Consider the following 72,089-nt stretch of genomic DNA (forward strand, 5'->3'; position numbering starts at 1 on the left):
AAGTAGAACTTGATGAGGTAACAGTACCTGCTCCCTTACTGGAAAGTAGTTCATCACAGAAACCGGTTCCTGTGACGTCTATACCAATTAGTGAGGAAGTTAATGATGGTGATCATGAAACTTCAGATCAAGTTGTTACTGAACCTCGTAGGTCAACCATAGTAAGATCCGCACCAGAGTGGTACGGTAATCATGTTCTGGAGGTTATGTTACTAGACCATGACGAACCTACGAACTATGAAGAAGCGATGGTGAGCCCAGATTCCGTAAAATGGCTTGAGGCCATGAAATCTGAGATGGGATCCATGTATGAGAACAAAGTATGGACTTTGGTTGACTTGCCTGCTGATTGGCAAGCCATTGAGAATAAATGGATCTTCAAGAAGAAGACTGACGCTGACGGTAATGTTACTGTCCATAAAGCTCGACTTGTTGCAAAAGGTTTTCGACAAGTTCAAGGGATTGACTACGATGAGACATGCTCACCCGTAGCGATGCTTAAGTCTATCCGAATCATGTTAGCAATTGCCGCATTTTATGATTATGAAATTTGGCAAATGAATGTAAAAACTGCATTCCTGAATGGATTTCTGGAAGAAGAGTTGTATATGATGCAACCAGAAGGTTTTGTCGATCCAAAGGGAGCTAACAAAGTGTGCAAGCTCCAGCGATCCATTTATGGACTGGTGCAAGCCTCTCGGAGTTGGAATAAACGCTTTGATAGTGTGATCAAAGCATTTGGTTTTATACAGACTTTTGGAGAAGCCTGTATTTACAAGAAAGTGAGTGGGAGCTCTGTAGCATTTCTGATATTATATGTGGATGACATATTGTTGATTGGAAATGATATAGAATTTCTGGATAGCATAAAGGGATACTTGAATAAGAGTTTTTCAATGAAAGACCTCGGTGAAGCTGCTTATATATTGGGCATTAAGATCTATAGAGATAGATCAAGACGCTTAATTGGACTTTCACAAAGCACATACCTTGACAAAGTTTTGAAGAAGTTCAAAATGGATCAAGCAAAGAAAGGGTTCTTGTCTGTGTTACAAGGTGTGAAGTTGAGTAAGACTCAATGCCCGACCACTGCAGAAGATAGAGAGAAGATGAAAGATGTTCCCTATGCTTCAGCCATAGGCTCTATCATGTATGCAATGCTGTGTACCAGACCTGATGTGTGCCTTGCTATAAGTTTGGCAGGGAGGTACCAAAGTAATCCAGGAGTGGATCACTGGACAGCGGCCAAGAACATCCTGAAATACCTGAAAAGGACTAAGGATATGTTTCTCGTTTATGGAGGTGACAAAGAGCTCATCGTAAATGGTTACGTTGATGCAAGCTTTGACACTGATCCGGACGATTCTAAATCGCAAACCGGATACGTATTTACATTGAACGGTGGAGCTGTCAGTTGGTGCAGTTCTAAGCAAAGTGTCGTGGCGGGATCTACATGTGAAGCGGAGTACATAGCTGCTTCGGAAGCAGCAAATGAAGGAGTTTGGATGAACGAGTTCATATCCGATCTAGGTGTCATACCTAGTGCATCGGGTCCAATGAAAATCTTTTGTGACAATACTGGTGCAATTTCCTTGGCGAAGGAATCCAGATTTCACAAGAGAACCAAGCACATCAAGAGACGCTTCAATTCCATTCGGGATCTAGTCCAGGTGGGAGACATAGAAATTTGCAAGATACATACGGATCTGAAAGTTGCAGACCCGCTGACTAAGCCTCTTCCACGGGCAAAACATGATCAGCACCAAGACTCCATGGGTGTTAGAATCATTACTGTGTAATCTGGATTATTGACTCTAGTGCAAGTGGGAGACTGAAGGAAATATGCCCTTGAGGCAATAATAAAGTTATTATTTATTTCCTTATATCATGATAAATGTTTATTATTCATGCTAGAATTGTATTAACCGGAAACATAATACTTGTGTGAATACATAGACAAACAGAGTGTCACTAGTATGCATCTACTTGACTAGCTCTTTGATCAAAGATGGTTATGTTTCCTAGCCATTGACATGAGTTGTCATTTGATTAACGGGATCACATCATTAGGAGAATGATGTGATTGACTTGACCCATTCCGTTAGCTTAGCACTCGATCGTTTAGTATGTTGCTATTGCTTTCTTCATGACTTATACATATTCCTATGACTATGAGATTATGCAACTCCCGTTTACCGGAGGAACACTTTGTGTGCTAACAAACGTCACAACGTAACTGGGTGATTATAAAGGTGCTCTACGGGTGTCTCCGAAGGTACTTGTTGGGTTGGCGTATTTCGAGATTAGGATTGGTCACTCCGATTGTCGGAGAGGTATCTCTGGGCCCACTCGATAATGCACATCACTTAAGCCTTGCAAGCATTGCAACTAATGAGTTAGTTGCGGGATGATGTATTACGGAACGAGTAAAGAGACTTGCCGGTAATGAGATTGAACTAGGTATTGAGATACCGACGATCGAATCTTGGGCAAGTAACATGCTGATGACAAAGGGAACAACGTATGTTGTTATGCGGTTTGACCGATAAAGATCTTCGTAGAATATGTGGGAGCCAATATGAGCATCCAGGTTCCGCTATTGGTTATTGACCGGAGACGTGTCTCGGTCATGTCTACATAGTTCTCGAACCCGTAGGGTCCGCATGCTTAAAGTTTCAATGACGGTTATATTATGAGTTTATGAGTTTTGATGTACCGAAGTTTGTTCGGAATCCCAGATGTGATCACAGACAAGACGAGGAGTCTCGAAATGGTCGAGACATGAAGATTGATATATTGGAAGCCTATATTTGGATATCGAAAGTGTTCCTGGTGAAATCGGGATTTTACCGGAGTACCGGAGGGGTTACCGGAACCCCCCGGGGGTTTAATGGGCCATAGTGAGCCTTAGTGGAGAAGAGGAGGGGCGGCCTGCGCAGGCCATGCGCCCCCTCCCCCTCTTGTCCGAATTGGACAAGGAGGGGGGCGGCGCCCCCCTTTCCTTCTTCTCCTCTTCCTTCTTCCCCCCTTCTCCTAATCCAACAAGGAAGGGAGGGAGTCCTACTCCCGGTGGGAGTAGGACTCCTCCTGGCGCGCCTCCTCCTGGCCGGCCGCACCTCCCCCCTTGCTCCTTTATATATGAGGGCAGGGGGGCACCCTAGAGACACAACAATTGATCTATTGATCTTTTAGCCGTGTGCGGTGCCCCCCTCCACCATAGTCCACCTCGATAATACTGTAGCGGTGCTTAGGCGAAGCCCTGCGTCGGTAGAACATCATCATCGTCACCACGCCGTCGTGCTGACGAAACTCTCCCTCAACACTCGGCTGGATCGGAGTTCGAGGGACGTCATCGGGCTGAACGTGTGCTGAACTCGGAGGTGCCGTGCGTTCGGTACTTGATCGGTCGGATCGTGAAGACGTATGACTACATCAACCGCGTTGTGCTAACGCTTCCGCTTTCGGTCTACGAGGGTACGTGGACAACACTCTCCCCTCTCGTTGCTATGCATCACCATGATCTTGCGTGTGCGTAGGAATTTTTTTGAAATTACTACGTTCCCCAACATCTTCGCCCTCCAAAGGCATGAACAAATTGAGTCCGCCGAGGTCTCTCAGTCGAACCTCAAGCTCGTCGAATGGTTGGAAATCTCGCCAACAGGAAGCAGTCAGTCATCCTCTCCTGCGAGACCTCGACTAACTCGGGGGCTACTGTTGGGGTTATAAATACGGGGTAGGCCCAAGTATACGGATGGTCCATGACCCATCTAGGATACGGTCCAGAAGACCGTGGGCCACGGAGCATCATCATCAGCCCAACAAGAATAAGGAGGGTGGCTCATGGCTAGGCTAAGTCCCTACAGTCGGATCCTCGGCCGCCTAACGGCAAGACCCAACAGTCGGTATGGGAGATGACGCGAGCAGTTGGCTAGGCCAGCAGTCGCTAGCTAACTAGGATACCTCTCGCCCACGACGCCTTGAAGGCGGTAGTTACCCAACGGTGGTATAATCTAGTTAAATACGACAATTACCAGTAGTAAATGCCAGGGAGCGTTCAGCCACACCTAAGGCCATAAACATCATTAATACCAGCCCATTATATACCCCCTCCTAACACACTATATATAAGCCGGGATGGGAGCACCCGTCGAAGCGTTAAACATTCACGCCGTGTACCTTACACCAAGAGCTAAGAGCATCACAGGAGTAGGGTACTACCTCTACTGAAGAGGGACCGAACATGTATAATTCCTCGCGCGTACTCCCACTTTTACTGCTCGGTAGATACGATTGCCTCCACATTTCTACGCTCGTACTATTGTCAGGATTATATCCACGACAAATCATGTTTGCTGTACAGTTTCTTTTTCCTTGTTTTTCGGAAAAAAATTAATTTATTGTTGGTTTTCCTTTTTTTTCCTTATGCTTTTAAAAAATTCCAACATTTTTATAATCCACGACAATTTTCTGGATTAAAAAACATTGTTTCTAAATTTCACAACCATTAAATCCATAACCATTCATAAATTCATCAGGATTTTTTTAAAAAATTCAACACTCATCATGATTTATTATAACTAGTGAATTTTTATCAAGCATTTTATGGTTTTCTTTACTTATTTTTCTATCAAATAATAGTAATATTATCTAAACAGGGTCATTCAAAAAAACCTTTTTTTTAGTTTTTGGAACATTTGTAAAATGAGCAAAGCATTAAAGTTTATGACCTTATTATGTAATAATTATTATTATTATAGACATTACGAAATATTTTTATTCTTGAATATTTTTATTTTTTGAATATTTCCCAAGTTTGTAAGAATGTTTTAAAATTTTAATAAAATATCATAAAAGAGCGCACATTTTCTAACTAAAAATAATTCAGTATTGTATACATTTATAATTACATGAATACTATTTTAATTTTAGAAAGATTTTAAAATGGTCTGAAACGGAAAATACCAATAAAAGAACAGGACTTGAATTGATCAGAGAGATTTTTTGAGAATATTTGAACAGGACTTGAATCGATTGGTTGAGGATACATGGGCAACCTACGTGATCGAGACTTTGCAATACACCAACAATCTGATGCAATAAGAGTTCGATGTTGAGTTTTTTTGGGGGGGAGCTCTTATCGCCAGGGTTATATGTCGCCCGTACCGATAACTAATAGGAATAGCCTATGAGCGACGTTTGGGCCGAGTAGCAAGGTTCCTTCGCTAGGCGCTGTAGGTTTCTGTAGGTACGTTTTTCCTTTTTTTTTATTTCTCTTTGGTTTATATTTGTTTTTTCCACCATTTTTTGGGTTTTCCTTTTTTCTTCACCTTGCTCTGTTTTTTTTTGTTTTCTCTTTGCTTTAGGCGCTGTAGGTCTGCATTTCCATGGTTTTCTTTTGTTTTTTCTTTGGTTTGATTTATTTTTTCAAAACTTTTCTTTGGTTTTCCTTTCTGTTGTTATTTTACTTTTGTTTTCTCATTGGTTATTTTGGTTTCTCTGTCCTTATTATACTTGGCTTTTTCTTGTTTCTTTCTTGTTTTTCTTCCTTTTCTTTGGTCTCTTTTATTTTTTGTTTCTTTGTTGTTTTTAATTGTTTTCTCACGCATGTCTTTTTCAGTACCTAATATACATTTTTAGAGCACACATGAAACATTTTTATGATACGCTTTGGATATTTTTCAAATGCTTGATGTACTATTTTTAAAATGCATGTTTAAAACACTTTCTTGAATATGTGATAACATTTTTCAAATACAAGTTGTAAATTTTTTAATTGAAATAAAAAGTAACCTACGTGAACATTTTGTTTACACTGTATATACATTTTTTTAAAGTCACGAATATTTGTTTAAAGCACTGGATTTTTTCTTTAATATGTCATGTACGTTTTTTAGTCGTACAGAACAATTTGTATATTGTGCGAACATATTTTTGCGTTGTGTACGTTTTTAATAATATTTCAGATAAACATTTTGGAAACTAATGAAATATTTTTTAAATGGCATGTATATTTGTTTTGATTGTATGAAAAAAAATTATATATCGTATGCACATTTTTAAATGTCACAAACAGTGTTTAAAACATGTGACATTTTTTAATATAACAAACGTTTCTCGTGCACATGATTAGCATTTTTCCTTACGAGTTTAGTATTTTTAATGCATGATTAACGTTTTCTATAAATCTGTATAAAGTGCTCTTTGTGTGGTATATATTTAAATATAACGAAATATAAACAAAATTAAAGAATTTAAATAGAAAATTAATATCATTTTTTAAAACATGCATAATGTCAATATGACGTCTGCACAGCACGGCAGCTGGATACTGGGCCGGCCCGGTTTCAGCTCCTGCAGCGAGCCGTTCGTAGGCGCCACAGCGGGCGGCACATAGCCTCACCCAGCTCATATTCTTTCCATCAGAGCTCCGGAAAGTATCTCTGTGAAAAAATGGACCATTTTCTGGCTTATGATGGTTGGAGCCCACAAGGCCACAATCATTGAACCCTCCCCACGTACACACCTTTGCTAACCTGATCGCCACATCGGCAGCATATAGCCCTGCACGCAATATGCTGCAGGGCCAACTAGTGGCCAACACCTAGAGTCCCTCTCGCTAGGGTTCCTGTTTCCTCTCGTCCGCCACCGGCGACGTTGAGATCTACTGTCCCTCCCCTCCACGACCCCGTCTACCTCTGCCCGGCCAACCCTAGGGCCCGGGTAGATCGCCAGCGTCAAGGTGGGGTTAGGGTTTTTCTCGTATCTTCGGTTTTCCTGGAGGGGAGACCGATCCAATCTCTGAGACAAGGTCATGGCGAGCCGTAAGGACGCTTCTGGATCAGGAGCTAAGGGGAAGGGGAAGCTGGAGGATATCATGCAAGAGCTGGCTCTGAAGGAAGAAGATCTTGACGACGTGATCTTTGAGGACGACGACGCCCCTGCGGAGGAAGAACTCAGATGGATGGTATTGGCGCGTGTGCACATGGACAAGGGCTTCAGTACCTACTGGTTTTTCAGAAACATGCGATCTGCTTGGGATCTAGCAAGACCGGTGAAGATCAAAACCCTAGAAGATAACCTATTCCAGATGCAGTTCAACTGCTTAGGGGACTGGGAGAGAGTCACCCAGGGGGGACCGTGGCACTTCAGGGGTAACCCTGTGATCATTGTTCCCTATGATGGTTATTTGAAGCTCACATCCATCGAACTATTCAAGTTTGAAATCTGGGTGAGGATCATTGATCTGCCCATAGCATATCATGGCAAGGTGAAGGCGCTAGCAGCAATGTTGGGCGAGTTTGTGGACTCGGAACCCTCATCTTTTGATTTTGAGGGCAATTTTTACCGGGTGAGGATTAGGTTAGATGTGCGCAACCCACTGAAGAAAGCAACGTCTCTGATCCGTGGTGGAGAGCGGCAGATATTTGCAGTAAAATACGAGCGTCTTCCCGACTGGTGCCAAGTTTGTGGCATGATGGGCCACGAGTTTAAGGAACACGGTGATGGAGTTCACCCTCCTTCGGCGCTGATCTTCAAGAATTTGCGTGCTCCAGCTACTACTGCATGGGGGACGAAACGCCGTAACAGCAACCAGAGGGGCAGAAGGCAAGAAGCAGGTCAGGGCAGCAACGGGCAGGAGAAAAGCGTAGGAGCTGAGGAGCCATCGGATGTTGATATGGAGTTGAATGATGAAAACCGTAAACGCAACTCCGATGAGGTGTTGCAGAGTCAGAACCCGATGGCCAGTACGGGTCTGGAGATAGTGCCAGCGACAAAAGGTGGAGATACGCCTCTTAGCCCGCCTCCAAAACAGGACCCCAAGAGGTCTAAACCAACCCTGCAAAATGAGAAGAACCCTGCTGGATTGCTCAAGAAGACCCTCCCTCAGGGCAAAAACTATGATGCTAGATCGGCGGCCTCCCTGGCGGAGGACCGCCGGGCGCAATGAGTTTGTTAAGTTGGAACTGCCGGGGTATTGGCAACGCCCCGACAGTTCAAGAGCTCCGCGAGTTAGCGGTAAAGTTTGCCCCTAAAGTGCTCTGTATAATTGAAACTCAGATAGGGAGGGATAGAGCAGAAAGTCTAGCAAGCACTTTAGGTTTTGATTCATCTTTTGCTGTTGACTCCGCTGGTAGAAGCGGGGGCCTTGTTCTTTTTCGGAATAATGAAATAAAGGTGGAAATTTTGGGCTACTCGAGGTTCCATATTGACGCAAAAATCTGTGACCTTGGTTTGCAACCATGGCGTTTGACATGCTTCTATGGAGAGGCACAAACACATCTTCGCCAAATGTCATGAGACACCCTGAAGGGGCTGGCTGCTCATAGCCCCCTCCCATGGGTCTGTGTTGGTGATTTTAACGAAGTGCTAAGACAGGAAGAACATGTTGGCATAGGCCAAAGATGCCAAGCTCAGATGCAAGGCTTCCGGGATGCCGTAGATGTTTTCGGTTTGAATGACTTGGGTTTCCAAGGAAGGATGTGGACCTTCGAGAAGAAAGTGACGGGCGGCACTTACACCAGGGTGAGGCTGGATAGAGCCCTAGCTACGGCAGACTGGAACTCTCTGTTCCAGGGAGCAGCGGTGGAACACCTTACGGCGGCGACCTCTGATCACGCTCCAATTCTCTTGAAGTTGGAGTCCACGGCGGTGCAACAAGTGAGAGAAAAGCTCTTTAGATACGAAGTTATGTGGGACTCTCATGCAGAGTTGAAGCAAACAGTGAGATCGGCTTGGGATCCTAATTGCCAAAACCCATCTGCGAGTGCTGTACGAGCAAAGCTAGCATCACTGGCTAGCAATCTGGGAGAGTGGAGCAAACACACTTTTGGTAGTGTGCGAGGAGAGATCAGAAGCTTGAAAAAAGAGTTAGACAGGCTAAGAAACATAGATGGCAGGACCGGCCCGAGTGCCGCTGAAGCGAAGATAAACGATCGCCTGATCGAGCTGTACCTCCGAGAGGAGTTGATGTGGCGCCAGAGGTCGAGAGTAGATTGGTTATCGGCGGGTGACAAGAATACACACTTTTTCCATCTCAGGGCATCGATGAGACGCAGAAAAAACTTGATCAAGTCTCTACAGAGACAGGACGGACAGCTCACGGATGACCCAACCGAGATGCAACAAATGGCATGGCAGTTTTATCAGCACCTATATACCTCGGAGGGGGTTCAGGGGATGGAAGAGGTGTTGCAACACGTACCAGCAAAGGTGACAGATGAAATGAATGACAGTCTCATGGCTCCATATAAGGAAGAGGAAGTGAAAACGACACTCTTCCAAATGTTTCCCACAAAGGCTCCCGGGCCGGATGGGTACCCAGCCCACTTCTTTCAGAGACACTGGGACATATGCGGGGTCTCGGTCACCAATGCAGTTCTTGGTATACTAAGGGGAGAAGAAAGTCCAGCATGCATAAATGATACTTTGCTGGTTTTAATACCAAAGGTAGCAAATCCAACACTTTTGACTCAGTTCCGACCCATCAGCCTCTGTAATGTATTTTACAAAATAGCTTCAAAGGTACTTGCAAACCGCCTCAAAGAGATCTTACCTGATATCATATCAGAGGAGCAATCGGCCTTTGTCCCGGGGAGGCTCATCACAGATAACATAATCTCAGCCTATGAGTGTCTACATTTTATGAAGAGAAACCGTTCGAAGAATAACAGTTTTTGTGCTTTGAAGCTAGATATGATGAAGGCTTATGACAGAGTTGAGTGGAGTTACCTCAAAGCCATTATGGAGAAACTTGGATTTGCAGCACCATGGGTCTCCATCATTATGAACATGGTACCTTCAGTCTCTTTCTCAATTTTATTTAATGGCTTGAAACTGGAGGAGTTCAAACCGTCCAGAGGTATTCGGCAGGGAGATCCTATTTCTCCATACATGTTCTTGTTGGCAGCAGAGGGCCCTTCGTGCCTTTTGAAATCACAAAATCAGTCATCCCAGCTCGGCGGAATTAAGGTGGCACCGACGGCACCGTCAGTAAACCACCTATTATTCGCGGATGACAGCCTGCTGTTTTTCAGGGCCAGTGTTGATGGAGCGGAAGAGGTATCAAATCTACTGGAGACATACTGTGCGGCATCGGGACAGAGAATAAATAGAGAGAAATCCTCTATATTTTTCAGCAAGGGGTGTCCTGAAATTGTAAGATCGGCAGTGAAAGGCCATCTTCATGTTCCCAATGAATTGTTGAGTGACAAATATTTGGGGCTGCCTACGGATGTAGGACACTCCAAAAAGGGGACGTTCAAATATTTAAGTGATAGAATTTGGGAGAAGGTAAAAGGATGGATGGGCAAACTACTGTCAGCAGGAGGGAAGGATGTGCTAATTAAGTCCGTCGCCCAGGCTATACCTGTTTTTTCAATGTCATGTTTCAAACTCCCCAGGGGGCTATGTGAGAACATAAATGCCATTATTCGAAAAATTTGGTGGGGTTGCAAACAGGGCAAACGAAAGCCGGCATGGGTTTCTTGGGAGGTGATGACAAGACCTAAGTATCTGGGAGGTTTGGGCTTGAGAGATCTTGAGCTGTTTAACTTGGCTTTATTGGCGCGACAGGCGTGGAGACTTCTTCAGGAGCCAACCTCCCTGAGTGCTAGGATTTTGAAGGCCTCTTATTATCCAAATGGAACCATCCTCACGGCAGAATTGGGTTCTAGGCCATCACAATCTGGAGAGCAATATTGGAAGGTAGGGACATTATGAAGCAAGGGATCATCAGCAGAATTGGCAATGGCCAGAGTACAGGTATATGGGCAGACAATTGGATACCTAAGAAGGCATCACGTAGACCGATCTTATCGCTGGTTGCCAACCCACCACGCATGGTGCATGAGCTACTCCTTCCAGCGGTGGCGTCCTGGAATGAAGATCTAGTGAGGAGCATATTCTTGCCAGTGGATGCGGATGAAATCCTAAAAATACCTGTATGCATGCGAGATGTTCCTGACTCATGGGCTTGGTACCCGGATAAGAAAGGTAATTTCTCGGTTAGCTCAGTCTACCGAATGATCATTAGCACCAAGATAGAAAGGGAGAGCTGGTTAGAAGGACGCACGGGCCCTTCAGAAACCTCATCAGAAGAGAAGGCCTGGAGCTCTCTTTGGAAGTTGCATGTTCCGTCCAAAGTTCGAGTGTTCTTATGGAGATTGGCACGGCATTCGTTACCGACAACGGATGTTCTTCGAAACAGAAACATGTCAGTGGAAGACGCATGCCCTTTGTGCAGAGGGGAAGATTCATGGAGACACGCTCTTGTCTCTTGCACCATGGCTAGGTGTACATGGGCGCTATCAGACGAGGAGATTGTGGACAAAATGAGGGAGAATGGTCAGACAAGTGCCAAGCACTGGCTGTTTGATCTTTATGACACTTTGAATCATGGAAAGTTCACAAAAATGGCTGTGACCCTGTGGGCTATTTGGTTTGCAAGGCGTAAGGCGATCCATGAAAACATTTTCCAGAGTCCACAACAAACTAGTTCCTTTGTGAACTCATATCTTCAGGAGCTACAAACTATCCCTAAACAGTCCAGACAGGCGAGCATAATTGTGTCACAATCAGCGACTGCTCCTCGATGGCTTCCTTCGGAGGAGGGGGTAGCAAAGATCAACGCGGACGGGGCCATTTCTGGTGATGGTAATGTGGGTGTTGCAGCAGCAATATGTCGGGATCACACATGAGAATACCTCGGCTCTTCGGCTGTTGTGTTCAGAGGCATCACGGATCCTTTGATCCTTGAAGTTTATGCGTGCAGAGAAGCAATGGCCCTGGCAGAAGACCTCAACATCCACAGGCTAAGGATTGCTAATGATTGTCGGGGGTGATAGCGGACATCAACTCCGGAAGCAGAGGGCCACATGCAACGATCCTACACGAAATATCAAAACGGAAGAGTCTTTTTCTTTCTTGCAATTTTGTTTTTGAACGTAGAAATTTTAATTTCGAGGCTCATGATCTCGCCAAGTTTGCTAGTAGTCTTTCGGTTGGTCGTCATGTCTGGCTGGGCATGCCTCACGACCAAAACCTTGTACCCACAAACATTTTGTTGGTTTAATAAAAACTGGCGAGAATTCTCAAAAAAAAACGCACACACCTTTGCTTCATGTATACAGTACATGCACGCTGAATAGAACTCTCAACATTTCTAAAGTGAAACCATATATACATAGTAAATTGTACGTGCTAGCATGTGTGTTAGATTTGGTTGGGGCCTGTCATTTGAACTATGTTTATGTTATGTGCGTGGCCGGTGTGGCCTGTTGAGACTTTGGTTATGTGGTGCGTTATGCAAACTTGGATGCTGCCTTCGCGACTTTATTAATTTAAAGCCAGACGCGTATAGCGTCTACGTTCCAAAAAAAAAATTTATATGTGCTTTGCACGTCATTTAAATATATATAAAAAGCATGAAAAAATACATTTGAATATGTATTTTCTTTCCTAGAATCGTATTGGACAAGATCCAACTTAGTTCTTACCTCTATAGAATCTAGATTGTTCTAGTCTCTTTTTATTAGAGTATCAGATAAGCATGTGAATAGATGCTTCTAGAACATGAGATGGTAGAGTTGGGGGTTTAGTTAGAAGGCCACGTGGCAGAATCCTATGAGTTGAAAACTATATCCAACGGATGATAATGCTCGGATTTGTCTTCTCTTAACCGTTAGATGGGCATATCCAACGACTAATATTTGAAGCTATTGACACACTATATAGTGGTATAGATATAGATATATATGATACTCCTCTCGATCTGACATTAATTTAAAACTACGGCATTTATTACGGACCGGAGGGAGTACAGTATACATTTTGCACAGAGTAATATAAATCATGTGGACATATTTTTGCGTATGGGAGCTCATTGCACTTGCACGAAATTTCGCCCAGACCGCGCCAGCTTAGCCGCCGGTCAACTATCCGAAAAAATACTACTCTTGTCACATGCGCTGCTGGCCGCCAGTTAAACGGTCACAAAAAATATTCGTTCCACGGCTTAGCTGCCAAGGCCTGCCTTTGCTGAAGTAGTGAAACGAGAGAGGATACTGCTTTCCCGCAAAATAAATAAATAAAGAGGATACTGCTGCAAAATATATATTGGTATTATTATATATGAAGGGCAAGTAGTCGGACAAGGATGCACCAAATGGTGGTGATGTGGGACGTCTCATAGCATCTCCAACAGCGGCGCCAAAAGACGCGCGCGGGGTAAACTTTCACCTTAACACGCGCGGGACGTTTTGGCGCGCTACAGGGGCGGCGGGAAACGATTGCGTGCGCGCGGGAAAAGGCGGCAGCGCGCGCAAGATTTGACGCACCGCTTCGAGCACGCCTATAAATTGCCGCGCTCGCCACGCGACCTCCACACTGCCACGCGCGCTCTCCCCCGCTACTCTGCCGCTCTGGCCGCTTCCTCGCCCCCGCCACCACTGCGCCACCATGCCGCCGCGCCGCCGTGGATCGTCTGGCTACCACGACGTCCGCGAGCGCCCCGGCGGCACCTACTACGCCGAGATCCGGTCCAGCGACGTCCGACTCGGCCTCGCCACGTTTCGGACCGCGCACGAGGCCGCCCGCGCGTACGACACGGCGGCGTGGCGCCTAGAGAGGCCGCCGGCGCAGATGAACTTCCACGACGTCTTCACGCGCGAGCAGGCGCAGAACGTCGCCCCTCTGCCTCGTCTTATCACGGACCAGGACCATGCGAAGCACCGTCGGCGGCAGCGCCGCCTCCTCGTTGCCAAGGAGGACGAGCGAGCCATGGCGGAGTGGCGTCGGCGCCACCCGGAGGACGTCGCGGCGGAGAACGCCTTCTGGGCGGAAAGGACGGCAAAGCGCCTCGCGGAGCGGTTGGAGAGGCGTCGGCAGAAGGCCCTGGCGATATCGCAATGCGATATCGTTGAGGCAGGTGGGGTGTCGAAATTTAGGGATAATGATCCTCGTTGGGATGACATGTGGATCGATACCTCGGACAACACCAGTCCGGATGAGGACGAGGACGACTTGGAGTACGGTGTAGTTGCACCACGGTTCATCTAGTTGCACCGTAGTATGTAGTTGCACTGTAGTTTTATCTATCTATGCTATGAACTATGTAAAATATCTATGTATCGTTTTTATTAAAAAAATGTATGCAATGTTTCATGTGATAACGCGCGCTGCATTTTAGCGCGCCTGCTAGAGCTACGCGCGCGCTAAATTTTAGCTGCGGCTGCTGGAGCCAGTGCTGTCCGCCGCGCTTTTTCAGGCAATGGGCGTACTGCAAAGTATTTTTTAGCGCGCGACGCGTTCGGCGGCGGTTGAAGATGCTCTCAGCAGAAGCACGTACGCGTGGTTCGATCTCTGCTGACTTACCGTTACTGTTCGGACTGGTGAAAGCAATGTTTCTGGAAGAAAGTGGTAAACACGTACTCCCTCCGTTTCAAAATAGATGACTCAACTTTATATTAGAGTTAGTATAAAGTTGAGTCATTTATTTTGGAACGAAGGAAGTACTACCTAGCAAGGGTGATTACGTCGCGGCCGGGTGAGGCCAGCACAGCACGCACGCTCCTTGCACTGCTCATAAGAATACACGATGCACTTGCACGAAATTTCGTCGGCGCCGACATGGACAGGACAGCACGCCCTCCATTGATTCTCCTCCGTTTGAAAACGAGCTCCAACTACTTGTACGTGTCACCATGAATTTCATGTATAGGAGTCTTAATAATGGACGCAAGTTGTCGCCCGCGGCATCTGGATCTCGGTAGTCGATCTTAGCCGCCGGGTCAACGCACGGGCACGGCCGGCCGACGACATGCATGGGGCCAGATCCAGCAATGAGATATACTACTGCCTTCAGCTGGAAATCCCCAACGGATAATACAAAACACAGGCTACGGGCGGGATTTCCTCGGTCCGGATCGGTCCAACATTGCCAGAGCAAGCTTTCTTGTTTTTTGCCAGAGCAAGTTGATCGACGACTTCCGCGAGCCCCCAACCCCAACTGTCAAGGCTCTTCCACGCCTCCGCCCTCCGGCGACGACGCCGACGCCGCCGCCTCTAGCGAGTTCCCGGTGATCCCTCGCCGGTGACGATGCGTCAGGGTCTCCGACTCGAGCTCGGGGTTGCGCTGCTCCCTTCATCTAAAATCGACTTATCCAAACAAAAATTTCAGTTCTGAAAGCACAGACGCAGCTGCTGTGTTTTCCACGCTTTGCCGTTTATTCTGAACCCACACCCATCGACTTTGACTCGTGCTTCGCACGTACGGCACCGGCCGTAACAGCGAGAAAATTCAACCTGCTCCGCGCGTCGTAGTCCAGAAAGACTCGAGGACGATTCGTCGGTTTCATGGTACGCACTGACGGCAGGACCCATCTAGGATACGGCAACCATGGCCCACGGAGCATCATCGTCAGCCCAACAAGAATAAGGAGGTCATCGCAAAAAAAAAAAAACAAGAATAAGAAGGGTGGCTCAAGACTAGCCTAAGTCCCTATAGTCGGATCTTGAGCCGCCTGACGGCAAGACCCAACAGTCAATATGGGAGACGGCGTGAGCAGTTGGCTAGCCCAGTAGTCGCCAACTACCTAGGATACCTCTCACCCACGACGCCTTGAAGGCAGCAATTACACAACAATGGTATAATCTAGTTAAATACGATAATTACCAGTAGTAAATGCCAGGGAGCAGTCACCCACACCTAAGGTCATAAACATAATTAATATGAGCCCATTACATACCCCCTCCTAACACACTATATATAAGCCGGGAGGGGAGCACCGGCCTAAGCGTTGAACATTCACGCCTTGTACCTTATGCCAAGAGTTAAGAGCATCACGGGAGTAGGGTATCACCTCTACCGAAGAGGGTCTGAACCTGTATAATTCCTCGCGCATGCTCCCACCTCTACCGCTCGGTAAATACGATTGCCTCCACATTTCTACACTCGTAGTACTGTCAGGATTATATCCACGACAAGTCATGTTTCCTGTACGAGTTTCTTTTTCCTCATTTTTCGGGGAAAGTCAATATATCCACGACAAGTCATGTTTCCTGTACGAGTTTCTTTTTCCTTATTTTTCGGGGAAAGTCAATATATCCACGACAAGTCATGTTTCCTGTACGAGTTTCTTTTTCCTTATGCTTTTCAAAATTAACTGTCATTTTTAGTTTCACAAATATTTTGGAATTCAAGACGTTTCTAAAATTCACGGTCTTTTTACAAAAATCCAACATTTAAAAGCCATGAATTTTTTTTCAATTCAAAAACATTGTTTCTAAATTTCACACCCATTAAATTCATAACCATTCACAAATTCATGAGGAGTTTTTTTAAAAAAAATCAACACTCCTTTCAAGCATCAAGATTTATCAAAACTAGTGCATTTTTTATCAAGGATTTTTATAGTATTGTTTACTTATTTTTCAATAAAATAATAGTAATACTATCTAAACGGGGCCATTCAAAAAAACCTAAAAATGTTTTGAAGTTTTTTGAACATTTGTAAAATGAGCAAAGCCTTAAACATTTATGACCTTATTATGTTGTAATTAAAATTATATACATTATTAAATATTTTTATTGTATGAACATTTCCCAAGTTTGTAAGAATGTTTTAAAAAGTTAATAACTTTTCATAAAAGAGCACATATTTTCTAAATTAAAAATTCAATATTGTATGCATTTTATAGTTACATGAATATTATTTAATTTTAAAAAGAATTCAAAATGATCTGAAATTGAAAATACCAATAAAAGAACAGGACTTGAATACATCAGAGAGATTTTTTGAGAATATTTTAACAGGACTTGAAGCGATCGGTTGAGGATACATGGGCAACCTACGTGATCGAGGCTTTGCAATACACCGACAATCTGATGCAATAAGAGTTCGATATTGAGTTTTTTTAGGGGAGCTCTTATCGCCAGGGTATATGTCGCCCGTACCGATACCTAATAGGAATCGTCTATGGGCAACGTCTTGGCCGAGTAGCAAGGTTCCTTCGCTAGGCGCTGTAGGTTCCTGTTTCCTTTTTTCCTTTTTCTTTGGTTTATATTTGTTTTTCCACCATTTTTCGTGTTTTCCTTTATTTCTTCACCTTGCTCCATTTTTTTGTTTTCTCATTGCTTTTTTGGTTTTCTTTGCTGTAGGTCTGGGTTTCTATGGTTTTCTTTTTCGTTTTATTTTGTTTTTTCTTTGGTTTGATTTATTTTTTCACCACTTTTCTTTGGTTTTCCTTTTTGTTGTTATTTTACTTTGGTTTTCTTTCTTTTCTCATTGGTTATTTCGGTTTCTCTTTCTTTATTATGCTTGGCTTTTGCATGTTTCTTTCTTGTCTTTCTTCCTTTTCTTTGGTCTTTTTTCTTTTCCTTTTTGTTTCTTTGTCAGTTTTTGTTGTTTTTCACGCATGTCTTTTTCAGTACCTAATATACATTTTTAGAGCACACATGAAACATTTTTATGATACACTTTGGATATTTTTCCAATGCTTGATGTACAATTTTTAAAATACATGTTTAAAACGCTTTTCTGAATAAGTGGTACCATTTTTCAAATACAAGTTGTAAAAAAATTAATGGAAATAAAAAGTAATCAACGTGAACACTTTTTTTTACATTGTATATACATTTATTAAAAGTTACGAACATTTGTTTGAAGCATTGGATTTTTTCTTTATAATGTCACATGCGTTTTTTAGTGGTGCGGAACAATTTGTATATTGTATGAACATATTTTTGCATTGTGTACCTTTTTAATACAATGTCAGATAAACATTTTGGAAACTCATCAAACATTTTTTAAATGGCATGTACATTTTTTTTGATTGTATGACACATTTTTTATATATTGTATGAACATTTTTCAAATGTCACAAACAGTGTTTTAAACACGTGAATTTTTTTAATATAACAAACATTTCTCGTGCACATGATTAACATTTTTCCTTATGAGTTTAATTTTTTAATGCATGATTAACATTTTGATAAAAACTTTATGAAGTGCTCTTTGTATTGTATATATTTAAATATTACGATATATAAATAAAAATGTAATCTTATTATTTTTTAACATGCATAATGTCACTATGACATCAGCACAGCAAGGCAGCTGGACACTGGGTCGGCCCAGTTTCAGCTCCTACAGCTAGCCGTTCGTAGGCACCACAGCGTGTGGCACATAGCCTCACCTAGCTCTTATTCTTTCCATCAGAGCTCCGGAAAGTAATCTCCGTGAAAAGATGGACCATTTTCTGGTTTTTGAAAGTTGGAGCCCACAACTATTCAACCCCACGTACATCCCTTTGCTTCATGTACACAGTACATGTACACTGAATAGAACTCTCAACATTTTGGATGCAGGCAATAGTCCAAGTGCTGGTGGGAAGTGAGAACGTGTAGAAGTTGTGAGGATGGATTCGCTCTCCCCTCCCTTCCCCTCCCCTTCCCCACTCCCCTCGGGGGTGACTGTGCCGACGCCGTGGTGGCCGCGCCCCCATCCTCCCTCATTCCCTCCTCTCCTCCTCCCCTGCCCCGCCCGATGGTGCCGGCCTCTCCCCTTGGGCCGTGGCCTTCCCCCCTGGCGCTGGTTTCTCCCTTCCCCATCCGCGTCTTGCCAGGCGGAAGGGGCCGCTAGATCTGAGGTGGACTCACCTTCTCCCCGCCTTCCCGTGCTGCCACCGCCTGTGTGCCTCCCTTCCCTGGTCGCCTCCGCCGGGCCGCTGTGGCCCGCCTCGTCGGCGTCTCCCCCCTGCCGTCCTCCTAGCCCAGTGACCCCTAACCGCTTCTGGTCCCTGACGCTCTCATCGGACGAGGAGTCGTTTGACAACGACGAGCCTCCGCCCCCTCCGGATCTTGGGGGATATGTTGGATGGGCTGCTGAGCTGCGTCCAGCTAGTTCCTCTCTCTCGTCGCGCTCTGATGCATCCCGTGTGGACGTCGATCTCCCTGCGCCGCAGATCTCGGGTGGCCGTCCTTGGGTGCAGGTGGGGCGGCGGCGCCGCCGCAAGGCCCTGTCCCCCTGCTGCGGATCTCCGGGCCGGTGGCCTCCATGTCCTCCCGCTGGCGCTGCCTGCTCGCCCAGCTCGCCGTCCCTCTCCTCTCCTGTGGCGGCTAGGTCGCCGGCGGCGGGACCTCCTAGGGTGGATGGAACCCTAGCTGTGTGGGTGGCTGCGGTTGCGCGGGGGGGCTGGGCTGGCTTGCGGGCCGCCTGCGCTCGCTGGGCCGCGCAAGGCCCACTTGGCCCAGTCGTTGGCCCCTGCGCCCTTGGCCCCCCTGCGTGAGGCCTTTCCACCTCTACCCCCTCCCCCTGGGCCTGGCCCAGTCAGCCCCCCACTCCGCCTCGGTCTGGGCCATGACCGACCCCCCGTGGATATATATGGATCCCGCGCGGCGCCCGTGACCTAACCCTAGGTTTTCCTGCCTCTCGTTCCCATATCCGCCGCTTCTCCCACCTCGCCAGATCCGTCTTCCTCCCCCTCCCTCCTCCCCCGCTCTCCATCTCCTTCGATGCAGTTGTCATGTGATACGTCTCCAGCGTATCTACTTTTCCAAACTCTTTTGCCCTTGTTTTGGACTCTAACTTGCATGATTTGAATGGAACTAACCTGGACTGACGCTGTTTTCAGCAGAATTATCATGGTGTTATTTTTGCGTAGAATAAAAGGTTCTCAGAATGACCTGAAAATCAATGGAGATAACTTTTGGAATTAATAAAAAATATTGGCGAAAGAATTAGCAGCAAGGGGCCCACACCCTAGCCACAAGGGTGGGGGCGCGCCCTCCGACCTTGTGGGCCCCATGGACCTCCACCGACCTCAAATCCAACTCCGTATATTCACTTTCGGGGAGAAAAAATTCAGAGAGAAGGATTCATCGCGTTTTACGATACGGAGCCGCCGCCAAGCCCTGTTCTTCCTCGGGAGGGCAGATCTAGAGTCCGTTCGGGGCTCCAGAGAGGGGAACCCGTCGCCATCGTCATCATCAACCATCCTCCATCACCAATTTCATGATGCTCACCGCCGTTCATGAGTAATTCCATCATAGGATTGCTGGACCATGATGGGTTGGATGAGTTTTACCATGTAATCGAGTTAGTTTTGTTAGGGTTTGATCCCTAGTATCCACTATGTTCTAAGATTGATGTTGCTATGACTTTGCTATGCTTAATGGTTGTCACTAGGGCTCGAGTGCCATGAGTTCAGATCTGAACCCTTAATGTTTTCATGAATATATTTGTGTTCTTGATCCGATATTGCAAGTTATAGTCACCTACTACGTGTTATGATCCGGCAACCCCGGAGTGACAATAGTTGGGACCACTCCCGGTGATGACCGTAGTTTGAGGAGTTCATGTATTCACTAAGTGCTAATGCTTTGGTCCGGTTCTCTATTAAAAGGAGGCCTTAATATCCCTTAGTTTCCAATAGGACCCCGCTGCCACAGGAGGGTAGGACAAAAGATGTCATGCAAGTTCTTTTCCATAAGCACGTATGACTATATTCGGAATACATGCCTACATTATATTGACGAACTAGAGCTAGTTCTGTGTCACCCTAGGTTATAACCGTTGCATGATGAATGCCATCCGACATAATTATCCATCATTGATCCATTGCCTATGAGCTTTTCACATATTGATCTTTGCTAAGTTACTTTTTTCGTTGCCACTGTTACCATTGCTACAAAACTGCTACTGTTACTTTTGCCACCGTTACCTTTACTTCCATACTACTTTGCTACTAAATACTTTGCTACAGATATTAAGTCTTTCAGGTGAGGTTGAATTGACAACTCAGCTGCTAATACTCAAGAATATTCTTGGCTCCCCTTGCGTCGAATCAATAAATTTGGGTTGAATACTCTACCCTCGAAAACTGTTGCGATCCCCTATACTTGTGGGTTATCAAGACCTTTTTCTGGCGCCGTTGCCGGGGAGCATAGATCTATTCTCTGAGTCACTTGGGATTTATATATGTTGATCACTATGAGGAATTTGAAAGATCAAAGAACTAAGACTTTTCCCTCAACTACGAGGGGAGGTAAGGAACTGGCATCTAGCTCTGCACTTGATTCTCCTTCTGTTTTGAGTAGACTTGCGTCACCTACACCTGCTATTGATTCTGATATGTCGCATGTTATTGATGATGCCACTTCTACTATGAATGATGCTTATGATGATACTACTTCTGTGCTTAATAATACTGTGCCACTAGGTGAATTTCTTAATGAACAACTTGCTAGGGTTAGAGAGAATGAAATTACTAAAACTGATGATATTATTGAAGATTATGATTCTCCCCCTAGATATGAATTGCCTGTTGTGCCTGAGGGCTATGTTATGGATGAACAAACTGCTAGAGACTTCTTTGCTTGTAATGATAGAGAGGATCTTAAGAAATTGTTAGTTAAGCTGGAAGAAAAATCCTTGAATGCTAGAACGAAATATGATCCTGCTTTTGCTACTTCACCTATCTTTTACGGAATACATGCCTACATTATATCGATGAGCTGGAGCTAGTGCCGTATCGCCCTAGGTTATAACTGTCACATGATGAATATCATCCAACAAGTCACCGATCCAATGCCTACAAATTTATCTTATATTGTTTCTACAAAATTACTGCTATCACTCTTACACTTGCTACAAAATTACTGCTATCACTGTTACTGTTACCGTTACTGCTCTCACTACTATCAAAACTATTAAACTTCTTTGCTACTGATCACTTTGCTGCAGATAATTAATCTCCAGGTGTGGTTGAATTAACAACTCAGCTGCTAATACCTTCAAATATTCTTTGGCTCCCCTTGTGTCGAATCTATAAATTTGGGTTGAATACTCTACCCTCGAAAACTGTTGCGATCCCCTATACTTGTGGGTTATCAAGACCTTTTTCTGGCGCCGTTGCCGGGGAGCATAGCTATATTTGTTGAGTCACTTGGGATTATTATCATATTATCACTATGAAGAATCTGAAGGATCCTAAACCGAAGATATTTCCCTCAAGCACGAGGGGAGGTAAGAAACTGCCATCCGGTTCTGCTTTAGATTCACCTTCTATTATGAGTAAACTTGCAACACCACCACATGCTATCAATTCTAATATGTCACAAGTTATTGATGATGCTACTTCTACTATGAATGATGCTTATGATGATGCTAGTACCTTGCTTGATAATGATGATGCGCCACTTGGTGATTTTCTTGATGAACAAATTGCTAGAGTAATACAACATGATGTTGTTGAATCTGATGATGAGCTTGAAACTGAAACTCCTGAAACACTTGCTAGAACTAGCCTTCCTAGATATGAATTGCCTAAGGTACCGGAAGGTTATGTTATGAGTGAAGAAGCAACTAGAGATATTCTTGCTTGTAAGGATAGAGATGACCTAGAGAAATTACTATGCAAGTATAAAGAAAAATCTCTGAATGCTAGAATGAAATGTGATCCTAAGTTTGCTACTTCACCTATCTGTATTGCTGATAAGGATTATGAATTCTCTGTCGACCCGGAGTTAATTACTTTGGTTGAATCTGATCCTTTTCATGGTTATGAATCTGAAACTGTTGTGGCACATCTTACTAAATTAAATGATATAGCCACCCTATTTCTCATGAGGAAAATTTTTGCTATTACTATATCCTTAAATTATTTCCTTTCTCACTAAAGGGTGATGCTAAGATATGGTTTAATTCTCTTGCTCCTGGTTGTGTGCGTAGTCCCCAGGATATGATATATTACTTCTCTGCAAAATATTTCCCCGCTCATAAGAAACAAGCTGCTTTAAGGGAAATGTATAACGTTGTGCAAATTGAAGAAGAGAGTCTTCCACAAGCTTGGGGAGGCTTCTCCAATTACTTAATGCTTTGCCTGATCATCCTCTCAAGAAAAATGAAATACTTGATATCTTTTATAATGGACTAACCGATGCTTCCAGAGACCACCTGGATAGTTGTGCTGGTTGTGTTTTCAGGGAAAGAACTGTTGAGCAAGCTGAATTGCTATTGAATAATATATTGAGTAATGAAAATGATTGGACACTTCATGAACCAACTCCGAAGCCAACTCCAAAGAAAATGGGTATTCTATTTCTCAGTCCTGAAGATATGCAAGAGGCAAAGAAATCTATGAAAGAAAAAGGTATTAAAGCTGAAGATGTTAAGAACCTACCACCTATTGAAGAAATACATGGTCTTGATAACCCGAACACAGGTAGTAGAGGTAAACTCTCTCCGTAGATTTGATGAAGGTAATATTCCTCATAATAAGTCTGCTAGTCAATGCTTTGATGAGTTTGATAATTTTATTATTAAACAAGAAAATTTCAATGCTTATGTTAGTAGACAATTGAAACGTAATGCTTACATGCTTGATCACCTGAGTAATTATATGAATAGTACTATTAATGATCTTAAGCTTATTAGTAAACATGCTTCCATGGTTACAACTCAAGTAGAACAAGTACTTACGGCTCAAGATGATTTGCTTAATGAGTTGAATAGTAAAAATAATGATAATGCTGTTAGGGTTATGACTCGAGGTGGTAAAATGACCCAGGAACCTTTGTATCCTGAGGGCCATCCTAAGAGAGTTGAGCAAGATTCTCAGAGAACTAATACTGATGCACCTAGTCCTCATACTAAAAAGAAAACGAAAACTGATAGGACTTTGCATGCTAGTGAACCTACTATAGACACACCTGAGAATCCCAATGATATTTCTATTTCCAATGCTGAGAGACAATCTGGAGATGAACATGAACCTAGTGATAATGTTAATAATGATGTTCATGTCGATGCTCAACCTAGTAATGATAATGATGTAGAGATTGAACCTATTGTTGATCTTGATAACCCACAATCAAAGAATCAACGTTCTGATAAGAGAGACTTTGTTGCTAGGAAAGATGGTAAAGAAAGAGAACCATGGGTTCAAAAACCCATGCCCTTTCCTCCTAAACCATCCAAGAAAAAGGATGATGAGGATTTTGAGCGCTTTGCTGAAATGATTAGACCTATCTTTTTGCGTATGCGTTTGACTGATATGCTTAAAATGCCTCCTTATGCTAAATACATGAAAGATATTGTTACTAATAAAAGAAAGATACCGGAAGCTGAAATTTCCACCATGCTTGCTAATCATTATTTTAAGGGTGGAATACCAAAGAAACTTGGAGATCCAGGAATACCAACTATACCATGCTCCATTAAAAGAAACTATGTTAAAACTGCTTTATGTGATCTTGAAGCCGGTGTTAGTGTTATGCCTTTCTCTTTGTACCGTAGACTTGAATTAAATAAGTTGACATATACTGAAATTTCCTTGCAAATGGCTGATAAATCAACTGCTATCTTAACGGACTTTGTTATTCTTGATATTCCCGAGGACGATAGTATGTCGATTATCCTTGGTAGACCCTTTTTGAATACTGCAGGGGCTGTTATTGATTGCAACAAAGGCAATGTCACTTTTCAGGTTAATGGTAATGAGCATACGGTACACTTTCCTAAGAAACAACCTCAAGTTCATAGTATCAATTCTATTGGAAAAATTACAACTATTACTATTGGAGGTTTTGAATTCCCTCTTCCTAATGTCAAAAAGAAATATGATATTCTTATTGTTGGGGACGTGCATATCCCCGTTGAGGTAACCTAGTGTTATTCGAAAATTCTCCGGTTTCATGTCATTCGGAAGAAGTTTGTTAATAAGACTTGATCAACCTTGTTAATGGATTCCTTTTGATGAGCATGAGATGGATGAATTTAGAAAGCAAAACTCTCTATACCCATCTTTTACTTTCTGTTATTTAGATTAAATAAAGAAAAAATAGTATTTTCTGTCAGATTTCTGAATTATCCATGCAATAAAAAAAGTCCCAAAAATAAAAGTTCTCCAAATGCCCTGGAAATTGGATATGATTTTTTATATAATATTTTAGAATTTCTGGTGCAAAGAACACACCAGGGGGCCTCACCAGCTGGCCACAAGGGTGGAGGGCGCACACACCCCCTTGGGCGTGCCCCCTGACCTTGTGGGTCCCACGTGGCCCCCCTCCACTTATTCCAGCACCCATCCACTCCTTCTTCCTCCAGAAAAAACCACTCCATTGCTCAAACTCGTGTTCTTGCTCATCTTGCTGCCATTTTCGATCTCCTTGCTCAAATCTCCATTCACAAAACTGCTTTGGGGGATTGTTCTTCGGTATGTGACTCCTCCAATGGTCCAAATAGTTTTTCTTCTAGTGCTTTATTCATTGCGAATTTTTGCTGCTGTGGTGACCATGTTCTTGAGCTTGCATGTCAAATTTATATGGTCCAAAGTAGTTTTGATGCATGATATAGCCTCTAGGCACTTGTAGGAGTAGTTGATATCAATTGTTTTGAGTTTGGGTTCACTTTTATTTTGAGTCACTAAAAATTTCAGAAATTTTCAGAGGAAGAAAATGTTGAGGAGATTGTTGAGAGGCTCCTCGAGCCGGGGTTCGAAGGACAAGGAAAATGAGGAGAAGGAAAATCCTAAGTATAATCTTCCTCGCGCCGCGGAAATTTGGCCGTGCGAATGGCCATGTGATGCATTCTTACAAGCAACCGGGATTTATGATGATTTCTATTATTTGACTGGGAATGCAGGCATCGCCGACTTCCACCTTGACCGGTGTAATCAGTATCTCTTACTCACTAATACTTTCGTGCATAATTTTCACTTTCATGCTAGGAAATCACCACCCATGGTAGACTTTCACTTATATGATGAGTACAAAGAAATGACGCTTTATGACTTTTATGTGGTTTTTAAATTACCTTATGAAGGTAGCGTCGAGGAACCACGTCCTAGCGATGTGGAAGGCCTTATTCATGAAATCACCGTAGGGGAAGGTAGAGGGGTGTCAGGAGCGAGAGTGTCTAGTATACGTTCCTGCTTTACGCTATTACTCATTATTTGCTGTTAGATGTTTAATTGGTCGTGGAGAGAGTGGAGGCCTTAGTGCCCCTGACCTTGCCATTTTATGCCACGCTTTACATAGAGATAGAACTTACAGTTTGGGCGCTATGGGTGCTAGACGGTTGAGTATGAACCGTACAACGGGTCCTATTTTCGGAGGCATCTTCACCTCCTGCCTTGATAAACACTGAGATACCCATTAGGCACTATGAAAAAGAGGAGAAACTGCTACCCACTATATATTTAGATTATGACAGCATGGTAGCACATAAGTTTATTCAACATGATGAGGAAAAGAGAATTATTTATAACCTTTAGCGAGAATACTTTTCAGATTATTACCTTGCCTGCACCTGTTTTGTTCGATATGCATTCAGGAAGGTACATTGTTTTGCCCGCGGACATTCATGCGTACTAGGAGGGGACACGATCCCCACCTCCCGAGCCAGAGCCATCACCTGATCCATACCAGGAGTCTATTTATCAGTGGGATCCACAGGAGCTCGCTAACCAGTGGAACCCCCAGAATCCTCCTCAGTACATCGGAGAGAACTACTTTGATCTGTGCGCATAGACCAACTTAGGCCAAAAGTCTAAGCTTGGGGGAGTACGTATTTCTCACCGACATTACATTCATGTTCACACACTCATTTCAGTTGTCGGTGCTCATACTTTTTCATTGTATTATCCATGCCAAGTTTATTTCTTTTCCTACTTTCTTCTTGTGTGTTTGATAAACCTTAAGAAAAATCAAAAAAAAAGTTGTAGCTAGTTTACTTTCTATGCATGCTTAGTAGTAGTAAAATTAGTAGAAAACCCAAAAAGATTTCTCGTTCTTCCTTTGCTTGTTGGGAGCTTTCCCGTGTAAATAGTTTTTCTCGTTCTTGTTCTTCTTCCTTCAGAAAAACAAAAACTCCAAATATTTCAGTGTGCTTCTTTGAAATTCTTTTCTTTTCTTTGGGGGTCGAGAGGAGAAGACCACGATGAAAATGTTGAGTGGCTCTCATATGCATTATTGTTGATCTAACAAAGAGCCCATATTACCTTGTCTTCCCCTTTGAATAAATGTTCGCAGATTCCAGCTTAGTCCAATGCACATGCACTATTATTATTATCCACACCGTTCGGTCGTGCGAGTTAAAGGCAATAATGACGATATATGATGAAATGATTGAGATGAGGTAAAGCTGGTATGAACTCGACCTATCTTGTTTTTGTAAATCTGATTAGTTCATCGTTCTTGATTCAGCCTATTATGAATGAAACATGTTTGCAATGACAATTAGAGATTATAGTTACTCATGCCATGCTTAATTAGTTAGGAGTTTATAATGTTTACTTTGCGTGCCAACATGGAAATTAAAATGGTTGTGATATAGTATGATAGGATGGTATCCTCCTTTGAATGATTGGAGTGGCTTGACTTGGCACATGTTCACACATGTAGTTGAAATAAAATCAACATAGCCTCTACGATATTTATGTTCATGGTGATTTATATCCTACTCATGCTTGCATTCAATGTTGGTTAATCTCAATGCATGTTTATGACTGTTGTCGCTCTCTAGTTGGTCGCTTCCTAGTCTCTTTCTAGCCTTCACTTGTACTAAGCAGGAATACTGCTTGTGCATCCACTTCCATAAACCCCAAAGTTGTTCCATATGAGTCCATCATACCTTCCTATATGCGGTATTTACCTACCGTTCCAAGTAAATTTGCAAGTGCCAACCTATAAACCTTCAAATGATAATCTGTTTTGTATGCTCGAATAGCTCATGTACCGACCAGGGCTGTCAATATCTTCCATACTAGGTGGGTTATTCTCACGATGAGTGGACTCCACTCATCATTCACAAGAAAATGGCTGGTAACCGGGATGCCCAATCCCATGCTCAAAGCAAATCAAATCAAAATAATTGCAAACAAAACTCCCCCAGGACTGTTGTTAGTTGGACGGTACCCGTTGTTTCAGACCAGCCGTGGAGTGTGCTTGTTGGTGGTGGGGGAGTATAAATTTTACCATTCTGTTTGGAACCGCCTATAATGCATGTAGCATGGAAGATACCGAGATCTCTTAGTTGTTATGTTGACAATGAAAGCATACTGCTCAAAATATTATTCAATCTCTATTTCAAAACTCGAGCTCTAGCACCTCTGCAAATCCCTGCTTCCCTTTGCGAAGGGCCTATCTATTTACTTTTATTACTGAGTCATCATCCTCTTATAAAAAGTACTAGTTAGCGAGCACCACTGTCATTTGTATGCATTGTTATTAATTTATATTGAGTATGACTGTGACAGGATCTCTTTTACCATGAATTACAATGTCTAGTTAGTCCTTGATCTTCAGGGGTGCTCTGCATTTATGTTTTGCGGTCTCAGAAAGGGCTAGCGAGATACCATCTTGTTATATCATATCATGATTGTTTTGAAGAAGTGTTGTCTTCCGAGATTTATTATTATTGCTCGCTAGTTGATTATGTCATTGATATGAGTAAATGTGAGACCTAAATGTTATTGTGAATATGGTTAGTTCATAATCTTTGCTGAAAACCCGAATGTTGGCTTTACATATTTGCAACAACAAGATCAAACAGAGTTTGTAAAAGTTTTTCTTTATCACTTGCAGTTTATCGAATTACTTGAGGACAAATCAAAGGTTTAAGCTTCGGGGAGTTGATTCGTCTCCAACATATCTACTTTTCCAAACTCTTTTGCCCTTGTTTTGGACTCTAACTTGCATGATTTGAATGGAACTAACCCGGACTGACGGCGTTTTCAGCAGAATTACCATCGCGTTATTTTTGTGCAGAATAAAAAGTTTTCAGAATGACCTGAAAATCAACGGAGATAACTTTTGGAATTAATAAAAAATATTGGCGAAAAAATCAGCAGCAGGGGGCCCACACCCTAGCCACAAGGGTGGGGGCGCGCCCTCCGACCTTGTGGGCCCCCTGGACCTCCACCGACCTCAACTCCAACTCCATATATTTACTTTCGGGGAGAAAAAAATCAGACAGAAGGATTCATCACATTTTACGATACGGGGCCGCCGCCAAGCCCTATTCTTCCTCGGGAGGGCAGATCTGGAGTCCGTTTGGGGCTCCGGAGAGGGGAATCCGTCGCCATCGTCATCATCAACCATCCTCCATCACCAATTTCATGATGCTCACCGCCGTTCGTGAGTAATTCCATTGTAGGCTTGCTGGACCGTGATAGGTTGGATGAGATTTACCATGTAATCGAGTTAGTGTTGTTAGGGTTTGATCCCTAGTATCCACTATGTTCTAAGATTGATGTTGCTATGACTTTGCTATGCTTAATGCTTGTCACTAGGGCTCGAGTGCCATGAGTTCAGATCTGAACCCTTTATGTTTTCATGAATATATTTGTGTTCTTGATCCGATATTGCAAGTTCTTTTCATGCAAGTTTTTTTCCATAAGCACGTATGACTATATTCGGAATACATGCCTACATTATATTGACGAACTAGAGCTAGTTCTGTGTCACCCTAGGTTATAACCGTCGCGTGATGAATGCCATCCGATATAATTATCCATCACTGATCCATTGCCTACGAGATTTTCACATATTGATCTTTGCTAAGTTACTTTTCCGTTGCCACTGTTACGATTGCTACAGAACTGCTACTGTTACTTTTTCCACCGTTACCGTTACTTCCATACTACTTTGCTGCAGATATTAAGTCTTTCAGGTGTGGTTGAATTGACAACTCGGCTGCTAATAATCAAGAATATTCTTTGGCTCCCCTTGTGTCGAATCAATAAATTTGGGTTGAATACTCTACCCTCGAAAACTGTTGCGATCCCCTATACTTGTGGGTTATCATCATGTCCCGCGAGCCATTGGTTGACCGCAATGCCAATGGCAAGCAGCCTCTTGAGCAGTGGTTGGCTGCGGAGGCGGAGCTGCGGTATGAGGCGGAGCTCTGTGCCAAGCTGCAGCGCGACTTGGAGGCGCGGGAGCGGGAGCGGTGGGGACGCCGCCGCCGTGGTTCCTCGAAGTGGAGTGCCGCAAGGCCGCCATGGTCGTTCCGTCCCCGCAAGCCAGCGTCGGCTGGGGTCCCATGGCGCCTGGCCCGTCTGCTGGTGCGGGTGGATCTGGCGCGGCCCCGTCAGGTCCTGGCTCCGATGACCACCCGCCCTTCGGCCAAAAGCCTAACCTGGTGTTCCTGTGGGGCCAATTTTACCTTGGCCAACAACAACATCTCTATCAAAGTTATGGCCGCCTCTTCTGAGCCCAAAGGCTTCAATAACCTCTTTGATCCCTGGATGCTCCTGGACGACATGCCTCCCTTGCTCCGTAATGCTCCCTCTATGATGGCCTTTGCTGAGCTCATTGGAAAACCCATTGAGGTGGACGCGGACTCCCTTGGCCGCCCTGGTCCTGTTCGCGTGAAGGTTTGGTGTCGCTTCCCGGATCGGATCCGGGGTTTTCTGGAGATCTACCCTCACACCCAAGGCTTCCGCATCAATATGCGCCTGGAAAAGGCACCCACTCCCTCCACTCCCAAAACTGCTGCTTCCTTCAAACCTGATGACAAGAACAACGATGATCCGAAAGGTGACCAGTCCAAAAATAATGTTGGCAACTCCAGCGCCTCCCCCTTCTTGGAATCTACGTGGAACAACATGGGCTCGCTTGCCAGAGGGCTTTACCCCAACCGTAAACCACCCCAAGGGGGGTGAACGCAATGACGCCATGGAGTGCGACAAGGAACAAATGGGTGCCTCTATTGACGGGTACGTCTTAGTGTGCTCCATATGCCGGCTCGGCTGTCCTTCCCTTCCCTATCCGGCATTGTTGACTTGCGGGAACGAGAGCTTGAGGGCTTCCCTGTTCGGGCGGCTGCCGACCTCTCAAGGACCAGAACTTGTCCCCTCGCTCCAGGGTGGAGGTGGGCTGGGTAAGCCCCCCTCACTAGGAGTTCTCGGCGGACAAACTCACAGAGAAACTTGATCAGCTGGACGAGTCCATTGAAGATGCTGATGATGGTCCTGTCTCTACTTCGCCCAGCCAGAAGATCACGACCCCCACCTCCACCGCCCGCAAGAGCTCTCTCATCCAGCGCTCGGGTGAGACGGCAATGCAGCGAGCGGAGCGGGTGGCCGCCGCCAAAAACCTCGATCCTCCGGGTACTTCCATCCCCCCGCCTTTACGGTTCTTGATAAACTCCCTGATGATCATTTGTTGCGCGTAGCCCAGGACTCGTGTATTCGTTTTAACCCAGTTAATACTGCCCCGATCTCCCCCTCTGAATTCTTGTCTGTTATTCGAGCCAATGAGTTGGGCAGGCGTCGTTGGCAGCAGCCAGGGCTGCCGTCAGCGCCGCCCCCCTGGTGACTCCTGGCACTGATCAAGTTGTGGTGGCACCCACTGATCTGGTGTCGGACGGTTGTGGCCGTCCGGCCACCGTTCGTCGCAAGAATCGCCTGTTGGCATCTGGACTTTTACCTTGCAGATCCAGTCTGTGCATCAAAAACCTATCTTGCAGATGAGAGTTCTGTTCTGGAACATTCGCGGTTTCGGTGCTCGGGGGCATCGCGATCAGCTTAGAGACCTTATTTGTGCCGCTAAACCTGATATTATCTGTCTACAAGAGACTATTAAAACTAACTTTCGACCCCAGGAACTACATTTGCTCTTCTCTGACCTCTTCTCTTGGGTCTGGTCCCCTGCTCTTGGGCTATCTGGGGGCCTGTTGCTTGGGACGTGCAATGAAACGTGCGAACTCCTCTCTTCCTCCCTTGATCGGATCTTTATTAGTGCGACGATTCATAACAAGCTCGATAACTTCTCTTGGGAATTGGTGAATGTTTACGGCCCCGCTGATCACTCTTTATCCTTAGTGTTCCTTGACGAGTTGTCCTCCAAGATTGCGAGCTCTAGTTCGCCAATGCTGGTTGGTGGTGATTTTAACATGCTTCGTGACCTGGCGGACAAGAACAATTATCATTTCAATTGGCATCTCGCCCACCATTTCAATGATTACATCAGCAATGCCGCTCTTCGGGAGATCCCTAGAGTTGGGGTTTGATTTACCTGGTCTAATATACAACGTAACCAAGTGTGTTGTGTTCTCGATAGAGTCTTTATGTCGATAGGTTGGGAGGACCACTTCCCCTTAGTCTCCCTCTCCACGCGTCCTAGCATTGGATCGGATCACACACCTCTAGTGGTGGACGGAGGTGTCAGGGCCAGACAACCTCCTTCCCAGTTTCGCTTTGAAACTAGCTGGCTTCTTAATGAGGATTTCAAACCCATTTTAGCTAATAAATGGGCTGCGCTTGAACGTAATTGTGTTAGGTCCTTTGGCCCTCTCGACGACTGGAGGTACTGATCTCAAAGGTTGTGCCAATTCCTTTGTGGTTGGAGCGGTAACCTCCGTGCGGAGGCCCTCCGTTCTAAAGCTTCTCTATCTTCCCAGATCAAGCTTCTCGACTCCTTAGCTGATTCCACGGGCCTGGATTCTGCCGGATGGGAGAGCCGCTACGCCCTTGAGTCCCAATTAGTTAATCTCCACCGTGTGGAGGAGGTGTACTAGAAACGGTGATGTAACATCTCGCGGATCTTAAAAGGGGATGTGAATACTACGTATTTTCAGGCCATTGCCAATGGTCGGCGCCGTCGTGCCAACATCTCTACCCTGATTATTAATGGCATACCATGCTCGGATATTCAGACCATCTCCAGCCACATCTATGACTTCTACTCCACTTAGTGGTCGCCCGAACCCTGGTATTTGCTTTGCCTCAAGTGCTTTGTCAGGCGACCAGTGCGTCTCTGAGGCTGACAACTTCTTTCTCATGTCTCCCTTGTTGTGTGAGGAGATAGACGCTGCGGTGGCTTCATCGAAGTCTTCCTCTACCCTTGGCCCGGATGGGTTCTCGATTCCCTTTTTCAAAGCATTCTGGCCATTCATTAAAACTCACTTGTACCACATCTTCTAGGGTTTTTCCCTCGTCACGGTTGACTTCTCGTGGCTGAATTATGCCTCTCTCACCCTTCTTCCCAAGGTCAAAGGGGCTGACAACATCAAGCTTCTCCGGCCCATAGCTCTTATCAATAATATCACGAAGTTACCCTCTAAGGCTTATGCCTCTAGATTATCCCCGATTGCTCACAAGATTATTAGTCCAACCCAAACTGCTTTTATCAAGGACCATTTTATTCTTGATGGGATTATGGTCCTTCATGAGCTCCTTCATGACATCTATAGGTCGGGTAAACAAGTCGTGGTTCTTAAGCCCGACTTCGAGAAGGCCTACGATTGTGTTCGTTGGTCGTTCCTCCAAGAGGTCCTTCTTGACAGGGGTTTTGAGAGCTCCTTCGTCATGCGGGACATGCAGCTAGTCTCTAGCGGCCACACGTCCATCACGATCAACGGGGTGGTTGGCCCGTTCTTCAAAAATGGTCGGGGCCTCAGGCAAGGTGACCCTAGTTCCCCTCTCCTGTTCAACTTTGTCGCTGACGCTCTAGCCAAAATGATGGATTCTGCGGTGGCCAGTGGCCACATTAAGAGCGTGGCCACCAATCTCTATCCAAATGGCATCTCTCACCTTCAGTACGCGGACGACATGATAATCTTGATCGAGAAAGACGATCTTTAACTGGCAAACCTTAAGTTCATCCTCCTGTGCTTCGAATCCTTGTCTGGGCTCAAGATCAATCTTAGCAAAAGCGAGGAATTTGAGGGAGTCCTGGACTAAGGGGTCCTCGGGCATCCGGCCTGTTATCCATGGGCCGGACTGATGGGCTGTGAAGACATGAAGGCCGAAGACCGCACCGTGTTCGTATTGGACTCTACTTGGCGTGGAGGGCAAGCTTGGCAACCAACTATGAAGATTCCTTCTTATGTAACTGACTCCATGTAAACCCTAGATCCCCCCGGTGTCTATATAAACTGGAGGGGTTAGTCCGGAAAGGATATATTCATTACCATATTCACATAGGCTAGACTTCTAGGGTTTAGCCATTACGATCTCGTGGTAGATCAACTCTTGTAACACTCATATTCATCAAGATCAATCAAGCAAGAAGTAGGGTATTACCTCCATAGAGAGGGCCCGAACCTGGGTAAACATCGTGTCCCCCGTCTCCAGTTACCATTGATCCTAGACGCATAGTTCGGGACCCCCTACCCGAGATCCGCCGATTTTGACACCGACATCATTCATCCTTGGTTGCCATACCCATGAGCAACAACGAGTTGCCAACCTTCTTAATTGCTCTTTGGGCACCTTTCCGACCACCTACCTGGGCGTCCCAATTTCTCCGCGACGGCTCAAGGCTGAAGCCTTTCAGCCTTTAGAAAAGAAAGTTGGTGGACGGGTAGCGCCCTGGAGGAGCCGCTATCAATCATCTGCTGGGAAAGTGGTGCTTACAAACTCAAGTCTCTCCTCCCTACCGACCTTCATTATGGGGTTTTACCACCTCATTGCTAGAAACCATGCCTCCTTTGATAAAGATTATAGTGCCTTCTTCTGGAACACTACTGAAAACAAGAAGAAATACAGAGTGGTCAAATGGAAACTGATGTGCTGACCCAAACAGCTTGGCGGGCTTGGTATTATCAACACCTCTGTTATGAACCAATGCCTCTTGATGAAGTGGTGGTGGCGTCTCTACTCTGACTCCCCCAATTCTGTTTGGATCAAGATCTTGAAAGCCAAATATTTCCCTAACTTTCCCGCTCTGATGTCGCCTGTCAAGTCGGGCTCGCAATTTTGGATGTCTCTGATCAAACTCTGAGATGTCTTCAGGAACCTGGTTCGTTTCAAGGTAGGGGATGGGGCCTCTACCCGCTTCTGGCTTGATTGGTGGACCGGTAATGGCCCCCTTGCAGATTCTTTTCCCTCGCTATTTGCTTACGTCTCGGATCCGAACGCTTTGGTGGCTTCGTTGGCAGCTGCGGATTGGGACTTTGCCTTCCGCCGGACTCTGACTCCCGAAGAGTTGGCATCATGGCAAGACCTTATTGCCCTGTTACCTCCGCTCTCGGAGTCCCCCGATGTGTTGGTCTAGCCCCATACGCTTTTGGCCGATTCTCGGTCAAATCTCTATACGAGAAACTTATCCCTCGTAGGCATGATGATCGCTTTAAAGGGCTGTGGCAGGCCCGTATCCCCCTTAAGATTAGGATTTTCCTTTGGCAGGCTATTAGACGCAAACTCCCTGCTAGCGACCAGATTGTTAAACGACATGGTAACGCAAATCCAACTTGCACCCTTTGTGGAGTGGTGGAAAACACGGAACACATTCTTTTCAAATGCTCCCTGGCCCAGTTTGGGTGGAGCTGCGTCCGCTCCTGGCTTATTTGCACTTGGAATCCCCAGGGTTTCAATGACCCGTTCGAACTCACGCGCAACTTGTCAGGGCAAGCACGCAGGATCTTTTGGGTTTTCTTTGCGGCTTTATGCTGGAGCCTCTGGACGACTAGGAATAAATTCACTATGGATCATTCTTTTCCTAACAAACCTTCTGATTGCCTGTTTAAAATGGTTGCCTTCTTACAGCTGTGGGTGCCTCTGTTTAATGCATGCGACATGGTCGCCTTCAACTCTCTTATCTCCAAGATCCGTGCGACTGCCATCAACCTTGGTCATCATGTCGTGCCTCCCCAAGCTACTCCAGTGCCGTAGTGGTTTTCTTTCTTGTGCGTCCTCTGGCCTGCATGCCATTATCCCTAGTGGCTGTACCGTACTTTGCAACACTACTTGGTTGTCTTTGCTTTGTTCTCTCTTCGCAAACCTTTGCTATTTATGGTACCGGTGGTGATTGGCTTTATTTATAAAGTCGGGCGTCAAGCCTTTTCTTAAAAAAAAAACTCTCAACATTTTTGAACTGAAACTATGTGTGATACTTCCTTGGATTTAACCTTAGTTCAAAACAGCGACTTTTATTATGAATCGGAGGGAGTACACTACATAGTAATCTATATCTATACCTACTAATAATAGGATTAACGCTTCTTCCTCCCTAATTTTGGTCCGTTTTCGTCCGTCGTGTCCCTTCGTACGTTACGTCGCTACCCGAGGTTTTTTCTCGTGCGTCGCTGAGTTTTGTCCTTTGCTGGGCCGAGCTAGCCCATATACGCACATATTTTTTTCGCTGCGTTATATCCCCCTGCTGGGCCGAGCTGCTTTATATCCCCTGCTGGGCCGAGCTAGCCCAGGTATGCAATTTTTTTCATGGCGGATTGGGCAAGCAGCAAAAAATAATTGCTCATGGCGGGCTCAAACTCATAACCTCACTTTTGAGTCCCAGAGCCTAGAGCCAACCGTGGCATGTCTGGTTGTGTGCTAAAATCTGGTTTGCCAGCTTATTTGTCCCGCATCGCTTCTTTGCATCCAGTTCAATCGGTTTATATACGTTTATGAAATGTACAATTGATGTGCAGCCTAAAGAATCAACTAAGGAGGGTGAGCTGTGGGTCCTGTATAACCTACAGGAACAAAGGATTAAAAGTCCAGATTGGAATAAATGAAGAGATTATGAGCTTGCTCGTGGGATACATGTGGCCATGGAATCGTGCCTAATGAGGGAATTATGTGCGTCTCTTGCCCAGAATCGAGCCTAAGGAAGGAGCAAAGGAAAAAGGGTAGTTCTCGGAAGAAACTAGCGGGGCAAGAATCTTGATGCGGTCAGAACGAGTACAAGGTTGACACTTGGGAAGAAAGACATGCAGTGGATAGCATCTATTGCAAGGCAACGATCCGGAACTTTCTAGCCTACCTCATGGCACCTGTTGTTTAAACTTGAAATACACCAAAATGCAGGCACATACATGTTGTGACTAATAGATTTTTAATTATCACTTTAGCTTTTAACTTGTTATCATTCATTATAATTACATAACACACGCAGAGGGAGAGAGAGAGGAAGCACGAGAAGGAGGATACGAGAAACAGAGCACGTGGACCTGTGTGTGTGAGGGGGAGGGAGGGGGGATTCTTACTTATTAGATTAGGGTTGTACGTTGTCGTTTTTTCTCCCGCTACAACGTACGGGCATGTTTGCTAGTATAAATCACGTAGACAAATTTTAGCGTATGGGAATACAATATAATTTCGCCCATACCGCGCCAGCTTAGCCGCCAGTCAACGGTCACGAAAATATTCATACAATATAAATATGTCGCTCAGCTGCCAAGGCTTGCCCTTGCTGAAGTAGTGAAATGAGAGAGGATACTGCAAAATATATACAAGTATATTGTAGTATATCAGATATGAAGGGCAAGTAGTCGGACAAGGAAGGATGCAGCAAATCGTGGTGATGTGGGACGTCTCAGCTGAAGCACGGACGTACGCGTGCTTCCATCCCTGCTGACTTATCGTTACCGTTCTGACTCGTGAAAGCAATATTTATGGAACAAAGTGGTAAACATGTACTAGTAAGGATGATTACGTCGCGGCCGGGCGAGGCCAGCACAGCACGCACGGGCTCCTTGCACTGCTCGTAGGATACACTTGCATGAAATTTCGTCGGCGCCGACATCGACAGGACACCACGCCCTCCATCGATTCTCTTCCGTTTGAAAACGAGCTCCAACTACTTCTAAGTACGTGTCACAGTAAAGTTGATGTAATAATAATAAATGACGCGAGTTGTCGCCCGCGGCATCCGGATCTCTGTATTAGCCGCCGGGTCAACGCCTGGAAACAGATCCAGCAATAGGAGGAGATGGATGGCCGGAACGGATAATGCACAATTACTCGTACAGATTAATTATAAGCACGGATGGGTCCAGCAATGCCAGAGCAAGTTGACCGACGATTTCCGCGACGAGCGAGCGACGTCCCACCGGACACACACCACGCACGCACGCACGCACGCGCAGCGCCGACCAAAATGGATCACGGGTTTCAGCCCACTTTTTTGATTGAGCCGTACGAATCGAAATCCAAAGCCTCCTATCAAGGCTCTTCGACGCCGCGTGATCCCCCTACGTCCCCGCCTCCAGCGAGGTCCCGGCGATCCCTCGCCGGCGCCGCCGCGGCAGGCTCTCCGGCTCGAGCACAGAGTTGTGCTGCTCCCTTCATCCAGAATCGACTTATCCAGAACGAAAATTTCACTTCTGAAAGCACAGCCGCAGCTGCCGTGTTTTCCACGGTTTGCCGTTTATTCTCAACCCACACCCATCGACTTTGACCGGTGCTTGGCACGTACGGCGCCGGCCGTAACAGCGAGAAAATTCAACCTGCTCCGCCCGTCGTAGTCCAAGAAAGGCTTGAGGTCGATTCGTCGGCTTCATGGTACGCACTGTGCCTGGAAAGCTCGATCGTGGCAATCAATGGAGTCCACTCCATCGTGCACAACGTGGCCTTATTGCGAGCAACGGGTCGGGCAGACCAGTACGTGACCCTACAAATCCGTTTTAATTTTCACCTGCAGCTGCATGGGAGTGGTGCACCTAAATATTATCCTCTCGCCACTTTTCCCCTCCACTGTCCATTGAGCAAGTCAACAAAATCGAGTGCTTGTATTTAATTTGACTGGCTAAAGGGGCCAAAGGCGATCTGAACGTTTGGATTTACACGTTTTTGTTTCTTCTCCTCAGCTTGTCTCGAATGAACGGGAGATTCTCCTCCTGAGCATTTACATTTTCTCGGTTAATTAAGACTGAAATCATGTATCCGGAGACTTTTCACTTGGTCTTGTAGAAGAATTTTCTCTTCATCCTACTGGATATTTCTTCTCCCTGCTGATATGACAGTCAGGGCTTGGCGTCTAACCAAGTGGAATTTTCTGGCTTTTATATTATTATTATTATCATTTCGCAAAAAGGCTTTTAGATAAGTTGCTAGATCTGCTGACAGGGTTTGTTCTTTAGTTTCCCGTGGTGTTTTATCTCTTACTCCCTCCGTCTCATAATATAAGAGCGTTTTTAACACTACCCTCCGTCTCATAATACGTGTCAACCGGCTGCTCTTTGCCAAAAATCAATCAGGTCACTGAGTCCTGATGTGTATGATGGCCATCATGCGATCGTCCAACCATCACAACAACACCGTGTTGCAATAGGGTTTGGAGCAAAGTCAACGCAGCAGCATCCGCTTCCACAGCGCATGTGTTGCAAATCAATGCTACGCAACATCGCCTATGCTGCAAATGGATGTTGCAGAAGCAAGCACTGGCGCCAAGCAACATGCCACGCAGTTGTTTCTGCCATCATCGTGTCTCCCGTTGGCATCACCGGCATTGCAGAGCTGTTTGCAACATGATCAATGCTGTACAGCCATTTGCGACACGATCGAAATTGATGAGCCATGGAGAGCCTACGGGGTGAATGCAGGAGCATCGTGCGTGGGCGTGGTAGGCGTGGGAAGCAGCCCGGGTGGCATGTATGTGAGCACGGTGGAGCACACGGACCGGTTTGCCGCAACAAAGCTTGCATTTGGTGGACGTGCGATGATCGATTGCCGGCGACATGTCCCCGGTATAGAGAGGTGGTGACGCGCCCGTGGGCCTATGGACACGCGTCACGAGCTCGAGGCGGGTGATGCCGCGCGTGTTATCAGTCGGTTGAGTCTAAGTGTTTCCCGTGAAGAAAACAGTGCGTGGAGCCGTGGACAACGTCATTTTTCCCGGGTTTTCGGTGCCGACATGGACAGTACACCGTCCCTTGACTACTAAGGTACGTGTCACAATAGAGTTGTTAACGCAAGTTGTCGCTCGCGGCATCTGGATCTCGTAGGCGATCTTAGCCGCCCGGTCAACGGCCGGCCGGCCGCTGGAGGCCGAGCAACAAGATGCCCAGCACGCTACTGCCTTGAGCTGGAGATACGGATTGGATAACAGTACAAAGCAGAGATCATGCTTCTATACAATAACGGGTTTTGTGCGGCAGAGATGCATCGGACTATAGCGACGAGGGACGTCCAAGCACAAGTGAGTCGATCTTAGCTGCCGGGTCAACGGCCAGCTCAAGGGTACTCCAATAAATAAGCGCACGTTGTCGCTCGCGGCGTCTGGATCTCGTGGTCCATCTTGGCCGCCGGATCAACATGCATGCATGGAGGAAGGCACAGACACGCTGCCGCGGTGCTGCCTTCAGCTGCAAATCCGGAGCGGATAATAGTGAAACTATGCTGGTAGCATCAAACGGAGATTATTAGTGTAATCCAGAGCACGTACGTACAATATAATCGGGATTTCCGCGGCAACAGGCTAGAGCAAGTCGATCGCGACCAGGGACGTCTCACCGGACGGGCAGTAGCACGCACGCGCAGCACCAGCCAATCGCATTAATCGAAGTACGAATTGCAGCGGAAAAGTATGCATCCATGACCTACGATACTACTACCATGTTAGTAGAGTAGCATCTCTATTTCTAATGGAGCAGTGGGTAGTCTCGCTTTCAGGTTTTTTTCGTCCCATCTTTCATGGTTTTTTTTGTACCTCCTCCCACCTTCGTTGGTTTTTTCGCCCCCCCCTCCACTTCATCGGTTTATTTTCGCGTCATCCTCTCACACAACGAAAGAAATCTGAACATACCAGAACTTTCCATACTGGTGCAAGTTATTTAGGAATGTGGAATCAATCACGAACAATCTCTAAATATCAAATCTAAATTAATTAATCTTACCTTAAATCACTTAATCACATTAATTAGAAAACAAATATTTGATTTTCAGAAAAATCGCTCAATCACATTAACCTTACCTTAACTCATGGATGGTAATCAATCTCCAAACAAAGGAAACAATACATCGAGGGAGCAGTAAATAAACTCCCTTTCTTGATTCTCGAGGCCGATGCTTGGGCTGCGTCACTGGATCGCGACGGTGCCGGAGGACGAGGACGGTGAGGCCGGGTGCCGCGGCCGGTGAAGGGGGCGAAGAAGGGCGGCTTCCCTGGCCCTGGCCGTGGCCGTGGCCCTGGGAGTTGGTGCGGTGGAAGCGGCACTTGAAGAACCCCGCGTGGGTGGCCGGCGTGCAGACGCACTTGGAAGCGGGCCCGTGGCCCGCGCCGGACGGCGCCAACGCCGACCCGGGCCACCACCTCCGCGTATTCTTGGAGCTGTGGCTGGCCGATTTACATGAAATTAATTCCCTCAGTTGTGGTGGCAAATATAATACACGTAATCCATATTATTATGCACTAGCGTGTGTGTCGGGGATATACCCCGCGGCGTAAACCGGCCGGAAGTATAACCCGGCCGGACTTGGCGGTTTACTTGAGACCCGGCTGATACTTGGCGATTCACCAGCGACCCGCCCTGACCTGGCGGTTTACAAGCAACCCGCCTGGTCATTATGATTCACTGGTGACCCGGCGGGCGGGTCAGACGGATGACAAGGCCCAAGGCCTAGAAGGCCGGTTTATGGTAATGGTGGGCCGGTTTAAGAGGAAAGGCATGAGGAATATTTACCTTATAAGGAGTTAAGACCAGGACTTGTATCCGGTTTGTATTAGAAGGTAGCTAGTCCTAATCCTAATAGGACTCCACATGTAACCCGCCCCTTCAACTTATATAAGGAGGGGCAGGGCTCCCCAAAGAGGGAGAGGCAAGAAGAAACAATCTCTAGGGCTAGACACAAAGAGCCGGTTACTCCCTGGTGATGATAATGAGACCTAGCCACAAACAGCATGTAGGTTTATTACCGGATGATGTTTCCCGGGGCCCGAAGCTGTCTAAACCCTTGTCTTGTGTGTTGATCCGCCTCGCGTCTCTCATCCCAATCAACCCCTCTCAAGCTACCACATAGATGCGTTGGCCTCACGACTAAGTCCTCACACTAGGACATCTGCCGTGACAAATCCACGACAGTGTGTGTGTGAAATAGATGGATTATGGTCCCGTACCAAATAAGATGGATGTGTGTGTGTGTGTTAGAGAGAGAGAGAGGGAGAGGGGGAGAGAGAGTGAGGAAGAGGAAGGGAGAGTGTGTGTGTGAGGATTTGATGGTAAAAAAGGTCGCCAATGTCACTTGATATGTATGATAATATTAATATTGAACTCTTAAAATTAATGTGGCCCCGTTGCAATGCACGGGCGTTCTTCTAGTAAAACGTAGTAGTACAGCTGAGCAATGGGTAAACAGCGATTCCGAGCGAGTCAAGCTTTAAACTGCTTGCGAACCAACCTGTGGTTGGATGGTTAGAGGGACAATGGTATCCCCAGCCCATTAGGGTTCAAATCCTGGTGCTCGCATTATTCCTGTATTTATTTCAGGATTTCCGGCGATGCGCTTTTAGTGGGAGGAGACGTTCCCGTCGACGACGAGGCGGCTACGGTGACTTCGTAAATTTCAAGATGACATGCCGACTTAGTCTCTCGAAGGTGCTCATAGGGGTAGGGTGTGCGTGTGTGCGTTTATAGGGGTGAGTGTATGCGCGTATGTATGAGCGCTTGCGTCTGTACTGATGTTCAAAAAAGAAGTTTTGAACTGCTTCAAGATTCGCGCACGTGTAAGCCCCTCATCATATAAGATTTCTTGATACCTACTCCATCCGTCCCTTAAGAGCATCTACAACCGGACTTGGCAAATCCGGCCCCTCAAACGTCCGCGGACGCGCCCGGGCGCGTCCGCGGGCACTGACTGGGCACGCCTCATATTTCTTTCTCCACATACAGCTCTCTCATATTTATCCCCTAAATTCATACAAAATCATGCAGAATATATAGCTACGTATTCTATACTACTCAAATTTCATCGTTATCGGAGATGGCCTGAGTCGCCAGAGCCGGAGCCACTGAGGAAGTCCTGGACTAAGGGGTCCTCGGGCGTCCGGCCTGTTAGCCGTGGGCTGAACTGATGGGCAGTGAAGATACGAAGACCGAAGACTGCACCCGTGTCCGGATGGGACTCTCCTTGACGTGGAAGGCAAGCTTGGCGATCAAACATGGGGATTCCTTTCTTTGCAACCGACCTTGTGTAACCCTAGATCCTCCCGGTCTATATAAACCGGAGGACTTAGTCCGGAGGCGAGATATTCATCATAGTCATACAGGCTAGACTTTTAGGGTTTAGCCATTACGATCTCGTGGTAGATCAACTCTTGTAATACTTATATTCATCAAGATCAATCAAGCAGGAAGTAGGGTATTACCTCCATAGAGAGGGCCCGAACCTGGGTAAACATCGTGTCCCCTGTCTTCTATTACCATCGACCTTAGACGCACAGTTCGGGACCCCCTACCCGAGATCCGCCAGTTTTGACACCGATATTGGTGCTTTCATTGAGAGTTCCGCTGTGCCGTCCCCGAAAGGTTTGATGGCCCTTCAATTGTCAACAATTACACTGTCCAAGGAGAAACTTTCCTCCCTGGACAGATCTTCGTGTTCGGCGGCTTCGCACTGCGGGCCAACTCGTTTGGCCATCTGGAGCAGATCGATAGCTACGCCCCTGGCCATCAGGTCAGATTTGGGAGCTTGAACTACGTCGCGGACATCTGTGGAGATTTGATCTTCGCCGGATTCGAGACCACGGCGACCGCTCCTGGTCACCTCGATGAACATGACCTAAATCTGGCATCGGACCGCATCCAGGAGATAGCCCCTGTAACCGCTCCGGCCTTAGATCCGGAGCATATTGCGCCATCCAAGGACGGGAGGCTCAACCCCACCACGGAGGCCACATATTCCCCGGCGTTGGAGCCGCACATAGACTTAACCTCACATGATATCTGTATCGCCGAAACTCCGGACTCGTCTCTGGTTATAAGTTCCGAATCACGTGAGTCCGCGGACGCTGAACTTGATCGCTTATCGATCTTCGAATTCAGCACCGCAGACGTCCTCCATCACTCGCCCTAGGGCGATGTGCTAAACTCATTAAAACCTGTCCTTGGCGGGGGACTCACAGCCGAACTATGTCCGGTTCGAACTAGGGGCTGACAATAGAGAATTTCGCTCCCCACCCGCCACCCACTTCATAGCCACGGTCGAGGATTTAACCGACATGCTTGATTACAGCTTCGAAGACATCAACGGTATGGACAACGATGCCGACGTGGAGCAGGGCCAAAACCCGCCATTCACGGGAAGACGGACGACCACTTCTTCGCACAACGTGTACACGGTGGATTCACCTAAAGAAACCAACGACGATGGCAAAGAAGACCCAGTTGAGAATGAAACTCCTGAGACACAGCACAAACGTTGGCGTCCTCAGCGCCGCTCTAAGTCATGTAGTTCAAAAGACAGCAATGCGGGCACCGGAGGAAATAATACTCCGGAAGATGCCGAAAACGATGAAGACCCTGTTGAGGAAACTTCCGAGCAGGGGGAACCAGGAAACATGCAAGTTAGCCCTGATGAACAGGCCACACATGACAATTCGGAGGATGACAATTATCTCCCGCTCTTCGAAGATGAGGCAAGCCTCGGCGGCGAAGAATTCGTCGTGCCAGAGGAACCTTCCGAGCAGGAGCGCTTTAAGCGCCGGCTCATTGCCACAGCAAGAAGCCTATAAAAGAAACGGCAACAGCTTCAAGCTGACCAAGATCTGCTCAACGACAGATGGACCGATGTCCTAGCAGCCGAAGAATACAGCCTCAAACGCCCAGCCAAGAGTTACTCGAAGCGCAAACTGCTGCCTCGGTCTGATGAGGATGCACCAAAGTCCGTACCTCCCTTGCGCAATACGGCTAACAAACCACCACGTGGTCGGGAGAAAACAAATATAAAACAACTCGGGATTATAAACACGGCATTCAGCAGGACCTACACAAAAAAGCAGGTCATACCAGATCGATCCACAGATCGCGAGGACGCACCTCAACACGAGACGATGGCTATCTATCCGGACGCGCCAAACCTAGTCACGCCCGGGCCGAAAATCGCAGACGAACCTCATCAGAGAGACGTCGCGTTGTGGCCCGATATAGAGGTGCCGCACACCCCTTTGCTTCACTGACGAAGTAATGGATCACGAATTGCCGGAAGGGGTTAAACCCGTAAATATCAAATCATATGATGGAACAACAGATCCCATAGTGTGGATCGAAGATTTCCTTCTCCACATCCATATGGCCCGCGGAGACGATCTTCACGCCATCAAATAACTCTCGTTAAAACTCAAAGGACCAACTCGGCACTGGTTAAACAGCCTGCCTGAAAACTCGATCGGCAGCTGGGAAGATCTGGAAGACGCCTTCCGCGACAACTTCCAGGGTACATATGTCCGGCCACTGGACGCCGATGATTTAAGTCACATTGTCCAGCAGCCCAGGGAGTCTGCGAGGAAGCTCTGGACTAGGTTCTTACTTAAAAAGAACCAAATTGTAGACTGTCCAGACGTAGAAGCCCTAGCGGCCTTCAAGCACAGCGTCCGGGATGAGTGGCTTGCCCGCTGCCTCGGTCAGGAAAAACCAAAATCAATGCCAGCCCTTACGGCTCTGATGACCCGCTTTTGTGCAGGAGAAGACAGCTGGCTCGCTCGTAGAAGCAATAGCGCCAGTGACCCGGGCACTTCCGAAGTCCGGGACGGAAATGGGAAGCCATGACGCAGTAAAAGCAGGCGCCTCAATAGCAATGAGGGAACACGCGATACAGCGGTCAACGCTGGAATCAGCGGCCCCAGACCCGGCCAACGAAAAAAGCCATTCACGGCAAATAGGGACGGACCATCCAATCTAGACAGGATATTGGATAAGCCCTGCCAGATTCATGGTCACCCCAATAAACCAGCTAATCACACCAATAGAAGTTGTTGGGTTTTCAAACAGGCTGGCAAGTTAAATGCCGAACACAAGGGGAAGGTGCCACCTGGCGATAGTGACGGCGAAGAGACTCACCAACCGAACACCGAGGGACAGAAGCAGTTTCCTCCCGAAGTAAAAACAGTAAACATGATATATGTCGCTTCCACCCCTAAAGGTGAATGCACGGAAAACTCCCCCCGTAGAGAAGATCATACTACGGATACCTCAGCCGAACTACAAAGCGGCCTCACCTCACCGCATACCTCATCGGCCATTGCGACGCCGATCTCCGTTCAACATGACCGGTCGATGTCCATACTGGACTAGCAATCCGGCTTCCGCCGCTCGCCTAATATGCCTGCGAAGTCGATACCGCGCATACATAATTATGCACTTAAAATACCCTGGGCATCGGCGGAAGCAAAATAAGGATGGCCCTACAAGTACTCTCACATACTTCCTTGTTCTTCTAACCATCTTCTTTTTTTTACTATCATCTCTACAGATGGCTCAAAGGCGGGTCACCCACGGACCCTATCGGAGTTCAGGTTCATACACTCATCCAAAAATCATTCCCGTCAAGGAATACCCAAACCGAGGACAGGCGACGCAGACGTGCGACAGGAGGTCCAAAGTAACTTTTTGTAGACCGCACTCAGTGTTTCGAGCCTGTAAAGTGCCTTTATCCTCAGCATTCGACCCTTGGCATGTAAAATAGCCAGGGTGTGGCCTTATTACCTATATAAACAATTGGCATATCACTCAGATCCCAGTAAAAATAATCTGTTCTTCTCTACAGAACCGAGTTTTGCCCTTACGGTAGGTTTAAACTCACACCTCGGCATAACTTGCCAGGGGCTTGGTATGGGAACAAACGAGTTGCCGACAAAGTCCGAACAGCTCTATAGCGTACTTCGGCGTCGCGAGTTTTGGCCTTATATGCATCAGCTCCGAATCATGTCTTGGGTCAAAAGTTGGGTTGCCCGGCTCCTGTGTTTGCTACCTTACGTTCCGCTCTATCGGCTAGGGTAGTAAAGGGAGAACTACTGCGATTGTGCTTCCGGTTAACCTGGTTAAGCACCTCAGTAGAGAAAGCCGAAAACTGACTGTCATGATGTGGCGAGAGCTGGTCAACCACTCGATGACTTATTGGAATCTTTCGCGATTCCCTCCGTGTCACACGAAGGACCTCTTTCCGGTCAAATATGTAAACACATTGTATTAGAATAAGCCGCGTACATACCAGGGGCTATATCGTAGACCCACCATAAAACTCCTATGGCTAAGTGAAAGTGTTAACGCCCTATAGTCCAGTTGCCTGGTTCGCCGCATTGATACCTCCTTCACGGACCAAGACGTTGGGTCAAGCGTGATCAGATGCCTTGCCGAACACCCCCGTATTTCCTACGAGGGGGCTGAAGCCGACGACTGGAAAACTTTCAGAACATACACAAACGGCCGCACAGGAGGAACAAAAGCCTTTAGGCAAAACTAAAACATAGTCTGATTATAAAGATCGTCTTTTACAATTCGCATACACTTCACTCGAATATTATGCCTTTCGAACATTGACCCTCTATCAAGCGGGCAGCCTCTAAGACGTCTTCAAAATAATGCTCTGGTGCGTGACGGTCCTTGCCCTGGGGCGGACTCTTCGCCGCAACATCAATGGCCTTCATCTTTCCCAAGTGTGTCTTGACACGGGCAAAGGCCATCCGTGCACCTTCAATGCACACCGACCGCTTAACGGCGTCGATCTGTGGCGCCGCATCAACAAGCCGCTGCACCAAGCCGAAGTAGCTATTCGGAATAGGCTCAGTCGGCCACAGCCGGATTATGACGTTCTTCATGGCAGCGCCGGATACCCTGTGAAGCTCGGCCCATTGGGACATCTGTTCATTCAGCAGCAGAGGGCGCTTGAATGCGCCAAACTGTGACCAGAAAAGCTTCTCCGTTGCATATCCCTCTTGCGCTTGGTAAAATTGCGCGGCATTGGAAGAACTCTTCGGCAAGTTCAAAAACACATCTGGAGAACTCCACACTTGGTTAAGCTGAGCATAGTTCGGATTGCCGAACTTAGTCTGTAGTAAAAAGGGCTTACCGGCCGCAATCTCCCCAGCTTGCCGGATCTCCTCACGGGCCGCTCTAGATTCGGACCGTGCTTCTCTCGCCTCTTGCAAGGCCTTGTCAAGATCAACCGTTTTGGCTTTATTCTCCTTCTCAAGGAATTCACAGCGGCTAGCAGCATTTTTTAGTTCGAGCGCCATCGTGGATATTTTCTCCTCGTCTTGGCGCCGAGCAGCCTGTTCGGCCTTCAAGTCGGCCGATGCCATTTCGACGGCTGCATCACTAAACCGGGCCTGCTCCTTGGCCCGGGCTAGCTCCGCTCGAAGAATCTCAATGGTGGCGGCACCATCTGCAGCCATGTATATCCCAGTATACAATTCTCAGCATCACGCTTATATTACAAACACGTATGTGTAGCGACTGCTCCGAGTACATACCATGCGACTCATCAAGACGTCTATTGATTAACGCAACGTCGTCCCCTGCCACATCAAGCCTCCGCTGCAACTCGGCAATATCCATAGTCCGGGCAGTCGTCTGGGGAGAAACAACCTGTGTTCCAATTAACCAGATTATTCCCTAAGCATCTCCTCTTGATCCTCGGATCGCCTCCCATTGGAAGCCAACCCGAGTCTCAGGGGCTACTACCTATACACAGGTGCATTTTGCAAATAAAATACAGTTGAAAGTATTAGATCAAAAACCTCGAAGCCTCTTAGCAGGCTCATGAAGGCTTCATTTAATCCAGTCTTCGCGGACAGAATCCTCTCAACCACCGTACCCATCAAGGTACACTATTCCTCCGTGACAAATGCTTTTTGCAGCATATCCCTCAACATATCCGGCGCCGCCGGATCTCCGGAAGCCGTTGTAGGAGCATGACCATCCTTTGAAGGAACATGTTCACTCGTCTCCAGAATAATCGCTGGTTGAAAACCGGATAGTCCGGGGCCTTCATTGTTGGCCCCCGAATCCCGGACGATCGGGGGTTCACCTCTGGGTAATGCCTGCTTCATCCCTCGCACCGCTTGTTGATCAAGAAAAACCCTCCGAGACGACACTTCGGATTCGTCCGCCTTATTGGGCGAGGAAGCCGGGGGAGGTGTCTCGCTTTCCATCATCTCTGGGAGAAGATCTCCCGAAGAAGAGGATTGCTCAGGAAAACTCTGCGCCGAACCGTAAAGATACACATGTACGTTACATGTCGCTTCGGTAACAGGAAAGGAACGGGATGTGATTAAAGCACCCCGGATTCACTTACGATTTGGTCGAAGTCCTGTCCTCATGGCGGAGCTGTGCAACGGCATCGCCTCCCAATCCTGAGCCGCCCGACGATGGCATTTTGCCTCACTTGGGAGTCGGTTCCTCCCAGCCTTCGGAGGCGGCCCTTTTCTTCCTATATGGAGAAGGGATGCTTGCTTCTCCTTCGCCTTTGTCTTCGGGCGAAGAAATGTCGATTTCTCCGGACCCGATGTCTAATTTACCTCCAGAACAAAGGCCATCCCTGGTCTTCCCGCTCTCCACCTTGCCTTCCTCCACTGGCGCCTGGTATGGTGCCGGTGCCAGCATGCATCCTTGTTAGCACTATTGGGGAACGTAGTAGAAATTCAAAATTTTCTACGCATCACCAAGATCAATCTATGGAGTAATCTAGCAACGAGGGGAAGGGGAGTGCATCTACATACCATTGTAGATCGCGATGCGGAAGAATTGCAAGAACGCGGATGAAGGAGTCGTACTCATAGCGATTCAGATCGTGGTTGATTCCGATCTAAGCGCCGAACCACGGCGCCTCCGCGTTCAACACACGTGTAGCCCGGTGACGTCTCCCACGCCTTGATCCAGCAAGGAGAGAGGGAGAGGTTGGGGAAGACTCCGTCCAGCAGAAGCACAATGGCATGGTGGTGATGGAGGAGCGTGGCAATCCTGCAGGGCTTCGCCAAGCACCGCGGGAGAGGAGGAGGAGGGAGAGGGGTAGGGCTGCGCCAAGAGAGAGGAAGTCTCATGTCTCTCGCAGCCCAAAACCTCAAGTATATATAGGGGAAGGGGAGGGGCTGCGCCCCCATCTAGGGTTCCCTCCCCAGGGGTGGCGGCAGCCCCCAAAACCCATCTAGGGTGCGGCCAAGGGGAAAGGAGAGGGGGGCGCACCTAGGGTGGGCCTTAAGGCCCATCTGGACCTAGGGTTTGCCCCCTCCCACTCTCCCTTGTGCCTTGGGCCTTGGTGGGGGGGCGCACCAGCCCACCTGGAGCTGGTCCCCTCCCACACTTGGCCCATGCAGCCTTCTGGGGCTGGTGGCCCCACCTGGTGGACCCCCGGGACCCTCCCGGTGGTCCCGGTACATTACCGATAGCACCCGAAACTTTTCCGGTGACCAAAACAGGACTTCCCATATATAAATCTTTACCTCCGGACCATTCCGGAACTCCTCGTGACGTCTGGGATCTCATCCGGGACTCCGAACAACATTTGGTAACCACGTATATCTATTCCCTATAACCCTAGCGTCATCGAACCTTAAGTGTGTAGACCCTACGGGTTCGGGAACCATGCAGACATGACCGAGATGTTCTCCGGTCAATAACCAACAGCGGGATCTGGATACCCATGTTGGCTCCCACATGTTCCACGATGATCTCATCGGATGAACCACGATGTCGGGGATTCAATCAATCCCGTATACAATTCCCTTTGTCAATCGGTATGTTACTTGCCCGAGATTCGATCGTCGGTATCCCGATACCTTGTTCAATCTCGTTACCGACAAGTCTCTTTATTCGTTCCGTAACACATCATCCCGTGATCAACTCCTTGGTCACATTGTGCACATTATGATGATGTCCTACCGAGTGGGCCCAGAGATACCTCTCCGTTTACACGGAGTGACAAATCCCAGTCTCGATTCGTGCCAACCCAACAGACACTTTCGGAGATACCTGTAGTGCACCTTTATAGCCACCCAGTTACGTTGTGACGTTTGGTACACCCAAAGCATTCCTACGGTATCCGGGAGTTGCACAATCTCATGGTCTAAGGAAATGATACTTGACATTAGAAAAGCTCTTAGCAAACGAACTACACGATCTTGTGCTAGGCTTAGGATTGGGTCTTGTCCATCACATCATTCTCCTAATGATGTGATCCCATTATCAACGACATCCAATGTCCATGGTCAGGAAACCGTAACCATCTATTGATCAACGAGCTAGTCAACTAGAGGCTTACTAGGGACATGGTGTTGTCTATGTATCCACACATGTATCTCAGTTTCCTATCAATACAATTCTAGCATGGATGATAAACGATTATCATGAACAAGGAAATATAATAATAACCAATTTATTATTGCCTCTAGGGCATATTTCCAACAGTCTCCCACTTGCACTAGAGTCAATAATCTAGTTCACATCACCATGTGATTAACACTCACAGGTCACATCACCATGTGACCAACATCCAAAGAGTTTACTAGAGTCAACAATCTAGTTCACATCACTATGTGATTAACACTCAATGAGTTTCGGTTTGATCATGTTATGCTTGTGAGAGAGGTTATTAGTCAACGGGTCTGAACCTTTCAGATCCGTGTGTGCTTTACGAATATCTATGTCATCTTGTGGATGCTACCACGCGCTACTTGGAGCCATTTCAAATAACTGCTCTACTATACGAATCCGGTTTACTACTCAGAGTCATCCGGATTAGTGTCAAAGTTCGCATCGACGTAACCCTTTACGACGAACTCCTTTTCACCTCCATAATCGAGAAAATTCCTTAGTCCACTAGATACTAAGGATAAGTTCAACCGCTGTCACGTGATCCATTCCCGGATCACTGTTGTACCCCTTGACCGACTCATGGCAAGGCACACTTCATGTGCGGTACACAGCATAGCATACTGTAGAGCCTGCGTCTAAAGCATAGGGGACGACCTTCGTCCTTTCTCTCTTTTCTGCTGTGGTCAGGTCTTGAGACTTACTCAATACTCACACATTGTAACACAGCCAAGAGCTCCTTCTTTGCTGGTCTATTTTGAACTCTTTCAAAATCATGTCAAGGTGTGCGTTCTTTGAAAGTATCATCGGGCGTCTTGATCTATCTCTATAGATCTTGATGCCCAATATGTAAGCAGCTTTATCCAGGTCTTCCTTTGAAAAACTCCTTTCAAACAACCCTTTATGCTTTCCAGAAATTTTACATCATTTCGGATCAACAATATGTCATTCACATATACTTATCAGAAATGTTGTAGCGCCCCCACTCACTTTATTGTAAATACAAGTTTCTAACAAACTTTGTATAAACTCAAAAACTTTGATCACTCCATCAAAGCGTATATTCTGACTCCGAGATGCTTGCTCTAGTCCATGGAAGGATCGCTGGAGCTAGCATACCTTTTAGCATCCTTAGGATTGACAAAACCTTTCTGATTGTATCACATACAACCTTTCCTTACGAAAACTGGTAAGGAAACTGGTTTTGACATCCATCTGCCAGATTTCATAAATGCAGCTAATGCTAACATGATTCCGACGGACTTAAGCATCGCTACGGATGAGAAAATCTCATCGTAGTCAACTCCTTGAACTTGTGAAAATACTCTTTGCCACAAGTCGAGCTTCATAGACGGTAACATTACCGTCCACGTCCGTCTTCTTCTTAAAGATCCATTTATCTCAATGGCTTGCCGATCATCGGGCAAGTTCACCAAAGTCCATGCTTTGTTCTGATACATGGATCCTATCTCGGATTTCATGGCTTCTAACCATTTGTCGGAATATGGGCCCACCATCGCTTCTTCATAGCTCGTAGGTTCAGTATTGTCTAACAACATGATATCTAAGACAGGATTACGTACCACTCTGAAGTAGCACGCATCCTCGTTGTCCTACGAGGTTTGGTAGTGACTTGATCCGAAGTTTCATGATCACTATCATAAGCTTCCACTTCAATTGGTGTAGGTGCCACAGGAATAACTTCCTGTGCCCTGCTACACACTAGTTGAAGTGACGGTTCAATAACCTTATCAAGTCTCCACCATCCTCCCACTCAATTCTTTCGAGAGAAACTTTTCCTCGAGAAAGGACTCGTTTCTAGAAGCAATTACTTTTGCTTCCAGGTCTGAAATAGGAGGTATACCCAACTGTTTTGGGTATTCTATGAAGATGCATTTATCCGCTTTGGGTTCGAGCTTATCAGCCTGAAACTTTTTCACATAAGCATCGCAGCCCCAAACTTTTAAGAAACGACAACTTAGGTTTCTCTAAACGGTGTCGTCTCAACAGAATTGCGTGGTGCCACTTTTAAAGTGAATGCGGTTATCTCTAATGCCTAACCCATAAACGATAGTGGTAATTCGATAAGAGACATCATGGTATGCACCATATCCAATAGGGTGCAGTTATGATGTTCGGACACACCATCACACTGTGGTGTTCCAGGCGGTATTAATTGTGAAACACTTTCCAAAATGTCTTAATTGTGTGCCAAACTCGTAACTCAGATATCTCTATGATCATATCATAGAAATTTTATCCTCTTGTCACGACGATCTTCAACTTCACTCTGAAATTACTTGAACCTTTCAATAATTCAGACTTGTGTTTCATCAAGTAAATATTCTCAGCATCTACTCAAATCATCTGTGAAGTAAGAACATTTCGATATCCACGGCGTGCCTCAGCACTCATTGGACTGCACACATCAAATGTATTACTTCCAACAAGTTGCTCTCTTGTTCCATCTTACTGAAAACGAGGCCTTTCAGTCATCTTGCCCATGTGGTATGATTTGCACGTCTCAAGTGATTCAAAATCAAGTGAGTCCAAACGATCCATCTGCATGGAGTTTCTTCATGCATATATACCAATAGACATGGTTCGCATGTCTCAATCTTTTCAAAAACGAGTGAGTCCAAAGATCCATCTACATGGAGCTTCTTCATGCGTTCTATACCAATATGACTCAAATGGCAGTGCCACAAGTATGTGGTACTATCATTACCATTTTATATCTTTTGGCACGAACATGTGTACCACTGCGATCGAGATTCATTTTAGGTGCAAGACCATTGAAGGTATTATTCAAATAAACAGAGTAACCATTATTCTCCTTAAATGAATAACCGTATTGCGATAAACATAATCCAATCATGCTCAACGCAAACACCAAATCTCGATGGTAGAGGGAGCATGCGATGCTTGATCACATCAACCTTGGAAACACTTTCAACACACATCGTCATCTCACCTTTAGCTAGTCTCCATTTATTCCGCAGCTTTTATTTCGTGTTACTAACACTTAGCAACCGAACCGGTATCTAATACCCTTGTGTTGCTAGGAGTACTAGTAAAGTACACATTCATATAACGTATATCCAATATACTTCTGTCGACCTTGCCTGCCTTCTCATCTACCAAGTATCTAGGGTAGTACTGCTTCAGTGACCATTCCCCTCATTACAGAAGCACTTAGTCTCGGGTTTGGGTTCAATCTTGGGATTCTTCACTAGAGCAGCAAATGATTTGCTGTTTCATGAAGTATCCCTTTTGCCCTTGCCCTTCTAGAAACTAGTGGTTTTACTAACCATCAACAATTGATGCTCCTTCTTGATTTCTACTTTCGCGGTGTCAAACATCGCGAGTTGCTCAAGGATCATCATCTATCCTTGATATGTTATAGTTCATCACGAAGCTCTAATAGCTTGGTGGCAGTGACTATGGAGAACCATCACTATCTCATCTGGAAGATTAACTCCCACTCGGTTCAAGCGATTGTGGCACTCAGACAATCTGAGCACATGCTCAACGATTAAGATTTTCTCCCTTAGTCTGCAGGCTTAAGAAACTTGTCAGAGGTCTCATACCTCTTGACGTGGGCACTAGTCTGAAATCCCAATTTCAGTTTTCGGAACATCTCATATGTTCTGCGACGTTTCAAAAATGTCTTTGGTGCCACAATTCTAAACCGTTAGCATTACGCACTGAACTATCACGTAGTCATCAAAACGTGTATGTCAGATGTTTCGCAACATCTACAGACGACGTTGAGGTTCAGCACACCGAGCGGTGCATTAAGGACATAAGCCTTCTGTGCAGCAATGAGGACAATCCTCAGTTTACGGACCCAGTCCGCATAATTGCTACTATTAACTTTCAACTAAATTTTCTCTAGGAACATATCTTAAACAGTAGAACTAAAGCGCAAGCTATGACATAATTTGCAAAGACCTTTTGACTATGTTCATGATAATTAAGTTCATCTGATTAATTAATGAACTCCCACTCAGATAGACATCCCTCTAGTCATCTAAGTGATACATGATCCAAGTCAAACTAGGCCGTGTCCGATCATCACGTGAGACGGACTAGTCATCATCGGTGAACATCTCCATGTTGATCGTATCTACTATACGACTCATGTTCGACCTTTCGGTCTCTTGTGTTCCGAGGCCATGTCTGTACATGCTAGGCTCGTCAAGTCAACCTAAGTGTTTCGCATGTGTTCCGAGGCCATGTCTGTACATGCTAGGCTCGTCAACACCCGTTGTATTCGAACGTTAGAATCTATCACACCCGATCATCACGTGGTGCTTCGAAACAACGAACCTTCGCAACGGTGCACAGTTAGGGGGAACAAGTCTCTTGAAATTTTAGTGAGGGATCATCTTATTTATGCTACCGTCGTTCTAAGCAAATAAGATGTAAACATGACAAACATCACATGCAAATCATAAAGTGACGTGATATGGCCAATATCATCTTGCGCCTTAGATCTCCATCTTCGAGGCGCGGCATGATCACCTTCGTCACCGGCATGACACCATGATCTCCATCATCATGATCTCCATCATCGTGTCTTCATGAAGTTGTCTCGCCAACTATTACTTCTACTACTATGGCTAACGTTTAGCAATAAAGTAAAGTAATTACATGGCATTTTCATTGACACGCAGGTCATACAATAAATTAAGACAACTCCTATGGCTCCTGCCGGTTGCCATACTCATCGACATGCAAGTCGTGATTCCTATTACAAGAACATCATCAATCTCATACATCACATATATCATTCATCACATCCTTTTGGCCATATCACATCACATAGCATACCCTGCAAAAACAAGTTAGACGTCCTCTAATTGTTGTTGCATGTTTTACATGGCTGCTATGGGATTCTAGCAAGAACGTTTCTTACCTACGCAAAAGCCACAACGTGATATGCCAATTTCTATTTACCCTTCATAAGGACCCTTTTCATCGAATCCGATCCGACTAAAGTGGGAGAGACAGACACCCGCTAGCCACCTTATGCAACTAGTGCATGTCAGTCGGTGGAACCTGTCTCACGTAAGAGTACGTGTAAGGTCGGTCCGGGCCGCTTCATCCCACGATGCCGCCGAATCAAGATAAGACTAGTAACGACAAGTAAATTGACAACATCGACGCCCACAACTACTTTGTGTTCTACTCGTGCATAGAAACTACGCATAGACCTAGCTCATGATGCCACTGTTGGGGAACGTAGCAGAAATTCAAAATTTTCTACGCATCACCAAGATCAATCTATGGAGTAATCTAGCAACGAGGGGAAGGGGAGTGCATCTACATACCATTGTAGATCGCGATGCGGAAGCGTTGCAAGAACGCGGATGAAGGAGTCGTACTCGTAGCGATTCAGATCGCGGTTGATTCCGATCTAAGCGCCGAACCACGGCGCCTCCGTGTTCAACACACGTGCAGCCCGGTGACGTCTCCCACACCTTGATCCAGCAAGGAGAGAGGGAGAGGTTGGGGAAGACTCCGTCCAGCAGCAGCACAACGGCATGGTGGTGATGGAGGAGTGTGGCAATCCTGCAGGGCTTCGCCAAGCACCGCGGGAGAGGAGGAGGAGGGAGAGGGGTAGGGCTGCGCCAAGAGAGAGGAAGTCTCATGTCTCTGGCAGCCCAAAACCTCAAGTATATATAGGGGAAAGGGAGGGGCTGCGCCCCCATCTAGGGTTCCCTCCCCAGGGGTGGCGGCAGCCCCCAAAACCCATCTAGGGTGCGGCCAAGGGGAAAGGACAGGGGGGCGCACCTAGGGTGGGCCTTAAGGCCCATCTGGACCTAGGATTTGCCCCCTCCCACTCTCCCTTGTGCCTTGGGCCTTGGTGGGGGGGCGCACCAGCCCACCTAGGGGCTGGTCCCTTCCCACACTTGGCCCACACAGCCCTCTGGGGCCGGTGGCCCCACCTGGTGGACCCCCGGGACCCTCCCGATGGTCCCGGTACGTTACCGATAGCACCCGAAACTTTTCCGGTGACCAAAACAGGACTTCCCATATATAAATCTTTACCTCCGGACCATTCTGGAACTCCTTGTGACGTCCGGGATCTCATCTGGGACTCCGAACAACATTCGTTAACCACGTATATCTATTCCCTATAACCCTAGCGTCATCGAACCTTAAGTGTGTAGACCCTACGGGTTCGGGAACCATGCAGACATGACCGAGACGATCTCCGGCCAATAACCAACAGCGGGATCTGGATACCCATGTTGGCTCCCATATGTTCCATGATGATCTCATCGGATGAACCACGATGTCGGGGATTCAATCAATCCCGTATATAATTCCCTTTGTCAATCGGTATGTTACTTGCCCGAGATTCGATCGTCGGTATCCCGATACCTTGTTCAATCTCGTTACCGGCAAGTCTCTTTACTCGTTCCGCAACACATCATCCCGTGATCAAATCCTTGGTCACATTGTGCACATTATGATGATGTCCTACCGAGTGGGCCCAGAGATACCTCTCCGTTTACATGGAGTGACAAATCCCAGTCTCGATTCGTGCCAACCCAACAGACACTTTCGGAGATACCTGTAGTGCACCTTTATAGCCACCCAGTTACGTTGTGACTTTTGGTACACCCAAAGCATTCCTACGGTATCCGGGAGTTGCACAATCTCATGGTCTAAGGAAATGATACTTGACATTAGAAAAGCTCTTAGCAAACGAACTACACGATCTTGTGCTAGGCTTAGGATTGGGTCTTGTCCATCACATCATTCTCCTAATGATGTGATCCCGTTATCAACGACATCCAATGTCCATGGTCAGGAAACCGTAACCATCTATTGATCAACGAGCTAGTCAACTAGAGGCTTACTAGGGACATGGTGTTGTCTATGTATCCACACATGTATCTGAGTTTCCTATCAATACAATTCTAGCATGGATGCTAAACGATTATCATGAACAAGGAAATATAATAATAACCAATTTATTATTGCCTCTAGGGCATATTTCCAACAAGCACGGTGTTATCGCCATTACTTCGGCGTTTGTGTCTGTTGCGCCGGAGCTTGCCGATGCTATTTCTGGCCTCGGAGGGGCCTGCTTCGCTGGCTGTGTTTGTACTGCGAGCCAGCCAACTATCCTCTCCCGCGCAAAAGTGGGTCATAACTGCCGTGAGGGCTGCCATGGACCTCGGCTTTTCTTGGTCGAGGTGGCGTGCTAGCCATTCGTTATGGATGCTGTGTTTAAAGGCCGCTAGGGCTTCAGCATCTGGACAGTCAACGATCTGGTTCTTTTTGGTTAGGAACCTAGTCCAGAATTTTCTGGCTGATTCTCCAGATTGTTGAACTATATGGCTTAAGTCATCGGCATCGGGTGGCAGGACATATGTACCATGGAAGTTGTCGAGGAAGGCTTCTTCCAAGTTCTCCCAGCTGCCCATGGAGTTCTCAGGCAGACTATTTAGCCAGTGTCGAGCTGGTCCTTTGAGCTTTAACGGGAGGTATTTGATAGCGTGGAGGTCATCTCCTCGGGCCATGTGGATGTGGAGAATAAAATCTTTGATCCACACTGCGGGATCGGTTGTTCCGTCGTATGATTCAATATTGGCAGGTTTGAACCCCTCGGGGAATTCGTGATCCAGCACCTCGTCTGTGAAGCAGAGAGGGTGTGCGGCGCCTCTATAGCGGGCCGCGTCACGGCGCACCTCCGATGAAGTCCGTCTATGGTTATCGGCCCGGGTGTGATTGAGTTTGTCACGTCCGAATAGGTAGCTGTCATCCCGAGTAGGGAAGCGTCCTCACGATCCGTATATTGATCTGGTGTGTCCTGCTCTACTGTCCAATTCCTGCCGAAGGTCGTATGTATGGTCCCGAGCTGGTCTGTCCCTGTGTTTGTGAGGCGGTGGGGCGGGCTGTTGTTCGGCCTGAGTTGCCGTTTTATCCCGACCGCGGGGTGGTCGGTCTGCCGCACTATCCCGACCACGTGGTGGTCGGTCCGCATTGCGCGAGGGAGGTATGGGATCTGGTGCCTCCTCATCGAACTGAGGTAGCAGTCTGCGTTTTGGGTAACTCTTGGCTGGGCACTTGAGGCCGTATTCGTCGGCTGCCAGGACATCGGTCTATCTATCGATGAGTATGTCTTGATATGCTTGGAGCTGCTGCTACTTTTTCTTTAGGCTTCTTGCAGTAGCTATGAGCTGGCGCTTAAAGCGCTCCTGCTCGAGGGGTGCCTCAGGCACGATGAAGTCCTCATTGCCAAGGTTCTCATCATCCTCGGAGGGTGGACGATAACTATCATCATCTGGGTCATTGGGCGTGGCCTGTTTATCAGGGTTAACTTGCCCTTTGTCTCGCTCCTCCTGTTCGGATGCGGCTCCAACAGGGTCTTCATTGTTTTCGGCATCGCCCGGAGTACTGTTTTCTCCGATGCCAGTGTTGCCATCTTTTGAGCGATGAGGATTAGAGCGGCATTTAGGGCGCCGGCGCTTGGATTGTGTCTCGGAGGGTTTATTCGCATCTGGCTCTTCTTTGTCGTCGCCAGATCCTTTAGGTGTATCAACCATGTACACGTCGTACGAAGAGGTGGCCGTCCAACGTTCGATGAATGGCGGGTCTTGGCCCTGCTCCTTGTCGACATCATCGTCCATACCGTCGATGTCTTCGGAGCCATAATCGAGCTCGTCGGTTAGGTCCTCGACGGTAGCTATGAAGTGGGTGGCGGGTGGGAAGCAAAATTCCCCATCATTAGCATCTAACTCGAATCGAACATAGTTTGGCTGCGAGTCCTTCTCCAAGGACAAATTCCTTAAAGAGTTCAGCACATCGCCCAAAGGTGAGTGCTGGAAAACGTCTGCGGCGCTGAATTCGCAGACCGATAACAGATCTAGCTTGGTGTCCGCAGGCGTACACGGTCCGGATCTTATAGCCGGAGACGAGTCCGAAGTTCCGTTGAAGAAAATATTGCAGGGTGTTGAGTCTGTGTGCGGATCCAATGCCGCGGACTCTATGGCTTTGGATGGCACGATCTGCTTTGGTTCTAAGGCCGTTGCAGCAACAGGAACCATCTCCTGGATGTGATCCAATGACAGATTTAAGTCATGTTCATCGAAGCGAGGGGGAGCGATCGCCGCGGTCGCGAATCCCTTGAAGATTAAGTCTCCACGGATATCTGCGACGTAGTTCAGGCTTCCAAATCTGACCTGATGGCCAGGGGCGTAGCTATCGACCCGCTCCAGATGGCCAAGCGAGTTGGCCCGCAGTACAAAGCCGCCGAACATGAAAATCTGTCCGGGGAGGAAGGTTCCTCCTTGGACAGCGCCATTATCGACGATTGAAGGGGCCATCGAACCTTTTGTCGACGGCACAGTGGAACTCTCAATGAAGGCACCAATGTCGGTGTCAAAACCGGCGGATCTCGGGTAGGGGGTCTCGAACTGTGCGTCTAGGATCGATGGTAACAGGAGACAGGGGACACGATGTTTACCCAGGTTCGGGCCCTCTCTATGGAGGTAATACCCTACTTCCTGCTTGATTGATCTTGATGAATATGAGTATTACAAGAGTTGATCTACCACGAGATCGTAATGGCTAAACCCTACAGTCTAGCCTATATGACTATGGTAATGTGTATGTATCCTTTCCGGACTAACCCCTCCGGTTTATATAGACACCGGGGGAATCTAGGGTTTACATAGAGTCGGTTACATAAGAAGGAATCTTCATAATCGGTCACCAAGCTTGCCTTCCACGCCAAGTAGAGTCCAATCCGGACACGGGTACAGTCTTCGGCCTTCATGTCTTCGCAGCCCATCAGTCCGGCCCATGGATAATAGGTCAGACGCCCGAGGACCCCTTAGTCCTGGACTCCCTCAGCCGCCCACTTGGAGCCACGGGGCTCGGTGATATAGAACCACTCCCGTTGCCATAAGTCAGAGGACTCGGTGAAGGATCCTTTTAGCCAAGGAGCGCTATTAAGCTTGCTCACGGAGGCGCCACCACACTCTGCTTGCTTCCCCTCTATCATCTGCGGCTTCACACTGAAGGTCTTGAGCCACAAGCCGAAGTGTGGAGGGATCCGGAGGAAGGCCTCGCACGTGACGATAAACGCCGAGATAAGAAGAACAGAGTTTGGGGCCAGATCGTGAAAATCCAGCCCGTAGTAGAACATGAGCCCTCGAACAAAGGGATTAAGGGCAAAGCCTAACCCTCGGAGGAAGTGGGAGATGAACACGACCCTCTCGCCAGATCTAGGGGTAGGGATAACCTGCCCTTCGGCAGGGAGCCGATGGAGGATTTCTACGGTCAGATATCTCGCCGCCCTAAGCTTCGCAATATCCTCTTCTGTAACAGAAGAAAACACCCACCGACCGGGAAGGCTGGATCCGGACATGACTAAGGCTTGTGGTGGTCGAAACTTGGGTTTTAGAACTCGAGATAGCAAGGGTTGAGGAAGAAGCAAACGTGGAAGAGAGAAAGGCGGGCGTGTACCCCTTTATAAAGGCCGTGAGTATCTAAACGCCTACTCCTGGGCCTTAAAACTTGCCTGTTTCCAAGGAGTCGTACCCCAGAGACGGTTGGGTTACCCACGTCCGTGTTGATAAGAATCCCTTAATAAGTGGGACACGATCTCGGCTTGGATAAGACATGCCAATAAAGCCACACCTCGAAACCCGGGGCTGCAGGCTAACGACGGGTTTAAAATAATATCCCGACGGTGACGTGGCGTCATGCTATGAATAGTTGTTGGTAGGTTGGGCTTATAAATTATTGTCTCCTCCGTGGAAGTATACAAAGCTTATGTTACAGGTCCGGACATGTTCAATACGTCCGAAGACTATCTTGGAGTTCGGAAGAAGGAACCCGCCTTTCAATGCCGAAGACAGATCTACGCGCCGGATACCTTGTCATTGAAGCCAGGTTCAGGGGCTACTGAGGGAGTCCTGGACTAAGGGGTCCTCGGGCATCCGGCCTGTTAGCCGTGGGCCGGACTGATGGGCAGTGAAGAGACGAAGACCGAAGACTGCACCCGTGTCCGGATGGGACTCTCCTTGGCGAGGAAGGCAAGCTTGGCGATCAAACATGTGGATTCCTTTCTTTGCAACCGACCTTGTGTAACCCTAGATCCTCCCGGTGTCTATATAAACCGGAGGACTTAGTCTGGAGGCGAGATATTCATCATAGTCATACATGCTAGACTTTTAGGGTTTAGCCATTACGATCTCGTGGTAGATCAACTCTTGTAATACTCATATTCATCAAGATCAATCAAGCAAGAAGTAGGGTATTACCTCCATAGAGAGGGCCCGAACCTGGGTAAACATCGTGTCCCCTGTCTCCTGTTACCATCGACCTTAGACGCACAGTTCGGGACCCCCTACTCGAGATCCGCCGGTTTTGACACCGACTGCCACCTGCACCGGAGCCTGGGCCACCTGCGCCACCTCCATCTGTTGCCGACGGTGACGCCTGGCCTCCGCAGTCGACTCCGAGCGGATGGAGTTCAGGATGGCGTGCTGCTCCGGCCACATCTCCACGTCCTTCTCCATCGCCGGCGCCTCCTCCTCCCCCACAACCAACGGCGGCGCCTCCTCCTCCCCCACATCCAACGGCGGTGCCTCCTCCGTCGGCTCCTGCTCCTCCTCCACTTCCTCCTCCGCCGGCACCTCCTCCTCCCCGAAATCCTTCTCCGGTTCCAGAGGTAGCCCCGCTTCCCTACGGATCCGGACCTGCTCAAGGAGGAAGAGACGGTGCTGGATCGTGTAGTAGTGGCGGCGTGGGGGCATGGCTAACGGGCTCGAGTGGCCGTGGAGGGAGGGAAGAGGCGGATGTGCTATTGCTGGGGGGCACCGGCCGGTTTAAAATAGTCGGCTACGGCCTCGGGCGGGGAGCCGGAGCGGCTCCACGCGGCATTCACACCGCAGCGACGGTCGAGGCACCCGTCGAACCGTCGGGTTTCCCGGCGAGTCCATGTGGGGCCACGCCGCCAGACAGATGTAGCGGGCATGCCCGGGCACGCACGGGCTCCCCATATCCGCCTCATATTTGGGCTGGATATGAGGGGGGTGCCGGTTAGCCCGGGCGTTCGAGGGCGATTTGAGAGGCTAGGTTGGGTCGAAATTTCGTGACCGGTCAATGAACGGACGGCCTGCCCGAGCATTTGAGACGGATTTGAGGGGTCCGGTTGTAGATACTCTAATGTCAGGCATTTTTTGGCACTATATATTATGGGACGGAGGGAGTAGTTGGCTTAATTGAGATGATGCAGCCTAATAGTAGCCGTTTATTCTCAACCCACACCATTGACCTTGACTATCGCTTCGCATATACGGCTCCGATGAACTGCAGTTTGCAGGACAGTACATTTGAAACCAACCAACGATTAAAATCTAGGACTCCCCTCCCGCGACTAGGGTTCCCCCTCCTCCCCTCCCACCGCCGGCGACCGCCGGCCTAGCCTCCCAACTCCGTCCCCTTCTGCCACCCTCCTTCCCCCATCCAGATCCGCCCTCGCGCCTCCTCCCCGGGAGGTGGCCGAGGCGGAGCTCAAGCTCCTCTCCTGCGGGATCCCTCCTCCCCCGTCTCCCCCGCCCCTGAAGGCGGACGCCCCCGGCGCTGGCCCGGGTGGTGCCGGCGGCGGCGGGCCTTCTAGTCCCCGCGCGCGCGTGCTCCCTTCTCGGGGCAGGGAGGTGGCGGCGGTGCAGCCCGGTTTGGCTGCGGTTTGGCGGCCCTGCAGGCGTGGTGTCGGCGCCGCTCCTTGGCGGCGGGGCAGCGTGGTGGAGCAGGGTGGCTGGCGTCGCGCCCCCGGCCCAGATCTGGGCCCGGCAAGCCCCATCTGGGTCCTAGCGGGCCGGGGCCCCGGCGTGGCCTCGTTGTCTGCGGCGTGGTGAGGAGGATGTGCGGCTCGGATGTGGGGTAGCGGCGCCGATAGCGTGCCGGAAGCAGCGCGAAGGCAGGAGCTTTATGGGCCTAGGAGGGCTCGGCCGGGCTTTTCGGCCCACGGTCTTGGTGTGCTCCTGCTATTGCGTCCGGACGGCTACCGTCGCTGACGGTGGAGTTGGGGCCCTCCCGTGTGCCGACGATGATGTTGCCCTTGTCCCGGCACCGATTCTTTGCCGTGCTGTCCTCACTTCGCGGTGCCGTGGTGAGATGGCGTGGGGGCCTCAAGACTGCGTTGGCGCTGGGTGGTGGTTGGTTTGGTGGCAGGCTCCGGAGCGCCCGAGGTGCGGGTTGGGATCGGGGGAAACCCCTGTCGGCATGGCCGACACCGGCGCGGTGGCGCCTGTGAGTGCACCTGACCTTCCGGGAGGGCATCGGGGGCAACCCTTTCTCTCACCTCGTCAAATACCGGGGGAAACCCTTGCAGCAGCGCCGTCATCGTCGCGATCCTTCTTGGAGGTTTTGATAGGTGCCGGCGCTTCGGAGTCTTGGAGCCTAATGGAAGATCCCGGTGGGCGCAGCGATCGCGAGGCTTCTTCGTTTTTGTTGATCTGCCGTTGTCGGCATTTGTTTCTCTTGCTCTTTCTCTGTCGTTTCTTTTGGGCGTGACTGTGCTGCTTCCGCCCCAGCACCTATCCCTGTATGGTTCGGTTGGTTGCTTTGTAATACAAAGCAGGGGGAACCCTTTTTGGGAGGACAGTACATTTTTTTGCGGGGCGTAGTACAGTACTCCTCCGCCGGTTGCAACCATAGACAACAGCCCTATCCATTTAAAATCAGGTCGGCTACTTAATTTTTTTTAATCAAACCAATTACTTTTTTTACAGGAAGATCAAGCCGGTTGTTTAGAGCATCTACAACTGTAGAGGACAAATATGACCCCTCAGACGGGGCAGTGATCAGGCACTTCTCAAATAGCCTCGTCCTCATCCATGTATTTCATATCCGATCCCCTATATCCATACTAAACCGTGCAACGTCGATCAAACTACGTAGATCAGCAAACAGACACAGGCAAGCATAATACTTTCACGGACGATCGGATGTTCAAACGACCACCAGAGTTCAGATAAGCGATGAACAACTTAAAACTACATCTAAAACTTGAAATTAAATTGAAGAAAAGCGGATCCTTGCCGCTTCCGGGCCGACCCCTTCCCCTTCTGGTCGCCGGCGCAGCTGTAGCCATCGGCGGCTGGTGGAGGATCGTCCGAGTCGTCGGACGAGGAGCCGTCACTGTCATCGTCGTCGGAGGAGGTGATGATGAAGCCCTTGAGGCGCCGGAAGACCCGGTCCTGCTGGCGTTTGAGCTTCACCAGCCGAGCCGCCTCCGTCACCTTCTCCCTGGCCTCGCGTTCGGGCTGCTCGATAGGTAGCCAGAGAGCCTTCGCATTCTTCCGGCGGAGCCGCCGAGCGTCTGTCTCCGCCGTTGTAAGCGACTAGCGGTAGACCCACGCGAGGAGCCGCTCGTCTTGGTCGGGCTCCGCGGGTAACCCGCGGCAGCGGCGGACAAAGCTCTCCGCCGCATCCCTCTCCCTTGCACGCTGCCTCTCGCAGCCGGCGGCGCGCGCCTCTGACTCCAGCGTGCGTGTCCGGGCCGGTGGGGCGGGCACAAGCACCCACCGCTGCTCGCGTGGGGGAGCAGCAAGCGGCGGGGCCAGGGGATGGCGTGGGTGAGGTGCGGACTGCGCAGCCTGCGCGGGCCGAGAGGAGCCAGCGCCGGCATACTCGCAGCTACGGCGGGGGAGAGGTGAGACCGATCCGGAACTGCCACCTGTGTCCACCTTGGACCTCTCGAGGGCAATGCAGAGGGCTAGGTCATCGTCGGAGTCGGAGGAGGAGCGACTGCCGGCGCTCGACATGCTCGCAGCAGTCACCAGAGTCGTCAGAGTGGTCGGAGTGGATTGAATCGGAGAAATTGGAGGAAGAAGAAGAGACGGATCGAGAGTGAGAGTGAGTTAGGGTTTTTGGATTGGGATATTTGTGGGGACGAAGTGGAGTCGGGGTGGGCCGGGCCGACGTGGCGGGCATGCCGGGTGCCCCCATATCCACTCCATATTTGGGCTGGATATGACGGGCGCTGGACAAGCCGGGCGTATGAGGGACGTTTGAGGCGCCCAAAACATGACCGGGCAAGCCGTCCGGGCGTTTGAGAGATGTTTACATATTCTTAGGGCTGTTCGGAGTCTCTCCCCTCCCGGAGCTGGTGGAGCAGCAGTGAAGCCTCCGTTGGGTTTACAGGAAAAAGCAAAGGAATCAAATTCCTGTAGTTTTTCTCTCCGTCGATGCGTTCGGAACACAGGAAATGTGAACAGTACTTCTAAGAAAAGGTGGGCCTATACTCACGATTCCAGAGGAAAAGAAACATCTGCCTCAATCTCATTTTTTCTCGCGTAGGCTCGAGGCAAGAGAGAGCTCGGTTAATAAACAATGTTTCTTTACATGTGGCATGTACGACAAAACACATTTGTTCTATTTTTTTTTAATCAGCCCAAGCATCAGCTTCCTATGGTTCTCTCCCCCTTTGCTTCGAACACCATCCTTTTGTTTCTATCCTTCAATTTTCACTCCTTGGTTTTACCACAGCAATCCTGTGCCTTCAATGAGTGCTGTAGTTTTCTCTCCCTCCAAACCGAACGGGGTAGGGAAAGAGGTGCTTCACATATCCTGACATTTCACGGAACAGCTCCTTAATTAGGAGCCAGTCAGTCATCGTCCAGAAGGACTGGAAGCCCATTCGTGGGTTTCATAGTACGCACTACAGCACCTACTTTCTCGAACGTGCGCGTGTGGTGCAAAACGTGGCCTCATTACGACCAACGGGCCGGCAGATTATATTAGCGGCCGTACAAATCCGTTTTAATTTTCACCTAATTTTTTCTTGCCACTTTTCCCTCCACTGTCCAGTAAGTAAGTGTCAACGAAATCATCAAGTGCTTGGATTTAATTTGACCGGCCAAACGAGGTCTGAACGTACGCTTGGTTGGATTGATTTACACGTTTTTGTTTCTTCTCCTGAGCTTGTTCAGATGAAATCTTGTAAGGATTCCCCTGAGCATTACTGCATTTTTCCACAGTTAATAAGGACCGAAACTATCTACTACGACTCTACGAGTCAGAGACTTTTCTCTTGGCCTTGTGGTAGAATTCCCCCCCTTCATCCTCTTGGATATTTCTCCGTGCTGACATGACAATGACACCACAGGGCATGGCGCCTAATGACCAAGTTGAATGTTCTGGCTTTTCGACTAGTTGCAAGACATGTTGGTGCAATGTCGAAATAACTTAGCTGCATGAATGAAGAAAACAATGCGTGTGCAGTGTCCAATTTCTGGCTTTTCCGACAGAGTATTGCTAACATGTCAGTTGTTTTCATCGACAGTCAAGTTTTTGTTCTCCTTTTTTTTTCTTTCTTTTGCGGGGGGTGCAGTCAAGTTTTGTATACTCACGAAAACTTCGGAAGGGAATAAAACACAGCTTTACCGAGAAAAACTTCAAATAAATAAGTACAATATGAAATAAACTTTTATGACAAACTAGTGATACTATTTGGTACAGTCGATATCGATAAACTCGATCAAAGTTAAAAATGTTCAACATAGAGTAGCAACCAAACTATGCCTTGTAAACTTGACCCTTGACCGGATGGAGTGGTGCCACTTTTTCTCATACAGTATTTGAAAACGAAGCTGCCGATTGATCGGTTGCAAAATTCTAAGCAGCGTCCGCCAATCACATGCGGCATATAGAAAATTCATCCGATTGGTCATACGCGCTAACCCGAGTATTATATAAACTGCCCCATTGGTCTTCTCGCCATCCATCCATCCATCCCTGTCTCCCCCCTCCCTCTTAACTGCAAGCAAGCAATGGGGGCTCCCAAATGGGTGGTTGCGCCATTGGCGCTGCTGCTCCTCCTGCAGCTCGCCGGCGCGTCCCATGACGTCCGACGGAGCCTTGAGGCCGAGGCGGCGACGCCGTCCGTGCCGGCCTCCATTCTTAGCCCCCTGCTCCGGACGGGCTACCACTTCCAACCCCCCATGAACTGGATCAACGGTAAGATACCCACTGCTCTTGCCGGACTTGTCTGAATCTTCTCCGGCCTGTTTATGCTCCGCTCTGTCCTCAAAGTAGATATGGCTCTCGTTCTCAAATACACACATGTATATGTAGCCAGAACATGTCAGGCCGTAGACAGAGAGATATGTCCATCCGTAATGCCGATGCTGAGTTTAGACGTGTGTTCTGTTCGTCATGGGGGCGGATACAACATCACAGACAACAGATAGGTCTGAGAATTCAAGAAAGATAATACATACTAGTATAAACTAGAGTAGTTGTGTAGTTTGTGGTTAGTTTGTAGCCAAGTGTTAGTTTGACCAGCAAAAAGATTGCAGCCCGGACGGCGAGGGCGCGTCAAAATTGATGGCTTTCTTTCTCTCTCGCCGTGTTAGTTAGGGAGTCCTGCAGCTGTTTTCTTCTTCCAGTTCCTTGAGAAAAGTCGAGCTGGAGGTTCAAAGTTTTCGCAGTAGCCGACGACGATGGAGTCCTCCAGCTCACCATGCCACGAATCGTTGTTCAAGATATAATATTACATCTGATCTGTATTTATCTACTAATATATACCTTAATAGTTGTTTTATGTGTCCTCTAATTGTGATGCTTGGTTCTAATTAACTTGGTTTTTTGCTTGTCTCTTTGGGTGTCTGATTGCGATTGCTGGGACGGCAAAACTCATCGACTCCAGATCCGAATGGTACGGCTTCTGCGACCCAATTCCTCTACTTGTCTCTGTCTTCTACTGTTACCCAACCAGATCTTGAACAGTTTGTGCATGTGCGCAGCACTTTTGTTAGATTATCAGAGAATCAAAGACCAAATTTAAGTTTTGTTTTTCGATAATAAAGTAATTTAAGTTTTGTAGAAGAAAATATATAATGAAAAGAAGATTTAGTACTGTTCAAAATGCACATGCATGCCGCAGTGTATAGGATAGGATGGCCACTCGAGACAAGATGCAACTTGTGCTAGCAGCTAGCTGACATGTTTGAGGCTTGGTTTTGGAACAGGTCCGCTCTACTACAAGGGATGGTACCACCTGTTCTACCAGTACAATCCCAAGGGCGCGGTGTGGGGCAACATCATCTGGGCGCACTCGGTGTCGCGCGACCTCATCAACTGGATGGCCCTCGACCCCGCCATCAAGCCCAGCATTCCGACCGACCAGTACGGCGTCTGGTCCGGCTCGGCGACGATCCTGCCCAACGGCACGGTGGCGATGCTCTACACCGGCATCGACCGCCCGGGCACCAACTACCAGATCCAGAACATCGCCTTCCCCAAGGACCCCTCCGACCCGCTGCTCCGCGAGTGGGTCAAGCCCGGCTACAATCCCATCGCCGTCCCCGATGCCGGCATCAACGCCACGCAGTTCCGCGACCCGACCACCGCCTGGCACGCCGGCGATGGCCTCTGGCGCATGCTCGTGGGCGGGCTCAAGCCCGGCACGCTCCGCGGCATGGCCATCCTGTACCGGAGCAGGGACTTCAAGCACTGGGTCCGCGCCAAGCACCCGCTCCACTCGGCCCTCACCGGCATGTGGGAGTGCCCCGACTTCTTCCCCGTGCGCGAGCCCGGGAAGACGGACGGCCTCGACACCTCCGAGTTCGGCCCGCGCTACAAGTACGTGCTCAAGAACAGCCTCGACCTCACCCGCTACGACTACTACACCGTGGGCACCTACAACAACCGCACGGAGCGGTACGTGCCCGACAACCCCACCGGCGACGTCTACCAGCGGCTCCAGTACGACTACGGCAACTTCTACGCGTCCAAGACCTTCTACGACCCGGCCAAGAACCGCCGCGTGCTGCTGGGCTGGGCCAACGAGTCCGACAGCGTCGCGCACGACAACGCCAAGGGATGGGCCGGCATCCACGTACGTCCTTACTACGTGCTCCCCAGCATCTACCCTCTGCTCGGTTCATCATGCATACAGAAGAGTATATATGATGAACTGATTGGTTGTGCTGCATGTGCAGGCGATCCCGAGGAAGATATGGCTGGACCCCAGCGGCAAGCAGCTGCTGCAGTGGCCCGTGGAGGAGCTGGATCAGCTGAGGGGCAAGGCTGTCAGCGTGGGCGACAAGGTCGTCAAGCCCGGCCAGCACTTTGAGGTCACTGGCCTGCAGTCCTACCAGGTCAGTACCACCACCATGTACTTACTGCTAAATCCGAGTGCAGTCAGTGTCGCTCTCTAGGTAGCTTCTGGTCCATCCATGTCTGACGGGCCACGATCCTTCTTGCGTGCCCAATTCCGGCTTGTCCTTGTCAGCGTCAGCATGGACTCCAAAGTCACAGGTCCACGCCCGTGTTCCGCTAGATCTTGCTTGCAACTCTCGTTTTCAAGCTCCCTCTTACAGTTTACATTCACACATCTGCATCATCCTCAACCTCACGATTTGAATGGTCATTTGTCACCTACGACTACTAGTACATCACGCAACAAATCGTCCATCAATCCGTCAATGCCGTGGATGCATGTTGTTGGTCCAGATTCGTCAGCTCGTGCACTCCTCGTTTCATTTCCAAACAAGCTTCTTCCCTGGCTAATACTAATCGATCGACTTGATTTTGACAGTCTGACGTGGAGGTGAGCTTCGAGGTGTCGAGCCTGGACAAGGCGGAGCCGTTCGATCCGGCCTACGCCAACGACGCGCAGAAGCTCTGCGGGATGAAGAACGCCGACGTCAAGGGCGGGGTGGGGCCCTTCGGCCTCTGGGTCCTGGCCTCTGACAACCTGGCCGAGAAGACCGCCGTGTTCTTCAGAGTCTTCAAGGATGGGCATGGCAAGCCTCTCGTCCTCATGTGCAGTGACCCCACCAAGTATGATTTCACCACATCTCTCTCTCTCTTTCACCTCCCGTCAACTTCTAAAGAGAATCTGTCCATAGATTTCAAGTGTAAATGGGAAGGAGTATTGCCAGTACATTTTAACTCACCTGACCATTTCCTTTTTTCTTTTTCTTTTGTGCCGACAGGTCATCTCTCACCCCGGGTCTATACAAGCCGACTTTTGCCGGGTTTGTCGACACCGACATTTCGTCCGGGAAGATCTCTCTGAGAAGCTTGGTACGTGCAAGTTCATTTGTAACATCATTTTGTCTAGTGTATTTTCTTTCAAAGGAGTATTTGAATTGCGTCGACCAACATTAATTTTTGTTTTTAGATCGACCGATCGGTGGTTGAGAGCTTCGGCGCCGGAGGGAAGACCTGCATCCTATCGAGAGTGTACCCATCCATGGCGATCGGGAAAGATGCACACCTTTATGTGTTCAACAACGGGGTGACCGATATCAAGGTGTCCAAACTAACGGCGTGGGAGATGAAAAAACCAATGATGAATGGTGCCTAAGTAGTATATACCGTATATGTTTTCTCATGAGTTTAAGTTTTTGTTGAATGCCATTCGACATCGATGCACACCACGCAACTGATTGCTCGTCTTAATGAAGACCTCTTTGAGTAGAAGTGGTTAGAGAAATTTGTTGTACAATTGATAGTTTCTGTCACGTGTTGTACGAATAAACATGATGATCCCACGCTGTTATTAAAGACAATAAAGACCTTAATGAATTTCTTCTTTCCACTGATGTCTCTTTGTACTGTGTCAACGGATGAGATCGATGATGCTAACCTGACTCAACTGTGACGAGATAAGCACTAGTACTATTATTTACAATCTCTTTCCTCGGTGAAGTCAGAAGCACTAGTTTCCTTGTATAAGTCACCAGCCTTCTTTTGGCCATTTGGTCAAACAGAAACATGGTGCACGTTTTTTGCTTTTTTCAAGTACATGTATATACGTATAATAAATAGTGAAAAAATAATGCACAGGGCATGGATGCACGGCAAGCTTCTATGCTAGCTCAACCAGTGGTGCAGATTATTCTTTTTGCAAATAAGCGGTTCAGATTAACCGTTACTAACATGCCAAAAAAGTATAATCAGTTGGAATCTTGAAAAAGGTTAGTGGTAGGTTTACGCAGTACTGGTAGTGGGATAACCACATGATCGTGATTAAGTTCGAAAAGAAAAAAGCACAAGGGTACGGAGGACGGTGCACGTATCACTACGAAAAGCTTATGTTGTCCTGAAAAGAAGTACTACATGTAAAGCTTATGA

At 47.8% G+C, this 72,089-nt stretch overlaps 3 protein-coding genes across 4 annotated transcripts; all 3 read left to right on the plus strand.

Moving 5' to 3' along the window:
- The first annotated feature begins 11,282 nt into the window (after positions 1-11,282).
- LOC109748234 (uncharacterized) lies at positions 11,283-14,055 on the plus strand. Its single transcript, XM_020307270.2, has 2 exons — positions 11,283-11,437; positions 13,344-14,055. The coding sequence occupies exons 1-2, from the start codon at positions 11,283-11,285 to the stop codon at positions 14,053-14,055; spliced, it is 867 nt and encodes a 288-aa protein (XP_020162859.2).
- A 16,621-nt stretch (positions 14,056-30,676) lies between these two features.
- LOC141022047 (secreted RxLR effector protein 78-like) lies at positions 30,677-33,585 on the plus strand. Its single transcript, XM_073497926.1, has 2 exons — positions 30,677-30,717; positions 33,195-33,585. Exons 1-2 carry the CDS (start codon positions 30,677-30,679, stop codon positions 33,583-33,585), a joined length of 432 nt encoding a protein of 143 aa, XP_073354027.1.
- A 34,097-nt stretch (positions 33,586-67,682) lies between these two features.
- On the plus strand, positions 67,683-71,557 carry LOC109748231 (beta-fructofuranosidase, insoluble isoenzyme 1). 2 transcript variants are annotated; one of them, XM_020307265.4, is made up of 7 exons: positions 67,686-67,961; positions 68,653-68,661; positions 68,975-69,843; positions 69,947-70,105; positions 70,546-70,790; positions 70,946-71,036; positions 71,134-71,557. In XM_020307265.4, exons 1-7 carry the CDS (start codon positions 67,775-67,777, stop codon positions 71,317-71,319), a joined length of 1,746 nt encoding a protein of 581 aa, XP_020162854.1. In that variant the 5' UTR covers positions 67,686-67,774; the 3' UTR covers positions 71,320-71,557. The 2 variants fall into 2 exon arrangements, with proteins under 2 accessions (XP_073353273.1, XP_020162854.1); XM_073497172.1 differs by lacking the exon at positions 68,653-68,661 and having other exon boundaries at positions 67,683-67,961.
- Positions 71,558-72,089: the final 532 nt, after the last annotated feature.

This window comes from Aegilops tauschii, chromosome 4 (assembly GCF_002575655.3).
Source record: "Aegilops tauschii subsp. strangulata cultivar AL8/78 chromosome 4, Aet v6.0, whole genome shotgun sequence".
NCBI classification, from domain to species: domain Eukaryota; kingdom Viridiplantae; phylum Streptophyta; class Magnoliopsida; order Poales; family Poaceae; genus Aegilops; species Aegilops tauschii.

Bases quoted from the DNA above. Each gene is read 5' to 3' on its own strand.
- LOC109748234 (XM_020307270.2), top strand. From the start codon at position 11,283: ATGGCTAGGTGTACATGGGCGCTATCAGACGAGGAGATTGTGGACAAA. The intron at 11,438-13,343 runs GTTTGCAAGGCG...CACCGCTTCGAG, and splicing joins GTGACCCTGTGGGCTATTTG to CACGCCTATAAATTGCCGCG.
- LOC141022047 (XM_073497926.1), top strand. From the start codon at position 30,677: ATGGAGTGCGACAAGGAACAAATGGGTGCCTCTATTGACGG. The intron at 30,718-33,194 runs GTACGTCTTAGT...TGACATCTATAG, and splicing joins ATGGGTGCCTCTATTGACGG to GTCGGGTAAACAAGTCGTGG.
- LOC109748231 (XM_020307265.4), top strand. From the start codon at position 67,775: ATGGGGGCTCCCAAATGGGTGGTTGCGCCATTGGCGCTGCTGCTCCTC. The intron at 69,844-69,946 runs GTACGTCCTTAC...CTGCATGTGCAG, and splicing joins AGGGATGGGCCGGCATCCAC to GCGATCCCGAGGAAGATATG. The intron at 70,106-70,545 runs GTCAGTACCACC...TGATTTTGACAG, and splicing joins CTGGCCTGCAGTCCTACCAG to TCTGACGTGGAGGTGAGCTT.